Source organism: Juglans regia, chromosome 14, assembly GCF_001411555.2.
Source record: "Juglans regia cultivar Chandler chromosome 14, Walnut 2.0, whole genome shotgun sequence".
NCBI classification, from domain to species: Eukaryota; Viridiplantae; Streptophyta; class Magnoliopsida; order Fagales; family Juglandaceae; genus Juglans; species Juglans regia.
Genome location: NC_049914.1, coordinates 6,169,279 through 6,224,934, shown reverse-complemented (window position 1 = coordinate 6,224,934; position 55,656 = coordinate 6,169,279). Strand labels below are relative to the sequence as shown.

General features: G+C 36.7%; 5 protein-coding genes across 6 annotated transcripts in view; all 5 read right to left on the bottom strand.

Moving 5' to 3' along the window:
- LOC108996889 (cation/H(+) antiporter 4-like) overlaps positions 1-2,207 on the bottom strand; it is a 2,493-nt gene extending 286 nt beyond the window's left edge. The window contains exons 1-3 of the mRNA XM_018972929.2: positions 2,094-2,207; positions 924-1,934; positions 1-836 (exon numbers count right to left, since the gene is read on the bottom strand). The exon at positions 1-836 is cut by the window's left edge and continues 286 nt beyond it. Of these exons, the coding sequence (XP_018828474.1) occupies positions 1-836; positions 924-1,934; positions 2,094-2,207 (1,961 nt within the window). The remainder of the gene's footprint in view (positions 837-923; positions 1,935-2,093) is intronic.
- Positions 2,208-17,138: 14,931 nt separating this feature from the next.
- Positions 17,139-19,436, bottom strand: LOC108996890 (cation/H(+) antiporter 4-like). Its single transcript, XM_035685359.1, has 3 exons — positions 19,004-19,436; positions 18,573-18,877; positions 17,139-18,488 (listed from the first exon to the last, which is right to left on the bottom strand). Exons 1-3 carry the CDS (start codon positions 19,434-19,436, stop codon positions 17,385-17,387), a joined length of 1,842 nt encoding a protein of 613 aa, XP_035541252.1. The 3' UTR covers positions 17,139-17,384.
- A 10,171-nt stretch (positions 19,437-29,607) lies between these two features.
- LOC108996908 (cation/H(+) antiporter 14-like) lies at positions 29,608-32,709 on the bottom strand. Its single transcript, XM_018972950.2, has 3 exons — positions 32,479-32,709; positions 31,073-32,071; positions 29,608-30,714 (listed from the first exon to the last, which is right to left on the bottom strand). The coding sequence occupies exons 1-3, from the start codon at positions 32,707-32,709 to the stop codon at positions 29,608-29,610; spliced, it is 2,337 nt and encodes a 778-aa protein (XP_018828495.1).
- A 6,763-nt stretch (positions 32,710-39,472) lies between these two features.
- Positions 39,473-42,767, bottom strand: LOC108996946 (WRKY transcription factor WRKY24-like). 2 transcript variants are annotated; one of them, XM_018973001.2, is made up of 5 exons: positions 42,278-42,767; positions 41,694-41,879; positions 40,956-41,596; positions 40,703-40,864; positions 39,473-40,288 (listed from the first exon to the last, which is right to left on the bottom strand). In XM_018973001.2, exons 1-5 carry the CDS (start codon positions 42,626-42,628, stop codon positions 39,829-39,831), a joined length of 1,800 nt encoding a protein of 599 aa, XP_018828546.2. In that variant the 5' UTR covers positions 42,629-42,767; the 3' UTR covers positions 39,473-39,828. The 2 variants fall into 2 exon arrangements, with proteins under 2 accessions (XP_018828546.2, XP_018828545.2); XM_018973000.2 differs by having other exon boundaries at positions 40,956-41,605; positions 42,278-42,733.
- A 7,721-nt stretch (positions 42,768-50,488) lies between these two features.
- Positions 50,489-55,399, bottom strand: LOC108996995 (F-box/LRR-repeat protein 3-like). Its single transcript, XM_018973067.2, has 8 exons — positions 54,560-55,399; positions 53,397-53,522; positions 53,035-53,139; positions 52,559-52,952; positions 52,356-52,485; positions 51,536-51,830; positions 51,182-51,433; positions 50,489-50,888 (listed from the first exon to the last, which is right to left on the bottom strand). The coding sequence occupies exons 1-8, from the start codon at positions 55,193-55,195 to the stop codon at positions 50,829-50,831; spliced, it is 1,998 nt and encodes a 665-aa protein (XP_018828612.1). The 5' UTR covers positions 55,196-55,399; the 3' UTR covers positions 50,489-50,828.
- Positions 55,400-55,656: the final 257 nt, after the last annotated feature.

Here is a 55,656-nt window from a genome sequence, read left to right as displayed (position 1 = left end):
TCCTTGAGCACCTCATGGTCCAGCAAATTATCGTCCCAATCTCTAATCTCTTCACTCCCAGATGCAACAAAGTGAACCACAGTCAAATTGATGTTCATCAGATCATTGACCATGCGTTTCGCCAATGTTAATGCCTCTTGATCGTCACTCCCTCCTAAGAAGATCATTGCAACAGAATAAGATGAATCTGCTGGAATAGTTGATCGGCCACGATCAACAAGGATCCCCACGGAGCAAGGTGCTAGTTCAAGGACACCGCAGTTCAGAGTCCTTATAGCACATTCCTCCGATTCAACAAACCCATCAAGGGACCATTTCCGGTGGAATGGGAGTAATATGAGGGACGCGAGCTTGTCCATTGCAAGAGTGCATACGTCTTCGTGCATGTACTTTGGTGGAGAGATGGCAGTGAAAACATGCAACAGTGATATGCCATCCAGATTGTCTTGTTTGAAGCGATTAAATGCGATAATCACATTCTCTGAATAGCAAGTTTTGGAGAGAGTCTTTTTCTGCATTTGGTGGGAGATAAAAACGGGGGAGGCTCGGCCAATCAGTTTGATAAGGTGAAGAACATAAACAGTAAGGGGTCTTTGTCTTGTCGGGCCTGAAGCTTCCAGTAGTTTGATAACCGCAGGAATGTTGTCGGGTTTGTGAATGCACACCAAGATCCGAAGCTCTGCATTGCTTCTGTTATGCATGATATCCCTTTCCTTGTAACCTGCATATTTCCTTGAAGGATCGTACAGGTACTTCACCAAGATTGGTGCAATAGTTGCATTAATTAGGATCGTAACTATCGATAAAGAAAGCGCCTTGTCTAGTATAAGTTGGACCTAGTTTTGTTTATTATTGTTTGGTTAGAAAAAGAATCCATTTTTCTAGTATAAAAGCAGAGGAGAAAATAAAGATATATAAGTCACCTGGTCATCTCCGTAGTATGAATATAAGCTGAGCTGAACTTCACCTTTGAAACTCAAAATGAGAGCGAGTGCTATAGCATCATTTATGGGCATTTTGGAGTAAAAGAGGGGAATCAAACAGGCCACCATTTTGGCAGCAGAAGTCGCAATGAGGAGGATTATATAGAAGGCCAGCAAGTTGCTACCGAGGCTGATTAAACCTAGATCTGCCTTCATAGCACATATAGTTACAAAGAGTGGAAGAAGCACATGTTCAGTGAAGCAGTTGAACTTGTTAACAATGGCAGATCCTAAAGGCGGTCCATCTGGTACCGCCAAACCGAGAAAAAAGGGTCCAGTGACAAAATTAAAATTAAACGAACGAGAAAGCAAGCCAGACACAAGCATCAGCAGCATGATCATGTGAATGTATACGGTTTTGACAGGCCTTCCTTTGGGTGTTTGCTTGACTATCCAAACCATTGTGGGTCGAAAAACAAATACAACTGTTAAGAGATAGCTAATGCTTGAAGCTCCAACAAAAATAACATGAAAATTACCCTTCGCCGGGTTCTCCCTGGCAACCCTACTCCATGTGGCAAGAACAAGAAGAAATAAGCCAATCGAGTCGGAAACCAATGCTGCAGATAGGCCTAATTGACCAAGTTCAGAGTTCAAGATCTTGAGTTTCTCGAGAAGGTAAACGACCACCGGAAATGGAGTTAAACTATGAAATGCTGTCAGAAATGGAAGACTATATGCTTCTTCTTTGGTGAGCCAAGATCTTTTAAGGGACAGTCCAAGTGACAAGCCAATTATCAAAGGGAACAATATGCAGGCAGTACCAGTATATAAGGCTTTTCTTCCCGTCCTTTTTAACACTTCCATATCCATTTTCACTCCGCTCAAAAACAAAAACACTGTGTAACCAAAGGCAGCCAGTATACCAATTATTTCTTGACTTCTAACGTCAAACAAGATCTTGAATGGTTCGAGGCGCCCAAGTAGTGATGGACCGAGGATTATGCCCGCCTGATTCACACGAAGAATCTTCGATTCATTAGTCTCGTACGTACGTAGTCTTACACACACACACACACACACTTAATATGTACTGTGAGTGAAAACATATGTTCAAGACAGACATGAAATATCGAAATGGATCAAGAGATCAGCAGTACTTATACATACAATAATTTGGGAGGTGAATTGAGGGACTCCATATGGCTTAAGAATGTAATGGGAGGCATGCGTGATTGCAAAAATAATCATCATCTGCAGCTCAAGCTGTGGCAATGCAGACATATTCCCAGAATGAAGGTAGTTCCATAGGCCTTGTGAATCGACCCTATAGGGAGGATTAATACATTCGGTTATGGTGATGATGCTTGAATTATGAAATGAAGTTGCAAGATCTAGCGACAGTATCATGCTGGTGTCTTGGTCTTTACTTTCTTCACACACAAAAAAATGGGGTAGAAAAAAAGAAATGCAAAAGGTGGATTGACAAGGAAATTCAGGCCGATTCTTTTCTTAATTCTTTCTTTCTTTCTAATTTTTTTCCCAGAAAGTCTGTGTTCTCTAACGTACAAACTAAGAATAAACCAGATTCTAGCTATTGCCTATTTAGGGGTAAGTACCTGCAGTTATATATGAAACTAATTAAATTCCTAGCCTTGGGGACAAAATTTAGCTCATTATATCAATATGCATCATGATCTCATGGCTTTTCATACGATTCACATTCGCTATCCAGTAACAGAATTGCATGCTCTTGTTGTACCAAATTCAGAAGCTGTTTGGGGTAATCAAACGGTACGGTACCCTCGAACCGCTAGCCATAAAAACGAGATGATCATATATAGGAAACGGAAATATTGATGATGTTCGTATAATTATCCTGAAATGGGTAGTTTTAGTTCTCAGCGTGACACATACATACATGACAGAAAGATTTTGCAACCTCCTAACCCCAAAATGCGTCAATAAAACAACAGCGTTATGGCATCTATCTATTTATGACACATTATTTATTTTCGTCATGTTAAATAACTATAAATTTTATTTATTTATTTATTTATTATTATTATTATTATTTTATGGAAAGAAATGTAAGTTATCATGCATGTACTCAATAAAAATTTCAAAAGTTTAATTGGAACACTTCATGTATCTTGATCTATTGATCTCTATAGTTCTTCGACATTCTTTATTTTAATAAGCGAAGAAGGACGTTATATATGTTATAAAGACAATAAAAATATTTCCTATTTAGGAGTTTATATGTATCTTCTATTGATTTGTTGGTCTGCCTGAGCTTTGAGACTCTGCTTCGGTTAATTCATTATGGCTTGGTGCGGTGTCCTCTCTCGAACCGGCACTTCTTCGTTTTCGAGCCTCTTTCTGGCATTCGAGGCTCTCCATCCCCAAAGCCATTTTCCTCAGCCGTTCCTCAATTTCTGCAAATAATATTCCCTCCATGCTATCGTTCATTCGTTCGCTTGTTTAAGGACAGGCTTATTGATCACAGGTTGTTTGAGAACGCGTTGTCCATAACATGAAGCATGCACGTTAATATTCTCCAAAGATTTTGTATATAATTTAAATCATATATTTGCTTGAGTTGAATCTTTGAACTTTTTGTTCTTGTGACTTTTTCATGATATGCCTCTTAATTTCTTAATTAGGCACTGAACACTTTTTTTCTCACTCACTTTTTTATGATCACTTTGCTAATGGTGCTCTTATCACAATCTTAGCTTCGTCCTTTTGTTTTGTGAATGGTATCTTTCTGGGTATATTTCCATATATACACAAATAATACCAAAATCAACACATAATAAAGTATATTTTGAACCTTCAAAATATCAAGGGTTTTGCAATTTGCATCCAAAACTGGTACTACTTTGTTTAAGAAGAACTTAAATTTTTTAGAAGTTCCTTTAATTACTACTGAATATTGAACGACAACATGAATGGAAACATGCCATAATTAATCCTTATGGATATCCAAGCTCTATACAAATGGTATGTGATATCCCATATTTTAGTATATTTTAATTGAAGAATTATTTTTAATTAATTTAAATATTGGTTCTCTTGTTTTGAATTTATTGGATCTTTCGTTAGATTTATTTTATGATTTTTAAGTTGTGAAATTTATTATGATGTGCTTTCTTAGTATTAATTATTGTTTTGCATTTAAATTGTTCTTTACTTTAAATTAATTTAATGTTGGACTTTAAAATTATTGTATTGTTGGATTTTTATTATTATTTTATTTTAACTAGTCTCTAGTTTAAATTATTTAATTCAATTTACTATTTTGAAATTCTTTTCATTGGATCATTTTTGTGACCTAAATTGTGAGGATTGGATCTCATTTATTTCCCTTACTTTTTCCTTTTCCTTTTCCTTTTTCCCTCTTTTTCTTTTCCTGCTTCTCTTTCCTTTTCTCCTCATTTTTCCTCTGCTTCTTCCTCCCGTGTGCGCAAGCTCCCTCCCCTCTCCCCCTTGTTTGTTTGCTTCGTCAGCCCAAGCGCTGCCATGCGCCGTCCGTGGTTGTCACCACCCATCCCATTTTCTTCCCCTTCAGCAGGCGACCAACCCCCTCTATTTCCAACTCCTCCGTAGTCGCCATTAACCTCCACGCACGGCTTCAAGCCAAGCGGTTTTTGTGCTCTAGCGCCGTCGCCACGCCACCATCGGCCACCATATTTTCACCATAGTACCGGCGGCCTCCCAGCTACCTAACCCACTCTACCTCAGCCCTAATCTGCCACCGGTGAAGTCCATCCATCTCCATTTTCTATTTGACTTTTTTGGCCTCCAACCGCCGTTTACGCCGCCACCCATGACCAACTACCGCCACCATTAGTTTCATCAACACATCTAAGTCATTTCCTAGTAATCTTAAGTCTTTGTTTGTCCCTGTTCATAATCTAGCATTTTGAAACCCACGGCCATGGTGCATTTTGCACTGTTGTGTGGCTGTGCCGCCTCTTGCACCTCTGTGATTATTCAAAAATTATATTTTAGCATTGTAAGTAATTTCCTAAAGAATTTCTTGAGATTTAAATATATTTTTGCACTAACAAATCTTTTACAGTCTGGTTGCTTATTTCTGGTTTAAATATTGGTGTTTTGAGTTTAAGGTTAGTTATGGTGGATATTGATGAATTTAGAAATGGATGATATTTAGAGTTAAGAGAATTTTAAGTATTGAGGAATTAAAATAGATACTTCAGATGTAATATGAGATTTATCTGTTCACTAGAGATTTATTTAAGTTACATAAATTTTTTATAGGTGGCGATTGACAATTGTTAGGTACTATTGTGGAGAATTTAAGAATAAGTTAAGAAGTATAGGTAAGCGGGGTTCCTATGCTAGGATTTATACGAATTATTAAGATCGAGGTTAACGTTTTGAAAACTTTGCATATTTTGTGATGAAATGAAAACTTGGAAAAATCCAACATCGGTCGTTTATTTGCATTACTCATGAAATCTGTACGAAAAAAGGAAAATATTTTCTGACATGTATTGTGTAAACATGACCTAATTTTGTCATTTTGTCTCTGAAATCTAAAAAAGAACGATATTGAGAATACGAAAAATTGTGCATTGATTTAGAAAGATGCTCCGACTTTTATTTTCAGTATGTGAGAATGATCTGAATTTCAGCACTCTGTTTTGATATTATTTGGCCTCTGAGAATCTTTGGCATGACTTTCTAATTCTGTTCTGACTCTGATTCTGATTCTGATATAGTGATTATGATTTTGTTTTGCTCTGATATGTGGCCTTGTCACGGGATATAATAGTGACATTTGGCCCTGTCACAGGATACAATAGTAACCTCTGGCCCTGTCAGGGAATATAATAGTGATATATGTCCCTACCACGAGATATAATAGTTGATTTCTGTTCTGAATGCAATCGCTTTGATATTCATGGTGATTTATGTTCTGCTTGGCTTTCCACAGAATGCACAACCCTACAACGAGGGTTAAACATGGCTTTTGTTATGATATGATGCTCTGATATGATATGATAAGATGAAGATGTTAAGTCATATTGTGCCAAATGAGTATTTGAATATGAAAAGTTAGTTTCTGAATATGAAATGTTTGAAATATCACTCTGATTTTATGATATCTCATTGAATTTATTTTATAATTTTTAAGTTGTGAAATTTACTTTGATGTGCTTTCTTGGTATTAATTATTGTTTTGCATTTAAATTGCTCTTTATTTTAAATTAGTTTAATGTGGGACTTTAAAATTATTGTATTGTTAAATTTTTTTTATTATTTTATTTTAACTAGTCACTGCGTTTAAATTATTTTATTCAACTTACTTTTTTGAAATTCTTTTTGGTTGATCATTTTTGTGACCCAAATTGTGAGGATTATATCTCATTTCTTTCCCACACTTTTTCTTTTTCCCTCTTTTTCTTTTCCTTATTCTTTTCCTTTTTCTCCTCATTTTTTCCTCTACTTCTTTCCTCCCACGCACGACACCCCTCTCTCCTCTCTCTCGTCCATTTGTTTCGTCCGCCCTAGCACCGCCGTGCGCCATCAGTGTCTGTCACCACCCCTCACATTCTCTTCCCCTTCTGCTGGCGACCTCATCCCTCCATTTTCAACTCCTCCCTCGCCGCCGTCACGCCACCATTGGCCACCACCTCTTCACCACTTCACTGGTGACTCCCAGCTACCTAACCCACCCATCCTCAGTCCCGATCCACCACCAGTGAAGCCCATCCATCTCCATTTTCGATTTGAGCTTTTTGGACTTCAACCACTGCCTATGTCGCCACCCACGGCCAACCACCACCACCATTAGCTTCACCAACATCCCTAAGCCTTTCCCTAGTAATCTCAAGTCTTTGTTTATCCCCGTTCAAAAGTTAAGTTTTTGAGACCCATGGCCTTTGTCCATTTTTCACTATTACATTGCTGTGTCGTCACTTCTAGCACCTCCTTGATCCTTCAAAAATTATATTATAGCGTTGTAAGTATTTTTTTCAAAGAACTTGAGATTTAAAAATATTTTTTTGCACCAACTCCTATTTACTATGAATTGGTTGGTTGTACCGGATTGAGGCCGAGAAGAGAGTCGGTTGGATTGGATGATGAAGTTGTTTGTGTGATTGGTTTATGCTGTGAGATTTGTTCGCTATTTTGGGTTTAAATATTGGTGTTTTGAGTTTGATGTTGGTTATGGTGGATATTGATGATTTTAGAAAGTGATGATATATTTTGGGATTATGAGGGTTTTTAATTTTGAGGAATTAAAATAGGTTATTTTAGAAGTTTAGGTTTAAATATCGAAATACGTAATTAATTGGAAACTTACGAAAATTACCTGATTATTTTTATAAGTGACGATTTATAGTCGACTCAACATTTTTTAGAAAAATTCTGAAAAGCTAAGAAGTTTAGGTAAGCAGAGTTCCTATGCTACACTTTACATAAAAATAAATAAAATGGGTTGAGGTTGATTAGTTGAAAAAAATATGCATGTTTTGTTATGAAAAGAAATCTGAAACGACCTCAATTATTTGTTCTGCATGATTCATGAAATTCTGTATAAGAATAAAGTACTTTCTGTCATGACTGGTGTAGACATGAGTTTATTTTGATATTTTGCTTCCGAACTGTGCAAGAGAGAGCGAATACGAAATTTTGTGCATAAATTATATTTTTTGTGATCTGATTCTGTTCTGTTCTGAAAATGTTATGTACTCTGATATTATAAGATGTGATTTCTGAAACCTCTAGCATGACATTCTATTTCTGTTCTGACCTTACTATGGGTATAAAACTGTGGCCTCTGTTTGGGTTGGTACCCAACTTTTTTGTTTCTGGTGCACCCACTTTGGAAACAAAGTGGTTTTCTGTGTGGTCTTTCCTATATGCACACTCTGGGCTCTGAAAATGATAAGGGGAAGATTCACATTCTATTTCTTCTCGGTTGGCCGCCAGAGTTTACACAACCCTACCACGGGGGTCAAACATGGAATTCTATTCTGATATGATGTTTCAGTTATGCTGTGCCAATAAAATTTTGAATAAGAATATTTTTTAACTTTCGCTCTGATATTTTTGATAACATGTTCTGACTCTGCATTCTGAAAATAAAAAGTGTTTTGTTCTGTATTCTGAAATCGGTAAATGTTCATGTTTGCATACTAGTATATGTTCTTTATTTACAGAGTTGTTGATAACTCACCCCTATCACCATAATATGTTTCTAGGGAGTACTTGTAAGTTTTGTTGATCATAGAAGACTAAGTGCCTTACGGTACAATGACTTTTGGAGAGTCTTTTGGTAGTGTTGATATTTTATGTAGCTTTGGTATTTTGAGTAATAGATATTCCTAGTCTTTGTGGAAAAGTTTATGTATATTAATGAGACACCACTGATGTGCCCTTATGTAGAAACATGGATATTTGTGTTGAACAAATAGGATAATATGTTATGGAGACTTTTGGTTTATTTTAAAAGTATTATTGGAGATGATTTTAGGTGGTATGAGTTAATTTTTCGGACCCTCGAGGACGGGGCGTTACAAATAGGATCTATTATTAAAAAATTAATTTCTTTTCATGTGGGTCCCATGTTTGTTCACTTTTTTTAAAACAATTACACGGCGCTTGCATACTCACTATTGCAATTATCATTTCTTTTTGGATTATTACTCAATAAATAGTACATTTCTAGATTGGTTTATTAAATGTTGGGTATATGTTTTGTTTAGGTGGTGTTACTACTAGAGTTTCGACTCAAGGCGTAGATAATACACGGAAGTCAGGTAAGCGGGGTTCATGTACTAGTTTTGCCTAAAAGAAATAAAATGAGATTGACTTTCAAATAAGCATGTTTATTTTTGAAAAGAAATCTGAAAACGACCTCAAATGTTTATTCTGCATATACATAAATTCTATATAAGAGAAAATATTTTTCTGTCATGACTGGTATAAACATGAGTTAATTTTATGCATTTTGTTTCTGAACTATGCAAAAGAGTGAATATGAAAATTTAAAATTTTTTGTTATGAATAAATGAAAATATTTTTATTCTGTTTATTTCGAACATGTGAAATGATCTGAAACTATTCAGTATTTTGTTTTGGTATGATGTGTCATCTGAAAATCTTGGCATGAAATTCTGATTCTATATCTGAATGTGATATGATTTCGATGATGTTCCGTTTTATTTTTGTTAAGACTCAGCCACAGGCATAATGGTAGTTTATAACCCTACCACGGGGTGAAATATGGTATACGGCCCAGCTACGAGTATAATAGTGGTTTATAACCCTATCACGGGGGTTAAACATAGTATTTTTCCCGATGTAATGCTATGAGATGATATGAATATAATGTTTCAGTTTGGATATGCCAATAGATTTTCTTTTTGGGAATAAGTTTGTTTTTCTGAAAATTTCACTCTGATGTTTTGTACAAAGTTTTGTTTATGCATTCCGAAAGTAAATATGTTGTTTCTACATTTTGAAAGAAAATGTTTTGTTCTGCATATCAAACGTTATAAATGCTTATATTTACATGCTAGTATATGCTCTCTGCTTGCTGAGTTGTTGATAACTCACTCCTTAATCTTCATAATATTTTCATATGACGTTAAAAGTTCAGCTGAGGATCAATATTAGAGTATGTGGACAAGATTAGTTATGGATAGTTATTGGGTATCTTGTGGTATTAGTGCTGCTGTTGGATTTTATTTATTTAGTAGGTTGATTTCAATATGTTTAGACGGTTTATGGAGACTTATGTCAATTCTATTTTATTCTAGTTTGTTAATTGAAACATGAAGAGAAGTTGATATTTTATTTGGGTTGTTGTACTAAGGATCTGGTATGTGAATGTGTGGTTTATTAATTTGAAGTATATACATTTGTTTTGGAGTTTTGGAAGTATATATTCTTGAATTTGGAAATATATTAGTATTGTTGGAGTTGATTATCAGGTAACATGAGTTAACTCTCCAGACCCTCGGGGTCGGGGCGTTATAAGAAATCATGGAATTGGAGAAACTTAAATCAAGAGATCTTCAAGTATCGTCTAAGAAGAAAGTCACAAGTAGTAGAAAGAAGAGACCCAAACTCGATCTTTGTTTTGGAGGTGGAAAATCAACTGGTTTTGAGTTGATTTATGATTTTGTTGAGAATGAAAAAAAAAAAAATATGAACCCAAGTACAGGCTCATCAGGAATGGACTTGAAAATCTGTGAGGCGAAGAAGTCAAGGCTTCAGATGCTGCCAAGGGTGGAAAAAAGAAATAAGTTTTCACTTTGTGGGTCCCATGCCTGACGGGTGCACAATGGGTGTGCAAAGTTGCTTGTGTTTAGAATTTTTCTTAACTCTCTATGTTTCTTATGGAGCATAGAGATTTAGTCTCTTAGATCTTAACTGAAGAGCCTTTAGTCCTTCTTAGTTCCAGTCTACTATGGAGGAGGAACTTTCTAAATTGTGTAATGGCCTACGTCTGACTGGAGATGAACAACAATCTGTGAGTCTCTTGGAGGAAGATGTTCTGATCTCTAACGAGAAAAGCAAGAAATGTCTACTTGCTCAAATAGTCTCAAAAAAGGATTTCAACAAGGGTGCTTTCAAGGTCACGATGTCCAAAATCTAGAAAGTTGAAGGATCATTAACCTTCAAGGAGATTGGAAGGAACATGTTTCTGATTGAGTTTCAAGGTCCAGAAGAGAAGCATAGGGTGATGCTGGGGCATCCGTGGTCCTTTGATAGAAACTTATCTGCTTACAAGATTGTGTTGGCAACCTGAATCCTAAAGACATCAACTTCACGCTGGAACCTTTCTAGATTCAGTTCCATAATCTGCCTTTTGAGGGCATGAATAAGAACATGGGCAAAAAATTGGGTGCAACCATAGGTCGTGTCTTGTTAGCTGATACAGATAGTGAAGGGATGGGTTGGGGCCAATTCTTGCGAGTCAAAGTTCTAGTTGACACTTCCAAGCCACTGGCTCGAGGACAATTCCTTAACACGGGGGATAGTCAAGTTTGGATCTCCTTCAAGTATGAAAGACTTCCAAGTTTTTGTTTCCAATGTGGTTCTATCCAACATGCTAAACAAAGATGTTCAAAAGTTGCATGGGATGGAAGATCACGTATAGATAACCAATCCCAGTATAGAGCTTGGCTTAAAGCTAGCCCTCTGGTGAAATCTGTTCATGTTCAATCAAGTAAAAGGGAAGAGATGGAGGATTCAGATGACCTTAAACACAGCAACTCTGATGGGAAGAGCTCTAATTCTGGCGGGGAGGGGCTTGGTCCACTACCAGTAGAAAAGCTGGGAACAGAGGCTAGTGACCTTGGAATTCCAACACACGTCCAGCTGTATGCTACCACTTTTGGTAATAATGGGGTAGTAAAGAATAAAGGAGAGAATGTCTTGCTTAATGGGGAAATGTCTTCAAACTTTGAGACTCCATCCAATGCAGCAGACACTTTTGTTGAGAATATTGAACCACATGCTTCCCACTTTTAATCCAGCTGGCCAAGCTACAACTCCTGCACAAGATGACTATCAGGTTAGTCCTTCCCGTATCATTTTTAACTCTAGGATGACTAGACAAACCACTAAGTGATTCCTAGCAAACTGGAAATGAAGGGTTAGAAGTGGGGAGACTACTTTAGTAACGGGATCCAGTGAGATGCAAACGTTGGTAGATGATTCCTTTTGTCTCAAAAAAGAACTGGTGAGAAAGAGAGGAAACCAAATCACCCCTCAAAAAAGGAAAATCTTATGTAATGGTAGAGGTTGTGCAACAGCCCTACCAATCACCATGAAAACCATCTGTTGGAACTGCCAAGAGCTTGGAAACCCTCGGACAGCTAGTAAGCTCCACCTTTTGGTGAGAGAAAAGGACCCGAATATGGTTTTCCTTTGTGAAACCAAGTGTAAAAGAGATAGACTTGAAAACATTAGAAATAAAATTGGTTTTGATTTCAATTTCATAATTGACTGCATTGGTCGAAGTGGGGGGCCTAGCAATTTTTTGGAAAAAAAGCCTTGATAGCAAAATTACACTCATACTCTCTCAGCCACGTTTCCCTTCATGTTTTCTCAAAATCTTTAAACAAAAATTGGTTGCTGACTGGCTTCTATGGAACCTATTGTGAGTAAAAGAATAGAAAGCTGGAGCTTATTAAGGTTATTGAAACCTGCTCCTGGGATACCTTGGATCTGCATGGGGAACTTTAATGAAATTGTGTCCCAAGATGAGAAGTGTGGTGCTTCCTTTAGGCCCTATAATCAGATGGAGAATTTCAGACAAGCCATCATGGACTGTGATCTAGGGGATCTCGGATATGACGGGTCAAAATTCGCTTGGTGTAATAATCGAGATGGCCAGGCCTTTATCAAAGAAAGGCTGGATAGAACACTTGCGAATTGTGATTGGCAACATCTTTATGATAATAATCTGGTTTATGTCATGCATGTCCAGTGTACTGACCACAACCCCCCTCTTTATCAATTGCTATAATCAAGAACCTGATCTCACTCCTGCTAGAAGAATTTTCATATATGAATCAGGCTAGGCCAAGAAAGAGGGTTGTGAGGAAGTTGTTAAGAAAGCATGGAGTGATGCTTTCAGATCTGGTTCAAAAGCAGAATTTACCAGAAGAGGCCTTGAGAGGTGTAGGTTTCAGTTAAAGGAATGGCATAGAACAACACAAAGTCATCAGAAATTTTGCATTTCTCAGAAAAGGAACTCGTTCAAACCCTTGCAAGACTCTAACTCAGGCCATCTGAATGAGCAAGTTAAACGCCTCCAAAAAGAAATAGATGAAGGCCTTGAAGGGGAGGATATGAAGTGGCGCCAAAGGGCCAAACAAAAATGGCTGCAGGAAGGTGACAAAAACACAAAAAAAAAAAAAAAAAATCATAAGTGTGCTACTCACAAACAACAAAGGAATACCATTAATACAATCTACTCTGAGAATGGCACTCTACTGGCTGGCCAAAAAGAGGTTGGAAGACTGTTCCAAGCATACTACCTGAACTTATTCTCATCCTCAAATCCTAAGGGCATTGTAGAAACTTTAGACAATTTTGAAGCTATTGTTACAGCTAATATGAACATGGCCCTAAGAAGGGATTACTCAAGGCAGGAAATAGAGAAAGCAATCTTTGAAATGAACCCTCTAGGGTCCCCTGGACCTGATGGCTTCCTTGCAGTATTATTTCAAAATCACTGGCATGTTGTGGGCTCTGATATAGTTGCTGATGTGATGAAATTTCTAAATTCTCAGCAAGATTTCCAAGAAATAAACCACACATATATCACCCTTATCTCCAAAAAAAAGTCTCCCACCCTTGTCACAGATTTCAAACCTATCAGTCTTTGCAATGTCTTCTACAAAATCATTACAAAGGTCCTTGCTAATCGATTAAAGCTTATCCTGCCAAATCTCATCTCTGACGCACAAAGTGCCTTTGTACCTGGAAGGATGATCTCTGATAATATCATTGTAGCCTATGAACTGATGCATTCTATACAAACTAGGATGAGGGGGAGAAAGGAAGGTTTCAAAGCCCTAAAACTTTATATGAGTAAGGCATATGATAGGGTAGAGTGGTCTTTCCTAAGAGCTGTGTTAAAAAATGGAGTTTGATGGCACTTGGATCGAGCTTGTTATGCAATGTGTGACCACAGTCTCTTACTCTCTTATGGTAAATGGCATTCCTCAAGAAACCTTTCTACCTATAAGGGTGATTAGGCAAAGGGATCCTCTATTCCTCTACTTATTTATTTTATGCTTAGAAATTCTAATCTTCTCTCTTAATAAGGCAGAACATCAAGGTCTCATTTTGGGTATTCCTATTGCTCAAAGCTCCCTCAAGATCAATCATCTGTTTTTTACAGATGATAGTCTCATCTTCTGTAAGGCTCTCTCTTCTTAATGGACCAAATTGTACTCTATCCTTGCAGCCTATGAAAAATCCTCTGGTCAGAGACTTAACCTTGATAAAACATCAATCTCTTTCAGTAAGAACACCAAGCTGGATATACAACACAGCATCCTGAGTACTGCAGGTATTAAAGCCTTGGGCCCTTTTGATAAATACCTGGGGTTACCATCCTATGTTGGTAGGTACAAAGTAAGGGCTTTCAACTCAATCCTGGATAGGATCAAGACTCGATCAGGGAGTTCAAAAACTAACCTGCTATCTCAAGCAGGTAAGGAGATACTCCTTAAATATGTGGTTCAGTCTATCCCCACTTTCAGCATGGGTTTATTCAAGATCCCCAAAAGCATCCTTAAGGGTATTAATAAAATGATGCAAACTTTCTGGTGGGGCCAAAAGGATAACAAAAGCAAACTACATTGGATGACCTGGAAGCAACTTGGCAAGTCTAAGAAGGAGGGGGGTTTAGGATTCAGGGATTATGAACATTTCAATCTGGCATTATTGGCTAAACAAGGTTGGAGGGTCCTCCAAAGCCCTCATTCTTTGGCTGCTTGAGTTTTACAAGCCAAGTATTATCCCTCAACTGACTTCTATTCTGCTAAGGTTAAACAAAATGACTCCTTTGTTTGGAGGAGTATTATTTCTACTAGGCCCCTCTTACTTGAAGGTTTGATGTGGAAAATAGGAAATGGGGAAAGGGTGAACATCTGGCAAGATCAGTGGATCCCTATCCCTACCTCATTCAAGATCCAATCCACACCAAAAATCCTTGATGCGGGAGCTAAAGTAGTTCAGTTGATAGACCAAGACACATTGCAGTGGAAATCAAATTTGATCCAAGAAATTTTCAGTGAAACTGAAGTTGAGACCATATCTCGAATGCCTATCAGCCCTTGTAGAAGCTCAAACATATTCACTCGAATATGCACTTCAAATGGCATATTTTCAGTAAAGTCTGCTTATCACCTCCAAGGGTCAATCTCAGATAGCAAGTTGGGTCAATCCTCAAAGGTTATCCAAAAATAAGATTTGTGGCATAACATTTGGCAACTAAAAGGCCCTAACTCTGTCAAGATGTTCATTTGGAGAGCAGCCAAGGAAATCCTTCCAACAAAGCTCAACCTTCATAAGAGGAAAGTGGTGCAATCTCCCATGTGCCCTATCTACCTGTGCCATCTTAAAACTGTTGCCCATGCTCTATGGTGATGCAAATCTGCCCAAGATGTAGGGAGCCTCAGCTCGAGGAGGATTCAGAAATGCAATATCTCTGATGCCCCTTTCAAGGATATCCTAGACCATCTATCCTCCACCATGTCTGAAGAGGAACTCACTGAGATTGCCATAACATCAAAAAACATTTGGCACAGAAGAAACATTTGGGTGTTCGAATCAAAATTCAATTCTCCCCAGCAAGTGAACAATATGATCTCCATGAACCTCCTTGATTTCAGCCTGTGTGGTGGTCAACAAAAACAGAATTCCCCCTCTACTCCAAAACCCGTGCAATGGTGTGTGCCTCCTAACCAATTCAAGGCCAATTGGGAAGCTGTTATTGACAAGGTAAGGTGCAGAGTTGGAGTTGGTGTGGTAATAAGAGACTGGAATGGCACAGTAACTGCTACCCTTATGTCTTCTCATGATCTATTTCCCGAACCACTACTGGGTGAATCTTTCGCAGCATTGAAAGCTGCAATTTTCTGCTCTATACTGAAGCTTCCCAATATTGTACTAGAAGATGTTTCTCTAAGCGTGATCCAGCCCATCAATGGAGCAGAAAACAAATGCATTTCGGTGGATCTACTAGTGAGAGACATTAAGAAAATTCCAACTTGCTTTCAAAGCTGGTCCTCCGCATGCCATATTTCTAGGAACATCAATGTAGTGGCACATTGCCTAGCTAAGAAGGCTTTGAGTCTCTATGAGGAGAGCATTCTTGTAGGGGACTACCCCTGTATTCAAAATCGAATCTAATTGAGTTATATATATGAAAGAGTCCATATTTGGAAAAAAAAAATGCTACTGCTAGCTCCATGTGCCTTTTTTAGAAGTCCAGCCTCTTTGAAAATAGAGTAGTACCCCACCCAACAGTCATTTATATTTGGTCGTAATTGGTAATTATATATGGTTAAAAGTGTCGTGTTACTAAATAATTAAGAGCAATGATTAATGGTCCCAACGTCATTGCATGCTATTATAATTTGAGAAGTCTTACGGTCATAAAAATATTTTATAAAAATTATAAATTTATAAACTAGTATATATAGATTTATGTGTTTATTTTTATTGAATTTTTTTGTAACTAAAAAATTTCTCTTATAATTTTAGTTAGAGGCAAAGGGAATATGGGTTAGAGTTTTATAAAATTAATAAATAGAAAATCATTAATTAATAGATACTGTAATATCCGAATTAATTAAGGTTAATGATTACGAGATCTTTCACCTTTGATAACTTGGTTCTTGTACATGTGGCGTTTATGGGTTGTCTCCACCGGCCTTGTTTGATAGTGAAACTATCTCAATTCATCTCATCTCATTTAATTATTAAAATTTTTTTTAACAAAATATAATAAACATTTCAATTTTTTCAAATCTCAAAATAAAAAATAATATTTTATTCAACTTTTAACTTTCATATCATTTTATCTCAACTCAACTCACTATTCAAACTAGATACGTTTGAATGTTGAGATGAGTTGAGTTGTGAATAGTAGTATTTTGTGAATCTCATTGGGATGGATTTTAAACATTTTTAGATTGAGGCGTAGATTTAACTTTTTAAATTGAAATGAATGAATTAAGATGATATGAGTTTAACTTTTTTATAGAAAGTTAAAAAAATAGTGAGTCTCATCAATGATTGGTTTAAGATGAATTGAATTTGATTCAATAAACAAACACAACAATCGAGAATACCCTGAAACTATATATATTAATATCATGTTGGGCCGCACCCTAATATTCAGAACATGATATGCCATCTCAGATTCTCAAGATAATGTCAATCCACTAAAAACTAGATTACTTCTGAGGTGATCCTCATGTCCCTGCCGTGAGTTTCGTAATTAACTAAATCTCTAAGTGTATATCCCATTGCTCTGCATGCAAGGACCGCATGCCATTGTATGTCTGTAGATGATATCGATAATTGGAGAAGAGAATTAAGCTAGCTTTGGACAACAAAGATGGTGCTTGCGTAGTGGTCTAATACACGTACATTTCTTAATTTAAAATGAAATTTATTTTGAATCAAAGAACTAGAATATAAATTCACAAAATATAATGTTTGATGCCTCGATATATGTTTGGAATTGATAATAATAGATCACTACACAATCCCGTGTGGCTTCTTTCATTTTCAACCAAAATGAGTAATGCTAATTATAAGTTTAAGAACTACGTGCAGTTTTTTTGAAAACCAAAAATGAATCTATTAAAAAACAGATTTTCTTTTTTAAAATGGATCTCACTTATCTAACCATGACTAGGATATTGCCCGTCGTCGTTGTTGCTACTGCTGCTGCTGCACCACCAAAACGGATGTCCTGGTGTTGTTATCTGAGGAGGCAAGAAGATCTCCGACGATACCCAGCTCTGGGAATTCAATCCATTCTGCAAGCCCTGATGTTTGAGGGGACACTATATTGTGCCGCCTCCCAACTATAATAAGGTCGTACTCGTCTATCATAGAATGAATTAGCAATGCCGTCTGAGGTCCATCTTCCACCATCTCCTCTATATACGTCACACATCCACCACTCACATTGTTAAGTTTAACATCCTTGAGAACCTGCTGGTCCAGCAAATCGCCCCAATCTATAATCTCTTCACTCCCAGATGCAACAAAGTGAACCACAGTCAAATTGATGTTCATCATATCATTGGCCATGCGTTTCGCCAATGTTAATGCCTCTTGATCGTCACTCCCTCCTAAGAAGATCATTGCAACAGAATAAGATGAATCTGCTGGAATAGTTGAACGGCCACGATCAACAAGGATCCCCACGGAGCAAGGTGCTAGTTCAAGGACACCGCAGTTCAGAGTCCTTATAGCACAGTCCTCCGATTCAACAAACCCATCAAGCTGGGACCATTTCCGGTGGAATGGGAGTACTATGAGGGACGCGAGCTTGTCCAGTGCAAGATTGCATACGTCTTCGTGCATGTACTTTGGTGGAGAGATGGCAGTGAAAACATGCAACAGTGATATGCCATTCAGATTGTCTTGTTTGAAGCGATTAAATGCGATAATCACATTCTCTGAATAGCAAGTTTTGGAGAGAGTCTTTTTCTGCATTTGGTGGGAGAGAAAAACGGGGGAGGCTCGGCCAATCAGTTTGATAAGGTGAAGAACATAAATAGTAAGGGGTCTTTGTCTTGTCGGGCCTGAAGCTTCCAGTAGTTTGATAACCGTAGGAATGTTGTCGGGTTTGTGAATGCACACCAAGATCCGAAGCTCTGCATTGCGTCTGTTATGGATGATATCCCTTTCCTTGTAACCTGCATATTTCCTTGAAGGATCGTGCAGGTACTTCACCAAGATTGGTGCAATAGTTGCATTAATTAGGATCGCAACTATCGATAAGGAAAGCGTCTTGTCTAGTATAAGTTGGACCTAGTTTTGTTTATTGTTGTTTGGTTAGAAAAAGAATCCATTTTTCTAGTATAAAAGCAGAGGAGAAAATAAAGATATAGTCACCTGGTGATCTCCGGAGTAAGAATATAAGCTGAGCTGAACTTCACCTTTGAAACTCAAAATGAGAGCAAGTGCTATAGCATCATTTATGGGCATTTTGGAGTACAAGAGAGGAATCAAACAGGCCACCATTTTAGCAGCAAAAGTCGCGATAAGGAGGATTATATCGAAGGCCAGCAAGTTGCTACCGAGGCTGATTAAACCTAGATCTGCCTTCATAGCAGATATAGTTACAAAGAGTGGAAGAAGCACATGTTCAGTGAAGCAGTTGAACTTGTTGACAATGGCAGATCCTAAAGGCGGTCCATCTGGTACCGCCAAACCGAGAAAAAAAGGTCCAATGACACAAGTAAAATTAACCGAATGAGAAAGCAAGCCAGTCACAAGCATCAGCAGCATGATCATGTGAATGTATACGGTTTTGACAGGCCTACCTTTGGGTGTTTGCTTGACTATCCAAACCATTGCGGGTCGAAAAACAAATACAACGGTTAAGAGATAGATAATGGTTGAAGCTCCAACAAAAGTACCATTAAAATAACCCTTCTCCCTGGCAACCATACTCCATGTGGCAAGAACAAGAAGAAACAAGCCAATCGCGTCGGAAACCATTGCTGCAGATAGGCCTAATTGACCAAGTTCAGAGTTCAAGATCTCGAGTTTCTCAAGAAGGTAAACGACCACCGGAAATGGAGTTAAACTATGAAATGCTGTCAGAATTGGAAGACTATATGCTTCTTCTTTGGTGAGCCAAGATCTTTGAAGGGACAGTCCAAGTGACAAGCCAATTATCAAAGGGAACAATATGCAGGCAATACCAGTATATAAGGCTTTTCTTCCCATCCTTTTTAACACTTTCATATCCATTTTCACTCCGCTCAAAAACAAAAACAGTCCGTAACCAAAGGCAGCCAGTACACCAATTATTTCTTGACTTCTAACGTCAAACAAGATCTTGAATGGTTCAAAGCGCCCAAGTAGTGATGGACCGAGGATTATGCCCGCCTGATTCACACGAAGAATATTCAATTCATTAGTCTCGTACGTATTAACCTAAATCAAAATGATGCTCACTCAAAGAATAATAATCCGCCTCAGCAGCTCTAGAAGTTTCAAGATGTAACAACCAGGCCAGCCCGAGTCTGTAAAATATTTTTGGTCTTATGTAAAAAAAAGTCCATTTGAATTTTAACCAGTAATTTCAGTACAATTCACAGGATAAAAAATTTATTTTAGCAGAGTATGAATATTTTATTGGGCACAATGATTGGATGAAGGTTCAAATAGTAAATCACAGACCAAGGTGGAGCCGGAATAAGTAGATTTGCCTAATAAGATAAATATTGAAGTGGATCAAGAGATCGGAAGTACTACATACAATAATTTGGGAGGTGAATTGAGGGACTCCATATGGCTTAAGAATGTAATGGGAGGCATGCGTGATTGCAAAAATAATCATCATCTGCAGCTCAAGCTGTGGCAATGAAAACATATTCCCAGAATGAAGGTAGTTCCATAGGCCTGGCGAATTGACCCTATAGGGAAGATCAACACATTCACTTATGGTGATGATGCTTGAATTATGAAATGAAGTTGCAAGATCTAGCGACAGTATCATGCTGGTGTCTTAGTCGTCTTTACTTTCTTCACACAGAGAAAATGGGGTAGAAAGAAATAAAGAAATGTAAAAGGTGGATTGACAAGGAAATTCAGGCCGATTCTTTTCTTGATTCTTTCTTTCTTTCTAATTTTTTTTCCCAGAAAGTCTGTGTTTTCCAACGCACAAACTAAGAATAAACCAGATTCTAGCTATTGCCTATTTAGGGGAAAGTACGTGCAGTTATATATGAAACTAAATTCACATTCATCTCATGGCTTTGCATACGATTCACATTCACTATCCAGTAACAGAATTGCTCTTGTTGTACCAAATTCAGATGTTGTTTGGGGTAATCAAACGGTACGATACTCTCGAACCGCTAGCCATAAAAACGAGATGATCATATATAGGAAACGGAAATATTGATGATGTTCGTATATATAATTATCCTGAAATGGGTAGTTTTAGTTCTCAGATTGACACATACATGCATACATGACAGAAAGATTTTAAAAACCTCCTAGTCCTAACCCCAAAATGCATCAATAAAATAACAGCATTATGGCATCTATCTATTTAATTATGACACATTATTTATTTTCGTCATGCATGTTAAATAACTATAATTTTTTTTTTTTTATGGAAAGAAACGAAAGTTATCATGCATGTACTCAATAAAAATTTCAAAAGTTTGGAACACTTCATGTATCTTGATCTATTGATCTCTATAATTCTTCGACATTCTTTATTTTAATAAGCGAAGAAGGACGTACGTTATATAATATGTTAAGAAAATAAAAATATTACCTATTTAGGAGTTTATAAATTTTTACCTGCGCATGAATTGAATGGTGCCGCACGAAAATGGAAAACATTTGTTGCTAATTACCACGTGATACTAATTCCTCGAAAAACACTTCAAATCGTGATCTTCTCCTGCGTACAGAAAGCCATGCATGCATGCCTGTTATGAACTGATAGAACTGATCTCATTTGTCTCTTCTATGTCACTTCTATGTCAAACATTAATTTGCAGTAGTTTTCCAGCCCAACTTTCTGCATCCGATGCTAAGCATGCAGAACACAATAATAATATATAATTGCTCTGATAAATTCTTGTTTTGCCTAACTTTTTAGATCCAAATTTTCACCCCTTTATTTGGAGCTAGTCTCCCGGCCCATTAAAGAATTCATGTAAAACATAACTAAGAAAAGCAAAAAAATGATTTTTTTTTCATAATAATTTTATGATATAGAATATTTCAGTTTTTAGGGGAAGTCATTAGAAAAAATTTTATATATATACACGACTTAAATTTCTCAAATTTAAAGTTTTGTGGACGTGTTACGTACTTTCACAAAGGGTCTCTGACAACTTACAATAAAAAAGATAAGTGAGGCTCCGTGCTAGCTGAATCTTTTCGTCCCGATCATATGACATCATGCGCTCCTTATTGCATTTGGTTAGGTATGCTTTTAAGCTCTCATCTTCTCGTTGTTTGATAGTGAGGAGGTATGCAGGTGGTCACCTCCTTCTTTTATTAGCCTTGAATTGGATCATGAGCTATCTACCCAATTCCTCGAAACTGTCAATGGAGCTCAATTGTAGAGCTCCAAACCATCCTCTCACTACTCCTTTTAGGGTTAAGGGGAAAACTTGACATGCAATTTTCCATGAAAAATCATGGAGTGTCATGTGAACCTTATATAAATGTCTCTAAATGCTTGAGTGGATCATTAGGGGTTTGAGGGCTTTGAGTGGATCCTTATATAAGTACATTTCAACTTGTAGGGCTTTGAGCTTTGGCTAGAGAGGTATTGTCATTATTTCCATGTTATAAGGCAAATATATGCTATTGAGCATGTACTTGATCAACGGATGAGATGCAACTATCCTCTTAGTCATCTCCTCATATTTATTCATGAGATTGAGTAAATCATAGTGTATCTTTTTCTTTTCTTCGTCATCGAAGGTTGGTCTGCCTGAGTTTCGAGACTCTTCTTTGGTTTGTTCAATATGGCTTGGTGCGGTGTCCTCTACCAAATCGGCACTTCTTCGTTTTAGAGCCTCTTTCTCGCTTTGGAGGCTCTCCATCCCCAAAGCCATTTTCCTTAGTCGTTCCTCAATTTCTGCAAATAATATTCCCTCCATGCTATCGTTCGTTCATTCGCTTGTTGAAGTGGCTTCTTGATCACAGGTTGCTTGAGAACGCTTTGTTGCAGACAAACAAAAAGCACATTGAACTTTCAGAAAGATTCCACAAATGACACAAATTGTTGCGGAAGTACGAAACACGTCCATAACATGAAGCATGCACATTAATGCTCTCCAAAGATTTTGTATATAATTTAAATCATATTTTCAATGGTACATTTGCTTGAGTTAAATCTATGAACTTTTTGTTCTTGTGACTTTTTCATGAGATGCCTCTTAGTTTCTTAATTAGGCAATGAACTTATTTTTTCTCACTCACTTTTTTATCACTTTGTTAATGGTGCTCTTATAAAGTCTCAACTGAATAATTTAATCCAGCCAAAAATACTCAACCCCCAATAATATGTAATCTTGGCTTCGTCCTTCAGTTTTGTGAACGATATCTTTCTGGGCCATAAATACAAAAATAACACATAATAAAGTATATTTTGAACCTTCAAAATATCAAGGGTTTTGCAATTTGCATCCAAAACTATCAAAACTAACACCTAGTACTAGCCTTGTGCAAATTAAATACCCGCTGAGCCGCACAACCCGATTGGGTCGAACCCGTTAAAGTCGGGTTGGTATTTTTTTGCCCTCTCATCTTATGGCATATTTCTCATGTGTGACTTTAGTGATATTAGAACATAATATACTTACAAGGCCTGAATACAGTTATTGTTTGCAAACAAGAATATTTTATGTGTCTAAGTAGTAAATTTTAAAATGACACTAGTATATCATGGGGAATATATTGTTGTTAGTTAATTTCAATATATTGAGTTTGTTGTCTAAACAAGATATGGATCCTTTGTGAGTAACAGGCTAGAAACAAGTTTATTCAAGGTGCAGTCCTTAGGCAAATGTTCTGTTGTTCTGCTGTAAATGTTCTGTTATTTGAGATGGGTGTAGTAGTTTATAAATTTTCTGCTGTATACTGATGCTCAATTGTTACTTTCTTGAAGAATCTAGAATTGGGCCAACTGTAGTACGAATCGATCTTTTGGAAAACTCAGCGAAACCTACAGGTATTTCCCTCTGTAGGTGTAACATACATAGAAAAAAATGTAGATTTCTATTTATTGATTTCAAACACATATCACGTTATTTATTATATTTGGAGTTAAATGTAATGCCAATAGCAGTAGATGATTATTTGTACAGTTTGGAATTTCCTGCTTAGGTTAATAGAGATTGACCATACACTAATATTTGACATTGGTGTTTCCAATTTTACAGCTCAATTAAATAGAATAGTTTTCATCTAAAGTTAAAATTGGTGAAGACATATATCTAACTTACAGCTACAGTAATGAACCAAGTCTCCATGCATGCATGCAGCTTTTATTGCAAGAATGCTCCATCTTGAAATGTGTTTTAGAATTACTAAACTAGATGTATTTGCTTACAAGTTGTTTTAATTAACTTCTGGGAACTCTTGTTGTCCATGTAAATGCTCTACAACTTGGGCTATGAACTTTATGTTTGTATATACATGTTGGTGAATATAATGATACCTTTAATATCAATATGTATGTTCGTTGAAGTAAACTTGGTCTGGACTTTGGGGATATGAAGTGATTGCAGGTTATAAGAGATGAGAAGTTCTATATAGAAGCTGTTACATGGCATAATAATTGGCATATAGGTCTAACAAAAATGAATAATGATTATGATTATTTGTGCATTTGATCAAAGTAATACTTGGAAATTAGTTTATGGCAGACCATGAAGACCTCATAATTAATGGGTCAAATTGGTTTATGCTCAGCCAAGCATTTTACCCACTAATAATGACAACTGTAATAAAACTATTTGTACATTACTGATTCACGACAAATACTTCCTTCCCAAGACTATTTGTACATGCCTAATAGCTAATCTCGACAACATTAGATGTTCCAAGAAATACTTTTTCCTGGCTTCTTTACCATGTAGGAAAAAATATTTCTACTAACCATATATGTACATGGTAAAATAAAATTTCCCACCATAATGAGTGTAAGAAAAAACTTTTTCTGGCTTCTTTAGCATGTAGGAAGAAGTAATTTTACTAACCATGTATGTAAATGACAAAAAATAATTTCCCACCATAATGAGTGTAAGAAATGATTTTTTCTAACAATTGTGTTTCTCGCAATAAAGTATTTCTGTCGAAATATATATGTAGCAAGTAATTAATTCTTGTGATTTTCATGTGGGAAAAAAGTTTTACCCACGGAAATAGTTTCCTAGAAAAGTTTTTCCGGTACATAAGGTAAGATAATTTCCTACCAACATTAAAAGTCAGAAATAATTATTTCTGGCTAATAGTTTAGTCAGAAAATACTTTTTTCTGCGGGCCAAAGGTGCCTTGAATCAATACTTTTTCCTATAGAAAATATATGTATTTCTCATGATCACCTACTGCCCAAAATAATAGTAATTCTCATGAGAAGTAAGCTTGCAGCTGAAAGCACTATCTATTGCCAGGTTATTCCGGGGAGTTAGCTACGGGAAGATGTGGCAAGAAAATATCAATTCTGCCACAAATAGATACTAATTGCAATGAAATTTCTCACAGGAAAAAGCACTATTTATTGTAGTGTGTCGATTTCGAGATCCATCCAATATATCCGACAAATATCGGACGACATTTGAACCTGAAACCCATTGTAGTGAAAAAGAGAAGTCTTCTCCCCACTGCGAAAACCCTAAAGGTGCGCTCTCTCTCTCTCTCTCTCTCTCTCTCTCTCTCTCTCTCAACAATTTCAATGGTAATAATAATGGATTTTTTTTTCCTCAATATCTGCTTCTACTCCTACTCATCTTTTTGTTGCTTCCTCTAGGCATGCGCCAGCTAGGGTGTCCGCTTCTTCTTCTTCTTCTTCCATGAAGCTTCCTCCTCTCTCTCATCTCGTCTTTTGTAGTTTTACCCCAAAAAAAAGTAGTATCTAAAATCCTCTCCAACCTCCATACCTCTCTCTTCCTTTCTCTCCTGCAAAACTCAAACTCATTGACCCAATCTCAATCTCCTTTCGAAAATGTTGAAGCTTTTGGAGAGAGATGAAGGCAGATTCAATAGACTTGGTTTGGAGGAGTTGTTGATGATGGTTTCTGAAGTGAGTTCTGGATCTTGCAGGTAAGCAGTTACGACCATTTGGTCACTCCTCTTCTTGTACACAACTACCACAATTAGAGCTGGAGATGCTCTGTTTCTTCAACACGGTTGTTTCTTTGAAGTGAGCTTCGTCGGCATTAGGTACGTCGATGGAATGAGAAATAACGTCTAAGAGAGGGGAAGAGAAAGAAGGTGTTCTTCTTCTATGGGGGAATGAGTATTCTCATAGCGATTTCTCCATTCCATATATATTTGCGATGTGTACAACAACGATTTTCAATTCAAAGGAAAAGTTATTATTTAAAGAGAAAACAGAGAGGAGAGGAATAGGGGAGGAGCAAAGGACTAAGAAAGGAGAGGACAAGACTGAGGTATTATTTTATCTGTCTTGTTGGGAGATTGTAAAGGACGATGTGGTGGCGGCTGTGGGGGAATTCTTTTATGGAAAGGAGTTACCCAGATTTTATTCTTCGTCTTTTATTGTGCTAATCCCTCTAAAGTGTAGGAGCTGAAGACCTTTGATAAATTTTGACCTATCAATTTATGTTCCATGGCTTATAAGATTTTTTTCTAAAGCTTTAGTCAGGCGGATGATGTCACTTCTCCATCGACTTATCTCTCATGAACAAGGTGCTTTCATTCTGGGAATGAGTATCTTCGAGAATATTACTCTAGCTCAGAAGATGGTGAAATCGATCAATAAGAAGGCTATAGGTGGAAATGTCTTGTTGAAGATTGATATGGTTAAAGTCTATGATCGGGTGGACTAGAATTTTTTATTAGCTGTTTTGACGAGCTTTGGATTCTCAGAAAAAATTTGTGGTTTGATTAAGGTTTGCATTCAGTCTCCGTGGTTTTCTATTATGATGAATGGGGACGTATAAGAGTTTTTTTCAACCCGTGCGAGGTTTGAGGCAAGGTAACCCCTTATCTCCGTATTTGTTTATTATTATGGAGGAGGTGCTTTCTCGTTTATTGAAGGAGTTTGAGCAGGGCAGAATTGGGAGCTTCTCCCATCCTCAGGGGGCTCCATTAATTTCATATTTGTTATATGCTAATGATTTATTGATTTTCACTAGTGGTGAGAAAAAGTCTTTGAAGGTGCTCCTAGAAACATTAAACAAATACGAGTCATGGTCGGGGCAAAAAATAAGCAAAGAGAAGTCGGCATTATTTTCTTCGACTCACAAGTTTTGTTGAAGGAAGATTTCCAGTTTGTTATCTTGGTGCACCTCTGGTTGTTGAGAGATTGAATGCGAGGATGGTCAAGCCACTAGTCATGAAGTTTCAGCACATAGTTGCTGGTTGGAAATTCAAGTTGCTCTCTCAGGGTGGGAGGTTGGTCCTTATTAAACATGTTTTAGCAAGCTTGCCTACTCATTTGCTTGCAGTGGTACATATGCCGAAGCTTGTCTTGAAGAAACTGAATTCGATTTTAGCTTCCTTTTTTGGGGGGGAAGAACATGGCAGGAATAGGAGGAAATTGAGGTCGTGGTCGAAATTGTGCAGGCCAACGATGGAAGGGGGGATTGGTGTGAGAGATTTTGCAGAGGTTCAAAGGGCATTGCATATGAAGTTTGATTGGTGGTTACTATCATTAGATAATTTGTGGACTCGATTTTTTAAAGCAGGGCATTGCATATGAAGTTTGATTGGTGGTTACTATCATTAGATAATTTGTGGACTCGATTTTTTAAAGCTAAGTATTTAAAGGGGAAGCATTTTCTGGAAACAGACATGAGGAATTCGGATTCGATGTTTTGGAAATCCATTGGTAAGGTGATACCAGAGGTGATGGAAAATATGTCGATCAAAGTAAGAGATGGAGTTGTTTCCTTTTGGTTTGATTGTTGGTTGGGGATGGGGTTCTTGTGGCCTACGTGCCTAATATTACTCAGCCAAGGTTGGAGGTGAAAGAGTGTGGGGTGGCTGATCAATAGGATCAGGAGCTGCTGGATTCACTAGTGGCCTCAAGTGTGGTAGACGACATTATGAGAGAAATTCCAGGGAGAAGATCGGGAAATGATATTCTGGTTTGGCACCCTTGTGTGGATGGGAATTTCTCGACAAAAAACGGCTTGGGAGGTTACGAGGATTAAGCAGTCACAGGTGGAAGGCTTTGAATGGATATGGTGTAATCTTATTCCACAAAAGATGTCAGTGTGTATGTGGAATGCAAGATTTAATTGTCTACCTGTTGAGGAGAGGGTACAATCAATGGGTGTTTCGTTGGCCTCAAGGTGTGTTTGTTGTTCTAGCAGATGGGTGGAGGATCGAGAACACATTTTATGTAAAGGGATTGTGGCGTCTAAAGTGTGGCGTCGTGCGGCTTGCTTGCTGGGCGTTCCGTACATGGCTTTCGAAAACTGGTGGTCGAGATGCAGATGTTGGTTCTGTTGTGCAAGGAAGTCGACACAACGTGGTGTTCTAATTGGGATCATGCCAATGCTGATTTCTTGGAGACTCTGGAAGTGGAGGTGTGACGCGCGTATGCAAGGACGGCAGTATTCTTTGGAGACGATTTGGTGTTCAATCAAATTTTGGTTGCAGGTCTTTTCGTCCAAGCTACTGAAGGTAAGAGCTTTATCTAATATAGATCGTAGTATTCTTTCTGAATTGGGAATTCTCGTGAGGGAGGTGGTAGTAAAGAGGCCGAAAATAGTTTCGTGGTGTAAACCACAGGAAGGGTAGGTGAAATAAAATGTGGATGGATCATGTAGGGGAAATCCAAGTAGTTGTGGAGGGAGTGGGGTTATAAGGGATGATAGAGGAAGATTTTTGGCAGCCTTCTCTACTAAATTTGGCTTTGGAACAAATAACGAAGCGGAGCTAAGGGCGCTCAATTGTGGTTTAGTCCTTTGTAAGGAGTTGGGATTCCAGAATATTGTGATTGAAAATGATTCAGCGCTGGTGGTTAATTGGCTTAGGAAAAAAGAGTGCACAGTGTGGTATCTATGGGACTTTTGGGATGAAGTTATGCAGGGGCTGAATGGTATTCAATAAATGGTGACACACCAATTTAGGGAGGGGAATAAAGTTGCTGATTTCCTCTCTAGGCAAGGCAAGGAGCGGATGGATTGTATTTATATAAATTCTGTTGAATTGCCTCGTCGTGCTCGAGGTTCGCTTCAATTGGATTTTCTAGGATTGCCTAGTCTTAGGATGTGAGTAGTTTGTAGTTGTTTAAGGGTTATTGTGGTGTCCTGGTGTATTGGTTTATTTGTTGGTTTGTTATTCCTTGGTCATAAGATTGAGTTTGGTTGGACTTGTAACCACGATTTCCCTCTACCATAAGTGAGGATTTATTAATAAATGCTGGGAGGGGTCACTCTTGGATATGTGACCCTGACTCTTAACTAAAAAGAAAAGAAAAAAAAAAGACTGAAGTATTAGTTTAGTTTAAGGTGTCTGAGTTCTTGCTTAGATTAGCTAAATCTTGAAACCATGGAATCTTATCTGCAATTACTTCTATATTTGGTTATGGGGGTTTTTCGGTTCCAATCATCCTTGAAACCGTCATTTTTTTAGTTTTTAATGGTTAATTGATGGGATTCAATGAGATGAATGTTTGAACTTTTCCTTTAGTATTTTTTTTATGGTTTTTTTTTTTCATCAAATCAATATTATGTTGATGCTGATTGTGATGTTGATGAAGTTTTTTAGTATAATGAGAGTTTGGTGGCTGCATTAGTGTTTGTTGAATCTTTGATCTTTTTTATTTACTAAAAATAAATATGAAAAAAAATCGACAAATTTCAACCCGACCTAGATGGACCAGATCGGGTAGTGTCAATTTCGGACTGGCTAGCCATTGGGCTTGGCTGGGCCGGGTCCAAAATAGCCTTGGGCGGGCTGGGTTGCAGGCCTACCTAGTACTACTTTGTTTTAAGAACTTAATTTTTTTAGAAGTTTCTTTAATTACTACTCAATATTGAAGGACAACATGAATGGAAACATGCCATAAATAATCCTTATGGATATCCAAGCTCTATACAGATGGCCGGTGCATGTATTCTGAAGCTAATACATGTGGGACTCGTACATATATGCTTCTTGGATTGATCATCATGTATGATGAGTAGCTCTGTCTCTAAGTACTAGTATTTAACATATGTGTAAAATCTAGACTATTGTACATGTTCTAGCCCTCTTGATAATGCTGCACCACCAAAACTGAAAACTGAAAATCTGAAGTCGCTAGCATGTCTCCAAGTATTCCAAGCTCGGGGCATTCACTCCATTCTGTAAGCCCTAATGTTGCTGCACACTCTGGTACATGGTGGCTGCCAAGTATAACTAAATCGAAAGAGTCCTCCATCACCCGGATAATATGCGTTGTATCTGCACCATCTTTCACCCTCACCTCTTTATAAGTAATTTTATCCAAGCCCACTATCCTAGCCCTCAAATCGCTCATCATCCGCGTAGTACTGTCCGGATTTGTCCTACTTCCGTATGGGTGGAATTTCTCTGGTCTGAACCAAACCACCGTGAGGCTGACACTGGGGTGCTGAGCCATGCGCATGCTATACTCTAGTGCCTCTCCGTCGTCGGCACCGCCTAAAAAGAGCATTGCAATTCGATACGATGACGTAACTGTTAGAACTGATCGCCCGCCATGGCTTCGGTCGACAAGAACTCCCACAGAGCAAGGGGACTTTCGAATGACTTGTCTATTTATGATCCTAATGAAAGGAAAGGCAGCTTCAACTGTGCCATCCAGTTCCCATTTTTTGTGGAACGGAACGATTATAATGCTTGTTTTCTCCTCCAGTGCAAGAGTGCAGATGTCATCATGCATGCTTGAATATGGTGCGATTGCAGTGAAGTGCTGTACAGCTACACGACCATGGCTGTACCGCTCATATTGATTGAAGGCATTAGCAACGTGTTCCGAACAAGCTAGTTTAGAAGATGAGTGGTTGGGTTGCTCCCTGTGTCGTATAAGGACGGATGCCGCCCTGCCGGTAAGCTCCATGAGCTGGAGGACGGAGACGGAAATGATGTTATCTTTCGTCGGGTTGGAAGCTTCAATAAGGTTGATAATTGGGAATACGTTGTCTTCATTATGGATACAGACAAGTACTCGGAGACATTGATGTTGCCTGGAGTTTGACATTATTGTTATCCTTTTCTGGCTCATGTATCTCTTTGAAGGGTCATAGAGATAACGGATTATGGGTGTGGCAAAACCCGTCATGATCACCATGGTGATTATTAAAGTCGTAAATGTTTTTCGGTCCACGAACTGTAAACAAACAAACAAACAGGAATATCATTATCGCAATTAAATCTGATCCAAAACCAAGCAAATTCATGACCTTCAGTCATCGTTTTTTCTTTCCCATGCAGGATGCATTTATCATATATATAGGATTGTGATTAACTGAACGCCGCTTTCTTAAGAGAAAAATTAATTGTCTTTCAGTTTGATGATTTTGAAAAGCAATATTTCTATTTGCAAGCCGGTGTGGAGGATAGATGGGGAGAGTGTGTATCTTTGACATCGTGTTGTAAATATAATTTTTCTTTTGGAAAGTAAGAATATAAAGAGATCACGTACGTATATACTCAAGTTAATTAATAGACTCTATAGCTAGTGTTACCTTGGTGTCCTTCCATAGAGAATATATAGCGAGCTCTATAACGCCTTTACAACACATGATGAGAGCCAGAGATAATGAGTCCTGGAAGGGGATCTCAAAGTAAATGGATGACAAAATGGTGCCAGTGAACTTTCCAATATAACCAGCAAGAATGATGATCACCATGCCTGCTGAGGATCTATCTAAGGCACTGATCTCTGTCCTAAACCCACTAATAGTACAGTAGACTGGAAGCAGTGTGCCAGAACAGATAGTACCAAGCTTTTGTAATAGAAGTGCACCTAATGGTGGCTCTCCAGGTAAAGACAACCCAAACAAGAACGAACTAAAGCCAGCATGTTGCCCAACATACTCTGCAATGAACCCATTCCCCAGAAGTATACAAAGGATCGCTACAAAATGACTTTCCTTAATGGGTCTTCCAGATGGGGTTAGATTAACAATCCATATCACCAGAGGTCGCAGTAGGAAGATAAGGATACAGTAATAACCGAGCATCATGGCTACTGTCAACATAGGTTTGAACGTGGAGGATTGCAGGGCATTAACGACGTAAGCGAGAAAGAATGCAGTACACCAACCACACACATCGCTGACCATGGAAGTTGAGGAAGCCAAGCGGCCAATTTCTGAGTTGAGAATGTTGAGCTCATTAAGCAAGCTGGTGGTGACAATGAAAGAAGTCACGGAATTCATGGCCACCATGATTGAAACCTCCGGTCCTACTTCCTGCTTAAAAGACGTAATAAGTAGTACGAGCTTGATGGCCAACCCTCCAAATGCCAAGGCTGCCAAAAAACCTGTAATACCTATTGCCATGGCCTTTTTTCCAATTCTCTTCAGAAGGCTGATATCTATCTGCACTCCTAATACAAAAAGGTGAAGCATGAATCCCAACTCTGCAAATGTTGAAAGTAGCAATCTGCATCCCGGAGGAAACATTGTCTCTGCATATGTCGGGGATCGAGCTAGTAATGAGGGACCCATGATTATACCACCCTGGTGATCATGATTTTTGTTTTTTTATCAGTATCTGTATAACATATAATAAGTTGCTCCAGCCCTAACACTGAAATAAAATCATTATCTGGTGTAAATGAGGGGATGGTAATTCTCTTTTGGACTCAGATGGAGGTTCCTTTTATACAAGTTAATGCATATAAATGCAACAAAACCATTTAGGAAAATGCTAATACCAGAACCAAAGATGGGGAAAAGAAAAGAAAAGAAAATCGTTTGAATAAGGATGCCCAAACTCATGATCCTCCTAGAGGGCTAGCTACTTTAGATAATATCAAGTAGAAATGGAGTTGCAACATAGTATTTGAGCATGGGAAAGATCCTGATGATCATATAGATCACGTGTAATATTATATATATATATATATATATGTGAAGGAGCTTACTACAATTTGCGAGATGATCATAGTTTGGCGAAGAGGTCTCAGCAAGAGGTAGGTGGACCAGGTGATAAAGAAGATGAGAGCGAACTGCATCAACAGAAGCGGAGTGGAGTAGTTGAAAGGATTATTCCCTAGCAATAAGCCCCTGGAGTCAACCATGTGGGTGTGTTGACACACCAGTGTCTCGCCCAGGACTACTCCGAAGGTCCTCTCTGGGCCATTTGAATTCGACATAGCCACCTGAAACAAGATCTTGAGCGATCGTACGTAGTAGTTCAATACAAGGACGTACAAATTATATTAGCTGAGCAATGGAAGATATTAGATCAGAAACCTATTGACGAGAGAGAGAGAGGGGGGGAGGAGGGGAGGAGCGAGAGAGAGAGAGAGAGAGAGAGAGAGAGAGAGAGAGAAGGAGGGAGGGGGAGATGGACGAGAAACTTGGAAGTTTAGCGGTTGACGTACGAACGAAAATTCGTTAACCATTGTCCGTTGAGTTGGTCTATGAAAAGGAAGTAGTTAGGCAAGGGTCTTGGAGAGATTAGTAAGCCACGTGTCTGGTTTGCATTAGCTATGAAAGTAAGAAGGAATAACAAGCCAGCATGCATGTTATTTTTTAAGAAAAGAGTCATAGCTTACAAATTTTACCATTCATGCTTGCTAGTATCAATCAAAAGATTAAATTATAAAATTCGTGTGCCTAACATATATTTATTAGGGTAATAGCACTGACAGCTGGGAGGCAAAACCCATCCTTTTTATTTTTTTTATTTTTTCTTTTTATATTTTTTTAATATATTTAAACATTTTTAAAAAATAAAAAAAATATATCAATACACTAATAATCACTTCCTTAATCAATAAGTAAAAAAAAAATTAAATACATGAACGGTCAAAATGAAAGTAAAAATTGAAAGGACAAAGTAGCATTATTCTATATATTATATATATATATATATCAGTGATGATGCAATCTCAATCTAAAGTTGGGTTGTCACATGATGTCTTGAATTGTGATAAACTTGCCATTTAAACTTGCATGTAATATTATTTTTAGACAAAATATTATTTTTTCGTCTTTAGAGAAGGTCATATACAATTTTCAATGATGTATTCTTTCCATGCATATTTGAGATTATATATAGTACTAATTAAATAATTGAATATACTAATCTCTTCTCCCATGTGGCCTCTCTTCTCTTTCTCCCTAGCTAGGACCCTATCCTTTTAAAAGCCATCAAAACATGAGATGTCAATGACCCTGATAAGGAACATGAGAGGCCTATAGTCTTTGTTCGTTTTGTTCAACTTTGAGACCATGGGACATTGTTGTAATACTTGCTCCCTCTCTCAGTTTCAAGATTCCAAGGTTGCAGTCAGCTGCATTGCAACAAAAGAATCGGATTAAGTTAACATCTTTACTACCTCACATGCAATCTAATCATCTGAAAAACCGTTTAGTGCCACTGTTTTCTTGCATTCTATCATGTTTACACATCAAAACAACCCACTAAACTATATATGTATAAAATTTGCAAATCTAGAAGAAGACATGATGACAAGAAATGGGTAAAAAAATGAATGAATCTTCCTCAACGGACATTCCTATTTGCAGGTGTAACAAATTATAAAAATAAAAAAAAAAAAAACAGAAAATAATACCCAATAAAATTTAGAGAAAATTGCAGCCAAAGCCAGATTGTTATCCATCACCCCAGCCCATTCTCTCTTAATGATCTGAAAAGGTTCAGACTTTAAACAAAAAATAATAATATTCCTTCTCTTAATTTTTATCATTTTTTCATCATTTTATGAATTTACGTTAGATAATTAGAGACTATCGTTGTGGCATTAGATGTTATTTCTGACATAACTTATGGTACTTCACACTTCTCTGACCCGGGCAAGAGTACCCTCTGGCACTCTGCCACCTCTATATTGTAATGACACTTGAGAAAGGGTATCTCGTCGATCAAACAAGTTGCTTCAGTCTCAATCAATTTCAGAGTCAAATGAAACTCGATCGGCCCTTCCACATCCATCTTCATCGCCACAACACCTATCTCCAAACCGTTCTCTTGAGCCAATTCGCAAAATCGAACCCCTGAATCTTGTCCACATTGCCCATGTAAGGGCACTGGTCATCAAAACTTCGATCTACAATATAATAGTTTAAAATGGTTCAACATCTTTAACATGTACAGCAACAAAGTCATCCTATTTAAAGATTTTTCATTCCAGCTGATCGATACACCCTCTTTCCTTCTCGATTTATTGAAAATATAACTAAAAATAATAATTTAGAGAGATTTTATTTACATTCTTGAGTGAAAAACTGCTAGTACAATCTCATTAATAAATAGAGATAAAAGAAAAAAAAATTATCATTTTAAAAAAAATATTATTACAATTTTAATTTTTTTTTTAAATATAACTGTTGGGTTTGCATGAGTAGTTCTCAAATAGAGATTATATGTAGATTAACTCAATAATTTAATTAGAATAAATAAAATAATTGTTATTAGATATAAAATTATTATAAAAATGCATGCAATAAGTTTTTAAATTTTTTTAATAGATTAAAAAATAAAATATAACCAGTAAATTTATAAAATATCATGAAAATAAATTAGATAAAAAAATAAAACATAAATAATATTTTATTATATTTATAATTTAGATAAATAAGTTAAGGAGTAATTCTACGTATAATCATAAATTATGTAAATATTACATAATTGTTTTGAAAAAAAAATTAATTTATTATTAAAAAATTAATTTTTATATAAATTTTATATTTTATACATATTTTTTAAAACGATTATATAAGGCTTATAAATTTACGATTATAAATATTTTTTTAAAATGATATGGAATTAATTATAATAATGCTCTGCTCGTCGAGCTCTGCACCGATCGGATCCTCCAAGCTCCTCTCCCACGTTTTTCTACAAATCTAAAAAGAAAAATTTTAAACATAAGCTCCACATCCTACACACCCACTTAAAAATATATGATTTTATTTTTTTATCCTCATATTTCATATTGAATTCAATATGAAATATGAGATTTTTAAGTGGATGTGTATGGTGTGGGGTTTATGTGTAGCACAACTCATCTAAAAGTGATCTAAAAGAACATTGTCTCGTTTCTCACCCAAGCCGCGTAAGGCGACAGAGTCACCGCTCTTCTTCCCTATACTCCTCGTGAAATGCCTTATCAGCCACGATTACATAAGCCTCAAAGTTATTGTTCTGCTTCGGAACGAGGATGCGAGTTCCTGGAGGTTCCGACCGAAATGAGGATGCCAATCTCTCTCAAGGCGAGAACGGCCTGACCGGCTTGGGTTCCGACGCAGAGAGCTTTGGATTTGGGAGAGAGAAAGCCATTAGAAATCAAATCTCGTATGATGGAAGAGTAAGCAAATTAGATGTCATCTTCCGCAGACGATAGTCGGACTCCGGACACGGCGGTGGAGGGATGGACAGGCACTGCGGTGGTGGCATGGGTTCTTCGGAGCTTGAAGCAAAAGTCGCAGGATCCGCCTTTATAACCATGACTAAGTAAGCGAATCAGACGGTCAGGAGCAGGACGCTGAAGAAGAGGACTCGAATGAGAATGTTCTTCGGGAGGTTAGGCTTCAGCGTTGGCGGGTCCATGAATCGTTATAATGAGCGTCGAGTGTACTGTGAAAACCAAAATAAATTTGGAAAAAAAGGAAAAACAAAATAAAATTAAATGGAGATCAAAATTAAAGGTTGGCGCTGAGGTCGAAAACCAACGAATTTGGTGCGAGTTTGGTCCAAAACGGAAGCCGCACGGATGGTGTTTGGAGAGTTTCAAAATCGATTGAATTGGCCAATTAGGGGGAGAAAATCGACGTCCTTGGTATCGGCATGAGTCAGTGCGGTTGGTCGGTGTCGTTGTGAAGGAGGAGGGGAGTGGCAAGATGTGCCGTCAGTGGGAAGAAGTTGCAATTGCAGAGGGAAGAAACAGAGCGAAAAAGAAGTGGAGTTTATTAAAATTAGATGAAACGACGTTCTTTCACCTAATTTTTTTTATAAACTCATAATTAAAAAGATGTTGTTTGATTTATTAAAATGAAACGGAATCGTTTTATATATGTATAATATCAATATAATCAGTCAATTCGACGGTTTAGATTTGATTTAGATCGAAACAGAATCGGCCGATATTGGTTTCTTTAATTTTATACCCGCGGCCGACCAATTCTTTGTCGTTTCAGTTGATTTTGAACTTCGGTGCAGTGTGAAATGAAGAGAGTGGAAAAAGAGTTTTGTTATTCATTATTTCTATACATTATATTTTTTTATTTATTTTTAATTTTTTTAATCTTATTCTTTCTTAATTAATTGAATAATTCTACTCATCATCTATACATCACACATTTGATAAGAAAAAAAATTAAAAAATTATGTGTAATATATAATGTGAAGATTATGAATATAATTCTTAGTGAAAAAATTATTAGGATTTGGGAATAGGATGTTTTTGGAGGGTAAGATGGCCAGATGGGGATATAATTTTTTTCCATTTGGTTGGGCCGAGGGCTAGAATTGACAATTTTGATGTGCTGGTGGGCCATGCAGTAAAGTTGAAATGAAGCCCATGGACCTAGATAAATGCAGTGAAAAGGTTATTAAGTGCTTGCATCTTGCTAATCTATTTTTACGTAAAATGTTTTAATCACACAGAGATGCTATAAAAATAAACTTACACATATAGCTTGATATTTTATGTTAGATTTTTATTATAAAATAAATATATCATACCATATGAAATTATATCAATTTATAAATTTATTTTTATATAATTTTTTTGTGATTATAGAATTTCTTTTTCTATATTTAATAATAGGAGAGTTTGATTGTATTCTACATGTCACTTAGGTCTTTGTTCAGCTCATAGGGTGTTATTATCAAGGAAAATGTTAGTATGTTGTCTGAATTTATTCTTTCACTTTGATAGTTTATATATTTAATTTTTTTTTTTTTTTACTTAATGATTAATGAAGTAGTTTTTAATGTATTGATGCATTTTTTTATTTTTTAAAAATATTTAAATATGTTAAAAAAATATGAAAAGAAAAAAATAAAGATGTAAATTTGTGCCAGGCGGCACGCCCAACAGTTCATTGCCGGCGGCAGCCTTGCATGACTTTGTTATGAATACATATCCAGGTAGTGAAGGCACCCCCAGACATCCCATACCATTTTTAACTCCGAAAAAAAAATTATCTTATCATATAATGTTATTCATTAAAATAGTTCTTATGTGAGTATTTTATTAGTGTTACGAACTTTATCTCGTTTGCATGTCACAATCAATTTTAGCATCATATCTCAATACAACACGAAATCGAACATCTGTAAACAACATAGTAATTTAACATGTTAACATATTATCCTAGTCTAAAATCTTAATTCTAGGAACTTGCATCTAGTACTTAACTATCGACCATTTCCATTTTGCAACTATTATCCGAGGTCAAACGTAACCAAATCGTATTTGTAAGTGTCTACTCTGTGATGAGTGAGGTTTTGAATTCAAAATCTACATTAATTCATTTCATCTTATCGTTATAATTTTTTTAAATTTCTATGTGAAATACAATAAACAATTCAACTTTTTCAAATCTTAAAATAACTTTTCTTAATTCCTCTACAAAATATAATAAATAATTTATTTTTTATTTTATTATTTACAAATCATTTCAATTCATATCTGAATTCAAATTACTCCTGAGTGAGCATAGAAACATTACATCATTGGATTGATGTTTTGGAGTTAAAACAAGTTCATCTTTCCCCCAAAAGAAAGGAGAAGTCCTCACAATATAGTACACATCACGATATATTATGTAAAAGAAAAATGCTTGTTATAAGCTACTGGTGTAAACGGTGTGAAAACTTGACTGACGTGGAGACACGTGATGAGAGAGAGACCGAGCTGATGAGAAAGGAAGAATTCATTTTAAATCTGACGTGATATGGACGACTGCACGCCAGTTGTATCTAACGACTGTATAAAGAAAAATTGTATGTAAAATTATGATATTTTTGTAAAGTGATGTTATTTTTAAATAATATTTTATAATAATATTTTTTATTTTAAAATATAATTATAAAATATATTGTGAAAAATATTGTGTTTATAATTTTTCTAAACAAAAATGGGTAAAAGAAAAACAAAAAGGGAACCCAAATTTGGGATAAAAAATAACAAATAATGGAAGTTGTATGAAAGAACGAGGACGCAAAATAAACTAATAAAAAAAAAACCAACAGTTTGCCAGTTGCCTTGAATTGAGGTAGGTCGGTTGGTGGGTGGGTCGGCGGGCCGCGCGGAGCCATTGGCTCGCCTTCCTTTTTGATCCTTTTTTTTTTATATATATTAAATGCGGCGTGACCAACACGTAAATGTCTCGTTCTTATCGTTACTGCTACTCTAATAATACTTTTATTTATTAAAGTATTGCTTTCGAACTACCTAACACAATTGTTGGGGGTACGAATTCAATGTTTGTACAATGAACATCGACAGAGGGTGACGTCGTAATTTAGTCAAATTCGGACCCACACGGGCGGGCGAAGCAATTACCCGGAAGTTTCTATCTGTTGCTACATACAAGTTGACCTTGACCAAAGTTGTGCCCTTAACAAGCCACCAGGGCAATCTGCCAATCCCCCAGCTGGCAGCTGCACATCTTTGACCATTCAAACCTATATTCGCCATCCTCGGCGTCCCCACACGTTTAGGGAGTGGTTTGGATTGTTGAGATGGACTGAAATAATTTATAAATAATAAAATAAAAATTAAATTATTTATTATATTTTATATAAAAATTTAAAAATATTATAATAATAAAATAAATTTTAAGTACAAACGAGATCAACAGGTGAGACCACCCATCACAACGTTTCCATTTTTTCTTGAGAAAGGAGGGAGAAAACAAAAAAAAACAAAACATGGAAAATAAAACAGAAATAACATGTTTTTGATTGATTTGTCTTTTGCCCTACAAACATGAACTCCAACTTTTCTTTGCTTTACTAGGTACAAAGAGAAAAATATCACTACCATGTGTGATACAAAGTGTATTTGAGGCTGTTCGATTCTATGCCAAGAGGGGCCTCAAAACAATCGAAAAAATCAAAAAGTTGGGAATCTTATCTATAAAACTGGCATATACAAAACCAACATCCCTGTACGAATATATAACAACAAAACAAACAAATTGCAATAAATTAAATTATTTTGATCTTCTTCTTTTTTTCCTTCTTGTTCTTTTGATCCTACTCCTCCCAAAGTCCAACGCCTTCCCAATAAATCCTATGCGAGCAATGATTCCAAGAACATGTCATCCCTTGGTTCTTCTTTGGCTCTAGAATACACATTGTCTGTGTCTTGTGGCTGGTTCATGTAAGAACCGATTGAGTTCTCGAAACCTGAAAATCCGAAACTCCCAGGGCTCTGAAACATCTCCAGGGTGAAGGGTGACTGCCCCTCAGATGTCGGCAGTCTCAGATTGTGAAGATGATTGTTCACATAATTATTGTTAGTGTGGTGGTTGGTGATGGCCGAAGGCCTTATTGCTGTAGTGGCAGCCATGTTGCTGTTATTGTTGCTTGGCAAAGGCCTGCTGACAGAATGGCTGCCACTGCCACGGGCTGCGGGAACATCATGGTTGTGCTTTCCCTCATATGTTGTGATCACTGCCCTTAGATCATGAGAGGCTCGCTCAACATGCTTTCTCACTGGACATCCCGCATGCGTGCACTTGTAGTAGCTCCTACAAGTCATGCAGACGTAGATCAGAAATACTTGAAACACTCCAACTTAAATTTAGGCTAACTGGATATCTAATGCTAACCCAAAAAAAAAAGCCCAAAACAGAGAAGTTTCGGTTCAAAACTTTGGCAAAGTGCAGCATAAAACTTAAGATCCATTCTTTGAAACCTTTCCTAGCAAAGAATGGATCGCTTTTGGGTAAAAGCCAGAATCTACGAAAAACAGCAGAATGGAATTTTAAGGTGAGCGTATTCTAAAGTCGTTAAAGTGGCTGAAAGATGAATATTGGGTACCTATATGAGTTAGAGACGCGAGTGTATGTGCAATGGAATAATAATTATAGAACTTTGAATGCAGAAAACCTATTAAAAGTTTGATAAAGAATTGGAAGTAAATGAAAAAAAGTAGGCATTACCTTGGATTTGGATTTCCCTTGACCACCTTCTGCCCATATTTTCTCCATCTGTATCCATCATCTAGAATATCTATATCACTAGTTGTCTGGACTACAACTCTAGGTTCTCTCACTGTTCTGCTCCCAGGTGCTGAAAGACCTTCATTTTCACCCTCTTTCTTCCTGGAAATTTAACGTAAAAAGGAACATTAATCGACCAAACGCACCTAACCATAAACAAATACTTTTACACAAACTAAGCAATAAAACTAACCATCTTTTGGAATTAGGCTCATCTTCATCAAATTCATCCCCTCCGGACTTGCTCTTCTGAGAACTCTGATCAAAGTCCTCATCTCCCATGGATATCGAAGAGTTCTCTGGGGTGGCAACCGAATCCGTATGTCCATTACCATGTGTGGCAAATGACTGATCAGGAATATCAGTGAGGGCAGAATTGGAAGCCTGAATTACATAAGAAGAAGCTGAAGATGATGACGAAGATCTCCTGGTGGACTGAGGCTTGGCATGGTTATGACTCCCCTTGTAAACTATCTCAGTAATATGCCCATCTATGGACCTCTCAACTTTCTTCTTTGTTGGGCAATTGGGATGTGTGCACTTGTAATAACTCCTTGGATTCTCGCTTCCTTTCACTTGTTTTTGGCCATATTTTCTCCAATTGTATCCGTCATCAGATCTTCTGCTGACTGACTGGGCCTGCTGGCCGTGGTAATTGCCACCGTCTGATTGGAACCCGCCATTGCCGTTGCCATTGATCTGAGTGTTGGTCTGTATGGTGGCAATCTCAGGGGAATAGCTCTGCATAGAACTGAGTTCGGGTTTTACCATCTTTGCTGAGGAAAAATCATCCTGCTTGGTGGGTTCATGGAAACTCCATGGTTGTTGTTGTGCCTGAAAATTCTTTTGACAGATGAAAAGATTGTTAATTTAGGACCAAAGTGAAAATGATACACGTAGTACTTGATTATGATGAGATTTTGTTACATACAGTTTGAATTGTGGCACTTGAAGACTGAAAATTTGTGGTTGATGATGTTAAAGGAGGCCTTTGTTGGGTTTGGAAAGAGAAATCGTAGTTCTTGTCTTCCTGTTTAACATTCTGCCTGTTGCCAGAATTGCTTTTCCACGCGAAGGTCTGAGCAGGGAATGTTCCTGTAGTCGGAGATGGCAGAATCTGCGTACAAAAGCAGAACAGAGAGAAACCCATCAAACAAAATTAGAAATGAATGAATTAATCCAATCAGATAACATGAAAAAAGTGCCAATTAATTTACTTGGGGCAGATATAATAGAAAACTGGAACATGAAATTTGAGGGGGATAACCCCGATTGCGAATAACAACTAATAGTTTTTCAAAATGCTTTGGACCCCAAGAAAAAGATAAAAGAAACACTCAAATTCAATCTAGTCATGCACAATAATTTGACTGATCAGTTTAGTGGTGTTGAATTCAACAGCATAAAAGCTCGGTCTTCAGACATAATTCCCCAATTTTTCTCAACAACCAAATTCGTTCTCTACCGAATAAAAAAAAGAGCAAAAGAACGAAACTTTTTGGCTGAAACACTTACGTTACGAGTGTTGAGAAGAACAGGGGAGTCCAAGAGCTCAGCTGGGCTCAACCCATCGGGGATAGCAAAGTAGGAAGAGGGGGACACAGCAGGTGGAGAAATGGGCAGCGAAGGAGGTGGGATCGACTTGAACTTAGGCACACCCGAACCAGTTCGCTGCGCAACCCGATCCGAAAGCCCACGATGCTTATTCTCTATTCCTATGGTGGTGGTGTTTTGGTGTTCACCATCGTAGGCAGAGGCAAGGAGGCCAGAGAAGGAGGTGGTCATGAATGGATGGGTCGTCGAGAAAGTAAAGCTTGTTGGGTGCGAGTTAGCCGAGGTCTCCAAGCTCCCAGAGGAGGAGGCCATAAAAAGGAAGAGAAGGAGATAGAGGTCTAATGGGGCTGAAGAAAAGCTGATCAGATATTAAAAAGAGAGGAGGTGAAGAAGATGATCACGTATTGTGCAAGTTTCTTGTGGTTTTTGTCCTTTGTCGTTGCGGGAGCTTTCTAAGAAACTGAGGATGAGTATTGACCGTGGAAAACTTTATTTATTTATTTTATTTTTACAGTCTTACAAAAATAATTTGTGGTTTTTGTCTTTTGGTCAAAACTAGTTGGTTTGACTGGATGGCGGCTGACACACAGATATTTTCCTCCATTGGTATGTACAAGCTATTGTTTTCTGCAGTTGGGGATGGGATGATGCTGCGTGCGTATGTATCACAGTATCAGTACCAAGATTAGCCTCTTTTTATCGTAATTTGTACTTCAGAGATTAGGGTTTTTTTTTCCCAGTGAATTCCTGGCGTCTTGGGCATATACGGGGAGAGTGATGTTTAGTATACGGAAAAATATATGCTTTTTTTTTGTTTTCTCTCTCTCTCTCTCTAAGAGAAAGACATGCGCTTAATTGTTTATTGGTAGATTTAATGTAGTAAATAAATAAGAACACCTTCTAGTATATTCTCATGTCGAAATTTCATATACACAAAAAACGTATTTACATTCATATGATGGGATAAAGATCTCTGGTTTTAATATATAAATATTTAGTAAAACAAGAGGACCTTCAAATCATGGTCAGTAGATTTATGATGATGAAAAAATAAATGATAAAAGTTTTAAAGAACATGATAAGCATATTCGTTTAATTCATCAGTAGATTTAAAGCTTTTACTTTTGAATAACTTCTTGCAGAGTTTTTGGTTAAGTAGTACTGGTGATGAGCATGTGCTAGCTAGGCTAGCTGTGTTGTTCATAATTAATATTATGATGGTTAATTTATGAAGTTTATATATATATATATGTCACTGTCATTTTCGGCCTTAACCAGCTTGAAGTAATCTAGAAGATCGGTCAGTCCCATATATAACGTGTGAAAAGGGACATGAAGGACCCAGATCAACATTGGCAAATTTGGATTTTCGTTGAGAAAAAAAGAAGAAGCTAGCAATTAGTGGGAAATAAAGCTATGAAGTGGGGGAGACTTCACCATTCATGAGTGAATGAGACAGTGCGGGGTCTCGGTCGCTGGTCGCCGGCAATGCGTCCAAAGTGACTTTTTGAGATCATATTTCTTTCCAAAAAATATTGGCACAAAAAATCTGCACAAAGAAGAAAACAAGACAATTTATTAACCGCTTCCAGCATGCAGTACTCGTATACCGAGGAATCTAGATGGAATTAAGCACTTCTTTCTCCTTATAAACCCATGCATTTATATATATGTAAAGCTAGCTAGCGATATGCAGCCTTTGTTAAATAAAGTCTTCGTCGTTTTAGTTTTTACATATATATTTTTATAAGGTACGTAAGTGCACTTTTAGCTTTCAAACTATCTCTTGGGTCATAGAAGCAAGCAAGTTCTTTTCTCTTTTTAGAGCTAAGAATTAAGAAAATGGATATAACGTACATATATGACCTAAAATAGTAGGTACTGATCCATCCCCTACCATATCGGGTTCTTCTTGCATTGGATCATCTTAATTAAATGAATTTTTTCCTATTATTCTGGACCAATATACAGATGGGAGAGAGATTGATAGTGTCTGCATTCAACGGTATAATTCCAATCTACAACGTCCGTGAATCAGTGTTTTTGGGATATATAGTTACTTATAGTCATCTAGCTATAATATTGGTAACATATGTTGGTGTAAGATTGCTAATGAATCACGTTGTTTTATGAAGGTGTTGGGACTTGGGGACTTTTATAGTCCTATATATGGAATAAAATTAGATTGTTAATAAGAGGATTTGTTTTCAGTAACTTAAGGTGAAGTTTGGATATAGAGTTAAAGATGTTGAGATGGCAACTCTGTTTAACTTTTTCGTATTTCTTGCATACTCTACTAATATGATTGGCTGCATAACTTTTTTTAATATAAAATAACTGATTTGGTTAATCACATCAGTAGAGTATGCAAAACTCTTATGAAATATATTATAAAAAATGAAATTTGGATAGATAATTTATAAAGAGTTAGTCCACATACAGTTCCTAAATGGAGATTGTTCATGCAAGCTCATACAGTAATTATATTTAAAAAAAATTAAAATTACAATAATATCTTTTTTAAAATAATATTTTTTCTCCTTTTACCATCATTCATCAATGGGACTGCACACGCAATTCTCGACTCAAGATTACAAATAAAATTTCTCATTTATAAACTACTATTAATAAATATATTATAAATAAAATAAAATTAATATTGCAAATACTATACAATAATTGATAAGACTCACATCTATTAAATCTCCAAAAAATTAAAACCACATCATCTCATTTCCAAATCTAAACATACAAAATATTTAAAAACAATCTCATCTTATTATCTAAACAAAGCCTAAATCAACCTTTCTCCATTGAGTACGGATTGTTAATAAGTCTCATGTTTATCTCTAGTTGTGCTTATCCTTTTTGTTACGTATTGAACTGATAAGAAAGCTACATGTGTTATTTAAGTGGCATGACCGCCATGAATAAAGACATGAATCAAGTTTATCTCCAAACTATTATGTGTGAATGAGGACTAAGTTACTTTAATAATATAACGACACTCTCAAAATCTCTCAAACCCGTCTCTCTCGAATCCATCTACCTCTCAACTTCGTATAACGAGGGGGTGGGAGCTTCGGCTCCTTCCCCCTCCCTCCCTCCCTCCCCTTGTCCCCTCTGTGTAGTGCTCTGTTTTTTATATTTTTTGTATTTTACAGGCTAAATAAGGGAGAATCGCAGATCTGAAATGTCCGGTGACTTTAGAGGAGCACGCGCCTCTCCATATCATTGCCCAGTCGCCAATCTTCAAGTTTACCGAAGGTGGCGCCAAACGGAGCAGCGAGTTGCCCACACGCGCGGCCCAAAGGTTAAGGTTGCGTTCGGTGAACGGCTTTCTTGTGCCGCCAGGAGGCCTCTGCCGTTGCCACGCGCAGCTCCGCTGGGGCTTATGAGTCCAGAAGCTCCAAGATCAGTTGGCGGTTTTCTTCCAGGGAGGCGCGTGTACCGCACGCGCCACCGTATTTGTTGAAGCATTGTCTTTTTCTATTGTTTCAGTAGTTTTTCTTTATAATTTATTTTGTGTCTTGTCAATCTTTTTTAAAATAAATAAAAAATCTAAAAATTTTGTCTTTTCGGATCTTGGTCCAAACGGTGTGTTGTCTCCTCTCTACTTTAGTAGTGTATGGGGTTGGTGTACCCTACTCCGCTTAGTTTGGGTATGGGTTTTGTCACCTAGTTACTTTTTCTCTGTCGAAAACAGAGATATGTACGACGGATTTCTTAGATTTAAGTCTTTAGCGATCTATCATCTGGACTAGATCATGTCAGTCACGATAGTGTGCTGGGGAGCTTTTAAAATTTGTATTTGACTTTTTTTAAGTCATATTTATATGTCCTCTTTTATAAATGATATGTGATCTTTTTATAAAATAAAATTAAAAAAAAGTTACTTTAATAATTAACAGATTCATTGAATCAAATTAAGTCTGTTTTTATTATAAAAAAAAAAAGAACTTTATACGTTATCATGAAATACGCGCTTCTTACACGTAATTTTCTCCAAACTATTATTCGGGCTCGATAGTACAATATGATATCCATTATGCATGTGATGCACGTAATGGGCCACAAGTACTTGAAAGCGCGCTGTGTCATTTATAGAGCACGAATGAGTACGTACCGGTACGTACTGCACTATATATAATCAAATGCAAAGTCAATCGGTTGATAAAAATTAGAGGAGACTTTTGAGGCAACCAAGTTAAAAGATAGGTAGATAGATGGATACGTGCTTTTCACATGCATTTCAAAATTTCTTTGTGTGGAGAATCTTCTGACATCAAACCCTCCATTATTCACACATGCAAAGCTAGCATCCCAATTCGTGTACATATATGCATGCAAGCAGACTCAGAACCACTTCGACAAAGATCATGAGCTCTTATGTATAATATTGAGAAATAATAATAATATACATACAACATATTTTTATAAAGAGTAATATTACATACAGTTTTTAAATGAGAATTTCATTACAAGTTCAGTTAATTTTATCATTAAATTTTTTTAAAATTATAATAATATCTTTATCAAAATGATATTTTTTTTATTTAATGTACGTACACTCTTTAAATAGAGACTGTAAATATAATTTTTTTTTATAAAATAATATTATTTTTATAAAATATTTTATAAAAATACTCTATATTTAAAAAATAATATAAAATATTATAAAAATATTATGTATAAATCATTTTTAAAAAAATTAAGATATATGTACTCGATCGAAACAATAAAAATGACGTCACGATCTGACATTTTCATTGCACCGAATTATACAGGGAGTAAGATTTCAAATCTCTGTTGGTTTAGGTTGTGTTTGGATGTTGAAGTGAGTTGAGTTGAGTTGAGTTGAGATGATAAAATATTATTAGAATATTATTTTTTAATATTATTATTATTTTGAGATTTAAAAAAGTTGAATTATTTATTATATTTTATGTTAAAATTTAAAAAAGTTATAATGATGAGTTGAGATGAGTTGAGATGAGTTTGGTAACCAAACGAAGCAGATACAAGGATATTGCTTTTTTGCATGTACTGGATTCGGGGAATAACAGTACTGACTTTTGCTGGCTGGAGTGAAGATCGAGGAGAGTCTATTATGACTAACTATTAGTGCCATTACTGTTGGGAGTGGGAGTAGGGGAACAGACTGATCCAAGAGTTATGTGTATGCATGCAGTCAAGGTCAAACGTTTGAATAATGGAAATGGGCCTTTTAGGGCCAATCATGATTCTTGTAGACTTACGAAATTTTTTTTCTTTTTAATTTCTTTCCGTCACCCATCATCTAACACACCCATACCATACCATGAAAAACATTGATATATTTTATAATAAAAAATCTCACACTTTATAAAAAAAAGACTTAACATGATGCGTGCGGCAGGATTTTTTTTTCAAATTGGAGTCTTAGACATATTTTGATACCCGCAATGAGAGTTATAATCAAAAGATAGGAAGTTTAGAGGGTGAGATGAGAATTGTATATTTTACGTGAGTTTGAATGTTGAAGTGAGTTGAGTTGAATTGAATTGAGATGATAAAATATTATTATAATATTATTTTTTAATATTATTATTATTTTGAGATTTGAAAAAGTTGAATTGTTTATTATATTTTTGTGTTAGAATTTGAAAAAGTTGTAATGATGAATTGAGATGAATTGAGAGTAACTGATGATCCAAACGAAGCCTTTATTTTGAAGTTTAAAATATTATGTTTTAATATTATTATTATTTTAAAATTTGAAAAATGTGTATTGAGATTTGAAAAAGTTAAATTGTTTATTATATTTTGTATGAAGATTTGAAAAAAATGTAATGATGAGATGAGATGAGATGAGAATTTTATGTTTTGTCTTGTGTCTCAAACCTGCCCTTAACATGTGGGCAACAATGCACTATTCTGAAAAATTTTCACCATTGCTTGTTATATTTATGTTCATCTATATTTTCAAGATAGTCAAGCGTTGTCAACATTGTCCTTTTCTATTGTTTCAGTAATTTTTTTTGTAATTTATTTCGTATCTTGTTTATCTTTTTTTAAAAAATAAAAAATCTAAAAATTTTATCCATTCGGAAATTGGTCCGAATGGTGTGATGTTCCCTCAGTGTATGGAGTTGGTGTACATTACTCCGCTTAGTCAGGATATGAGTATTGTCACCTGATTACTTTTTTTTTGTCAGAAACAGAGATGTGTATAACAAATCCCTTAGACTTAGGTCTTTAACGATTTGTCGTCTAGACTAGATTATATCAGTCACGGTAGTGTGTTAGGGAGCTATTAATATTTATATTTAACTTTTTTAAATCATATTTATATGTCATCTTTTATGAATGATACGTGATCCTTTTATAAAAAAAAAAAAACATAGAATATGACAGTTCTACATTATAGATTCGAATACTCTACATCAATTAAGACTTCAGTATAACATGCACATGCACCATCCATTAAAATTATATTATTTTATCTATTTTTCCACTATATCAAGTCTAGATCTTAATTCTTGAAATAGTGCTCTAGCACAACATGATTACGTTAAAGTTGTTTTTGGTCCCAAAAAAGAATTAAAAATCTGATTTAACCCTTCCAAATTTAAGACGCACCCAGTACTACTTCACCTTCTTTCTCTTTTAAGTATGAAAGATAAAAGAAAATAATATTAAAAAATTAATATTTATCTGAATGCGATCATTGCAGCAATTGATTTATTTATTAAAACTTCAAACGAGTGGGGTATAGAAGAATGACCCACAATCCAGAACTAAAGGATCTAGAGGAGCTCTCCTAGGGGCCCTACACAAACATGTGACCTGGAACAAATGATCCTCAGAGATCAATGATATTTGAGAGAAATGCTGATTATCATCTTTATTATATACATGAATATATAATACGTTAATGCAATGTGCTTGAGTGAACAGTGAAATTTCCTATGTCTCTTGGTGTACGTGTTATGTCCCTGTAATATGATATATCCCAGGTCTATACATTAATTTGCTTCCTCAAAATGGCCGGGATCGAACCATAGATAGCTTCATGATCTCAATCCCATTATGTACATAATAAGTGCTGATCAAAGTCGTGGGGAGGAATATTTATATCCTGCACAAGTCACGGCATTGATCATTCAAGCAGAGAGTAAACAACTAATTAGTTCTCAATCTTCACTATAAAATGGTCAAATTTGGTTGATTGAAACATACACGTACGTACAGATTTCTGAGTAACATGATTACAACAGCCATTTCAATTGCGACCAACATCTTCTTCATTCTTTTTGCTTTTTTTTTTTCTTTTTTTTTTTACATGGCAATCAGACAACGACTTTTGTGATTCAGCGTGTGACAGTTGGTTTTAATATTTTGGGGATGGGATGGGATGCATTTCTGATCTGATGTTGTTTTAATATTTCACTGATTTCTTCTCTCTTCACAACTGGAATTCCACAATACATTTTTCAAAACATAGGTGCTTGACATTTTTCCATATATATGATTAATGGATGTAACATCAGCTAACATTAATGTAGGTGGGTCAGCAAGTTACCTATCTTATATTCTTCATTAGTATAGCATTGGACCCCCAATTAAAGTTATTCTAATGTTTTCGACAATGAGAGCTGCTAGAGTGCCGGCCAGCACTGTCCCTAGCTAGGCAAAATTCGTTTTTTTAATTTATATATTTTTTAATATTTTTAAACATTTTTAAAAAATATATATAAAAAATATTAATATACAAATAGTTACTTTCTTAATCAGTAAGTTAAATAAAAATAATTTTAAAAAAATTAAATATATGAACAATCAAAATGAAGATCTTGAACTGCTTGAATAACAAAATTCGAGGGACCAGGCATAAATGCCACAAATAATAACTTTTGCTAGCCCCACAATGTTTTCTAGATCGAGGCATCCAACCTGCATGAGTGCCATCGACGGGAAGAAAAAATAATTATATTTGAAGTCAAAATATTTTGAATGGGAATGGGATTTAAGGCCAGTCATGATGGTTGAAGAATAGATACTTGGCAATTTTTTATTGCATTATGTCCTGATTCCTTCCCGTATGCATGGGGTCCAAGAGATTATTTTATCTCTTATTATTTGGTTACTTAATTAATTTATTCCCCATGGCTATCAGAAGATGAGATCTAGTGAATATTTGACTCAGTTCATATCTCATATCTAGCAAGTATTACAATTTCTTCACACCTGGACTCAGCTGAAGCCTTCCCCAAGTGACTGACTAGTCTAGCAAGTATTACAATTTCTTCACACCTGGTCTACCTTTGTAATATTATTTAACACAGACAGAAACTGACAAGGCCAACAAAATGGTCAAATATGCATGGTTGATTCAAACTTTGAGTGGATAGTCTCAGCATCCAAATATCCATTGAATAAAATTCAAGACTCCACTCTTCAGGCACCAATTAAGTAGAGGTCAAATACAGAGAAAACAAGTCTATCCCACCCCCCCTCCTTTTCTCCCTTTCTATGGTGCTCCAGGACTCCTACCATAATGCAGCTCCCATCCTTTCGGATCTATTTCCACCTGCCAACCACACGTACAGAATTTGAGTGACATGACAAGTTTATAACAGCCATTCCAATTGTAATCCAAGTCTATGTTCAGATTTTTATTTATTCAGGACAGGGATTCGACATGTACTGGCAGTTCCGTTTAAGAACTTAGGGGTGGTATCCATTTCTCTGATGGCGTCTTAATATTTTAGGAATTGCATTTGGTACAAAGTTTGTGGTGTATTCTAGACAACTGAAATTCACATGCATTTCATAAGCATACATATAGTTGAACTGTACTGGAACGGTGATGCGAATAAGTACCTGGAATGCTTTGTCCCTCCAGCGAAACATACAGCCACGGGCTTCCATGAATTGAAAAATAGATTGAGGAAGTAAAGGTTTAAAGGATTTATGGAGCTTCACTTTTGTTAGCCCTTGGCAGGCCAACAAGCCAGCAGCTAGACCGTTAGGGGTCAAACCCACCAAGTGTAAGATAGTCATGTTCTGTAGCTGGTTTATGCTGGCAAGGGCCAAGAGCCCTACATCTGTAACTGAACAATATGACAAGTTTATCTGCAGCAAAAGAAACGAACCCCTAATATTATGTTAATATGTAGCCATCAACGTTCAATTTCCCTCTGTCCCTGACAACTAGAGAAAGGAAACGGAGAGTACCTCTTTGAGGTTTTGAGAAAATTGAGCAAGTGGAATCATTCCATTATCGTTAATGTTAACACATTTCTTTATGTCCAGCACCATAAGTTGCCTACATCCCATAGCAATGGCTGATAGACCCACTGATGAGACAGAATGACATCCTCGAATTTCAAGGGCTTTTAACATCAGACACTTTGACAAGGATATTAATGACCTATCCGTTATTTTATCATTATAAGCAATATTAATCATCTCCAGTGTAGGACATCCATGAGCAATTGCTGCTATGCCAGCATCGGTTATTCCAGAGGATCTACAAGAGAGAAAACAAAGATTAATAAAGAATGAAGGCCTTCTTAATATAACTCAATCTAACATTATGATGAAACCAGGTCTGGGAAATGCACTTGAAATTTCAGACAGTTAAATAACATAATTGTCTGTACAAATAAAGTTTTTTTGGTGCAGCTCCCCAACACTTCACAAGACATACTAAAATTTCCACTATTGAATTAAAAACTAATTGTGTAAATTCCCAATTCTGCATGTAGGTGGAATTGCCCATGTACAGAAGTTATGTTTTTATAATATGCCGTATGAGAAAGAAGATCTAGGTTATTCTTCATTTATCAAAGCACTGCTCGATGCATCCCCATCCCCTACACCACGCTTTTCTCAGACTGGGCTGGGCACCCCTCCCCACCAGATCATAACTTGTCGGTTCATTGTCATTTTCAAGTTGAATTCGAACAATGGAGGGTCAATGCCCCTAATTTCAGAAAACTACAGAGAATCCCATTATTTGAGGGGAGTCTTACAGAGTTGAAAAGTCACAAACCTGTACAAATCTAGCTCTTTGAGCTTAGGACAACCATTTGCAACATGAGTAAGCCCATCGTCAGTTATGTTCAAGCAAATCCCAAGCTTTAAGGTAAGAAGTTTGGAACATCTCGAGATGGACTTCAACCCTGCAGAAATAAAAGTACATACATCATCTGTGCATATATTATAAATCATGCAAAGTATGGCCCAAGTCAAAACCTTCATCATCAATTTCATTATCTGTGACATCCAATTCCTCCAAGAATTGGCAGCATCGTCCAATCAACGTAAAAGCATCCTTTGAAATGAAACTACAAGACTCCATCCTCAGAGAGGCAAGGGAGGTGCATGAATTCGTGATGCTGTCTATAGAGGCATATGTTATCTTGCGGCAGCATGTGATGTCTAACTTCCTCAGTTCTTTGTGTGTTTGAACAAGGAAGGATAGACTTTCATCAGACACTCCTGAGCACTTACTTAAGCTCAGCTCCTCCAGTGAGGCAAGCCAACTTCCAATGGCTTTTATCCCAGAAGTTGTAACTGAACAACCATCTAATTTAATCGATTGCAACCCCGAACTATAATGCAGACATTTTGCCATATCAGCAGTGACCTGAACAACCATTAGGGATATAAAGAATAAGTCAAATGAAAACTTTTGCTAGGCAAATTGCCTGAATATTTTACATACTCACCGCAGGACCATATGCTAGAATAAGCTGCTGTAGGTGCTCAGCCCCATTTGTCAGATGAGACAACCCCACATGACTGACATTCTGACACTTGGACAAATTAAGCATCTGTGGAAAATGTAAATATGATAAATGTCGATCCTAATAACAGTAAATCGAAGGAAGATAAACATAAAGTCTAATACATCAGTTGAGATGGAATGTAGCTCTCATCATTAATCGGAACCTTACAATTAAAACACACTTATGCTGGGCACATACCTAAAAGTTATACGAAACATACAGCCATGCCAGAAAGATATCACAAATTGTCAAAGTGGTAAAAATAAGCAATAGGATTTTGAAAAAAATAAAATAAAGTGTACCTTTATCGAATTGCAACTGTGTTTGAGGGTTGCAAGGCCATCATCATCAATACCAGGGCATCCCTCAAGAACCAGATCTTCGAGATGTTCTAGCTGCAGTATTGGTGAAAGACATTTCTCGGTGATCTGCAGGCAAAAGCATAGAAAGTTTTTACCTTTGAAGGGGGAAAATAAAAATAAAAACGGAAAGAAAATGCTAAAACTGCCTAACGCATGTGAATGGTAAAAAAATTATTGCTTAACGATGGCATGCAGATTATTGTATAGGAGACTTTGAATTTATGAAACTACTAAGCGATGACTGCATTATCGTATATCATGATTGAATGACTCCATTATGTCAAACTGCGGCAGGAACTTCTCTTCAGATAAAAAAAAAAAAAAATCAGTCCAGTTCGAATAACCGTGGAACAAACATAGAAATTGCCTAGTTCTGAGCACTTAGGTGGCTTATCGATTTCGATTTTTATCACCTGCAACTTTCTGACCAATTACCCACGATCTAACATCATTACAGAAAGAACTTTAATAATCACAGTATTTTGCATAATCATCCACAGAAAGAAAATCTCATTGCAATCAAAGCTGCCGTATCTTAGATTACATGAATCATCAACGACAACTTCTAAAGAAACCCATATTTCGAATCCGATTTTGGACGACGAATCTCAAATAACAAAGAAACCCATAAAATGAGTTACAGAAAATTCGATATATTGGAAATAGTCAAGGCATCCAACAACAAAAATAACAACACCGGCACACCCAAGAAGAACACGGTCCCAATCCTAACACAAGTACAAGACATAATTTTAAAATCGCAAATCTCCTCACCTTTGCAAATGGAGCAATTAACACAGAAACAACGTCCCAGAAGCAAAGAAAACTCGGATAACAACCAGTGCAAACCAACTCAACAAAGTAAAAGGTAAACACCCCAAAATGAAGCGCATCAAATAAAGCAGCCAACCAACAATTACATTAAAAAAAAAAAAAAAAGACCATTTCCCTCTGTTTTCTGAGAAAACACAGGTTTAAATTTTTTTTTTTTTTTTTAAATAGTTTCAACTACTGAAGTGTACACATTATTATTTATTTCCTCCGCTTTCATATACCGAACAGGCGGAGAAAAAAAAAGAACAAAAAGAAGTAATATGAATTACCGGTAGGTAAGAAAGATCCAAACTCCGAATCTCCTTGCATTTCATAGCAATCAATCCCACTCCAAGATCACTCACACGCAGGCACCACTTCAAGCAAACCAACCTCAACTTTCTGCACCCTACAGCCAAGCAACCAATCCCCATGTCCGTGATCATCTTACACCTCGCCAACCGAAGCCTCTCAAGATTCTTCGCCTGCGCCAAGACCGCAGCAGCCGAGTCGCTCAGCTCCGTCCGGTTCGACAGGTCGATCTCCACCAATCCCGCACACATCGCCACTAGGCTGGATAGGCCTGCGTGCGTAAAGAACCTCGACTTAGACAAATCGATCGAGCGAAGACGAGACTGAGTCTCGGCGGCTACCCGAAACAGCGTGCCGTCCTCGACGCAAGGGCACAAGGAGAGGTCGAGGTGGGAGATAAAACGGTAACGTTTGAGAAGCCGCGTAACCAGTTCGGAGCGGAGAGGCCTCAAGGCTCTGCGATGGAGGGACTCGATGGTATAGAAGCTCTTGCAGGCGAGTGAAAAGGACTTCTTCGCCAATGCGTCGTCGTTCAGGCGGTCGAGGATGGCAAAGACGATCTCGTCGGTGAGGAGGTCGAAGGGGCTGACGATAAGGTCGCGGTGCTTTTTCATGGGTAAGTTTTGGGAGAGTGCAGTGGTATACAGTTAGAGTGGGTTTCCGAGAATGTCTCTGAGGTTTTAAACTGTTAACTAAAACGGTGGTTATGGCTGAAAAGTCAAAAACGAAGTCACAGCCTCACAGGTGGTTCAGTAGCTGGGGAGTACGGTTTAAGGAAGGAAGGAAATAAGGGGAGTTGAGGAAGATGGGAGGATGGATGTGAAATTACAGTACTGGGCTTTTCGTGGAATTAAAGTTGTTATTTTGTATTCAGTTTATTTGTTAGTGTTGTTATTTTTAACTCTTTGTAATTTGAGAATAAAAAAACAGTAATATTTGTAATTTTTTAAAAAAGTAAACCTTATCTTCTTTTAATATAAAAAAAATCTATTTTTTAGTAATTTTATATATAAATTTAAAGTACATAAATACTGCATAATCGTTTTAAAAAAAATGAGATTTATTATTAAAAAAT

What these genes read in the sequence shown, in the direction of transcription:
- LOC108996908 (XM_018972950.2), bottom strand. Translation starts at nt 32,709, where the DNA reads ATGTCGAATTCAAATGGCCCAGAGAGGACCTTCGGAGTAGTCCTGGGC. An exon ending in TGATCATCTCGCAAATTGTA is followed by an intron (nt 32,072 to 32,478) that starts GTAAGCTCCTTC and finishes CATGATCACCAG; the next exon opens with GGTGGTATAATCATGGGTCC. An exon ending in CTCTATGGAAGGACACCAAG is followed by an intron (nt 30,715 to 31,072) that starts GTAACACTAGCT and finishes GTTTGTTTACAG; the next exon opens with TTCGTGGACCGAAAAACATT.
- LOC108996890 (XM_035685359.1), bottom strand. Translation starts at nt 19,436, where the DNA reads ATGGATATGAAAGTGTTAAAAAGGATGGGAAGAAAAGCCTTATATACT. An exon ending in AGTCAAGCAAACACCCAAAG is followed by an intron (nt 18,878 to 19,003) that starts GTAGGCCTGTCA and finishes TGGCGGTACCAG; the next exon opens with ATGGACCGCCTTTAGGATCT. An exon ending in CTTACTCCGGAGATCACCAG is followed by an intron (nt 18,489 to 18,572) that starts GTGACTATATCT and finishes AAACAAAACTAG; the next exon opens with GTCCAACTTATACTAGACAA.
- LOC108996946 (XM_018973000.2), bottom strand. Translation starts at nt 42,628, where the DNA reads ATGGCCTCCTCCTCTGGGAGCTTGGAGACCTCGGCTAACTCGCACCCA. An exon ending in TTCTTCTCAACACTCGTAAC is followed by an intron (nt 41,880 to 42,277) that starts GTAAGTGTTTCA and finishes TTTTGTACGCAG; the next exon opens with ATTCTGCCATCTCCGACTAC. An exon ending in GAGCCTAATTCCAAAAGATG is followed by an intron (nt 40,865 to 40,955) that starts GTTAGTTTTATT and finishes TTAAATTTCCAG; the next exon opens with GAAGAAAGAGGGTGAAAATG.
- LOC108996995 (XM_018973067.2), bottom strand. Translation starts at nt 55,195, where the DNA reads ATGAAAAAGCACCGCGACCTTATCGTCAGCCCCTTCGACCTCCTCACC. An exon ending in ACAGTTGCAATTCGATAAAG is followed by an intron (nt 53,140 to 53,396) that starts GTACACTTTATT and finishes CATTTTCCACAG; the next exon opens with ATGCTTAATTTGTCCAAGTG. An exon ending in TTTCTCAAAACCTCAAAGAG is followed by an intron (nt 51,434 to 51,535) that starts GTACTCTCCGTT and finishes CTTTTGCTGCAG; the next exon opens with ATAAACTTGTCATATTGTTC.